This window comes from Vitis riparia, chromosome 3 (assembly GCF_004353265.1).
Source record: "Vitis riparia cultivar Riparia Gloire de Montpellier isolate 1030 chromosome 3, EGFV_Vit.rip_1.0, whole genome shotgun sequence".
Lineage (NCBI taxonomy): Eukaryota > Viridiplantae > Streptophyta > Magnoliopsida > Vitales > Vitaceae > Vitis > Vitis riparia.
In genome coordinates this window covers 6,243,208-6,315,296 of record NC_048433.1, presented here as the reverse complement: position 1 = coordinate 6,315,296, position 72,089 = coordinate 6,243,208, and the positions used below count along the sequence as shown (strand labels likewise).

The 72,089-nt window shown below is 34.5% G+C and overlaps 2 protein-coding genes across 4 annotated transcripts; both read left to right on the top strand.

The window, feature by feature from the left end:
* Window positions 1-33,513: 33,513 nt before the first annotated feature.
* LOC117910269 (homeobox protein HAT3.1) lies at window positions 33,514-60,944 on the top strand. Of its 3 annotated transcripts, XM_034824358.1 has the most exons (11): window positions 33,514-33,686; window positions 35,766-36,957; window positions 38,981-39,146; window positions 39,315-39,438; window positions 39,559-39,671; window positions 39,759-40,310; window positions 49,849-50,184; window positions 58,339-58,674; window positions 59,733-59,822; window positions 59,898-59,964; window positions 60,124-60,944. In XM_034824358.1, exons 2-11 carry the CDS (start codon window positions 36,200-36,202, stop codon window positions 60,660-60,662), a joined length of 3,081 nt encoding a protein of 1,026 aa, XP_034680249.1. In that variant the 5' UTR covers window positions 33,514-33,686; window positions 35,766-36,199; the 3' UTR covers window positions 60,663-60,944. The 3 variants fall into 3 exon arrangements, with proteins under 3 accessions (XP_034680249.1, XP_034680246.1, XP_034680255.1); XM_034824355.1 differs by having other exon boundaries at window positions 59,898-60,944; XM_034824364.1 differs by lacking the exon at window positions 60,124-60,944 and having other exon boundaries at window positions 59,903-60,012.
* Window positions 60,945-63,381: 2,437 nt separating this feature from the next.
* LOC117910842 (cyclin-A3-4-like) lies at window positions 63,382-67,071 on the top strand. Its single transcript, XM_034825018.1, has 8 exons — window positions 63,382-63,693; window positions 64,476-64,708; window positions 64,802-64,877; window positions 65,200-65,276; window positions 65,391-65,424; window positions 65,510-65,659; window positions 66,076-66,213; window positions 66,467-67,071. Exons 1-8 carry the CDS (start codon window positions 63,460-63,462, stop codon window positions 66,536-66,538), a joined length of 1,014 nt encoding a protein of 337 aa, XP_034680909.1. The 5' UTR covers window positions 63,382-63,459; the 3' UTR covers window positions 66,539-67,071.
* The last annotated feature ends 5,018 nt before the right edge of the window (window positions 67,072-72,089 follow it).

The window sequence follows — 72,089 nt, the reverse complement described above, 5'->3', positions numbered from 1 at the left end:
TGCAAGCCTCCCTTGAAGTCAATTTAACTCAAAATAAAATTGCTATAACGTGCACCAACATTCACGCCATGGTTTCTTGTTGGTTTTGAAGACCATTTGGCGACAAGATTTGGAGGCATTCACAAAAATTTTCAACCGTCAAACCAACATTCATGTAAGAGATAATAATAAATTAGTTGGTTGATTAAAAAGTTGGTAAAAACCCAGTCTAGACCTTCATTTTTTTATAATTTTTAAAAAATATAATTACTTTTTTTTTTCTTATAAAAATATTTTTTTTTCAAAATTACAACTAAATAATCGAAATGATAAATCATATTTATATCAAGAAATGAGTTATTTAAAGTAAAAATATGGAATTGGTCAACTTTACAAATTTAAAAATTATTATATGACTTTTAATTAATTAATCCATAACAAAATTAGAGTACTGGTAACATTTTTATATAAAATATTTTTAATAAAAGTATTTTTTATGTAAGTGTTTTTTGAAAAATATTTTTTCGAAAAACACTATAAGTGATTCAAGTGATGTTGTAAAAAACATTTTTTAAAACTAAAGAATCTTGGATTTTGCAAAAAAAGATTAAGAAAAAAAGAAGAAGAGAAAACCACCAAAAAGGATTCCACTTGTCCACTATAGTTTTTGCCTTGATGGTTAGGTTTTTTATGGGAAACTTGGCTTTAGAGGGCTTGACCCATGAGAAAAATAAACTAGCAAAAGGCAATGAAGGTGGGGACTCACTTTTTGCTTGTTGAGGCATATTTAGGGACTTGGCCCACCCATTGAAGTGGGGGAATGGGTTGATGGGTGAGACAAGGTTGAGCTTATTTTCACTTTTTTCATGATGGGTTCCATTGCTTATTTTCTTGTTTTGAATTGATCAAACACAAGACCATAATAGCCTCTTCCCATGTTTCAACATTTTTTGATATATATTTTTGTATATATTTATCTTCTCAACAAATCCTTGTTCCAATTATTTGAAGTCTTGAGGTGCATGAATCTTTCTAGTTCTTTTTTCTTACTTTACAGGGAGGCATCATATGGTCATGGGCCAAGGGGATGTTAGGTGCTCGTTGGTTTCTTCCACACCTCTAATCACTTCATAGATTTCTTCAAGTGAATGCTACTAATGGCATCTACATTGCTTTAATGTGGGATATTGTTTGGTTTTTTGCTAAGATTTGTTGATTATGTTTTTGAAAATATAAATATATACAATGGATTTGATTCTTTTAGTGATTCCAAAGAGATTAGGCCCGTCAAATTGTCAATGTACGTATCTTGCTCTTGAAGCAATTCGATGAATTTATTATATTTATACTTTAATGTTAAGAAGTACTATTTGAGAACATGTATTATGAAATTGACATTAAAAGCATTTGAAATGATATGATATCAATCTGTAACCATATATGATGTAATGATCTTGAATTTTTAGATTAATTATTTGTTTCATCCCATCCATAATGAAATGGATTTGGATAAAGATAAATGACTTATGAATGATTTTGAGATTTTATTTTATTTTATTTAAAAAAAATCAAGTCAAATTCAAATATTATCGTGTTTTATTCCATCCTACTTCATTATTATTTTTTTGGACGGAGAGATCAAGGTTTGTCGTCCTTAATATCATAGCAAATAAATGATTTAAATTATTAAAATATATAATAAAATTTAAACCGTTGAATAAGAGTATAAATATATGAGTTCAATTTGAATTAATCTAAAACAATAAAACTTGATATTGAATCATGTTGCAATTAGTGGTCATAACTGATAATTATGAATCTTATAATGCGGATGTTAAATTATAAACTTGTCCCCAACATCTAAAATTGTGAAATAATCCATTAAAAAAAGACTTGAACACACTAAATGGATCCATTTTTCTTTGATAATTAAATAACATCTTATTATTAACAAAATATGAAGTATTAAAAATTTTAATTAAATTATTTTAGGGTCAAATTTTTAATCTAAATTCAAAAGTAGATTGTTGGTATATTATTTAACTTTAGATTTTAAGGAAAATTTTAGCCTAAGTTGACGTCATACCCAAAAGGGAGAATTACCTTTAAGGGTAGGCTGAGGGAAAAAAAATTACTAAAAAAGGTGAGTAGATTTGATAATTTTTATGAAGGCCTCATATTTTTATTAGACCAATTTATCCTGAATTTCTCAAGTCCATTTGCCAATTGAGAAGTACATCTTCTTTCTTGACAATTATAAAGTATAAGTACAATACAAATATAATATGGTTACAATGAAAAAACATTAACATTACAATACATTATAATATACCAAAATGACAAAATATTGAATTCGTTTTTTATTGAACTAATGTTTCTAGGCTATCATGTTGTATTCGTATCATAAAGCATCCTTGCAAGCCAAAATTATAAAAAGACAACAAAAATACATTATTGTAATTTCAATACATGAAGTTGTTGATGGTAATCCAAACGTATAAAAAAAATCTATAAAATTATTTTTTTATATAAAAATATAAATATACAATAAAAATACACTACAATTACAATATAAATACAATAATATTACGATACATTACGATCAGGTAAAATTTTCAAATTTTCAAATTTTTTATGAAATTGGGCAATTGTGGGGGTTTTTTTTATATAAAAATATAAATGTACAATAAAAATACACTACAATTACAATATAAATACAGTAACATTACGATACATTATGATAAGATAAAATTTTTAAATTTTCAAATTTCTTATGAAACTGGGCAGTTGTGGGTTTTTTTTGGCATATATATGTCTAATATACAACAAATATTGTTCTTTATTATACAAAATATGTCTCAATTGATTATAATTTTGAGTTTTCAATGAAAATTCAAATATGTTCATAAATACCCAAATAAAGTGGTTCCAAATAACCAAGAAACAAATGAGAAATTTTTTTCTTTTGCCATGTCAAACAAGTCTCGATAACTAAACTAAAGTACAAACATTTTCAATGGAAATCAATAATAATCATATAAAAAAACCCGAAAAATAAATTAAAAATAAAAACACATCTTTCATATGACCAAAATAATATAAATTTTAAATAACATTTTATACAAAAAAAATGTAATTTCTTTCTCAAAACCTCTTTCAATATTTCAGATCTAATATCTTACATCTACATTGTTTAAATTATTAACTTTTCGTTCCTTCAATCCGATTTTTAAATTATTTATTTATTTTTTCCATAAACTGATTTTTTTTTTTGGCATTTAAAAAAAAAACTCACCTTTAATGGATTTCTTACTAGATTCACACACAAAAAAAAACAAGCTTTGTGTAAACGATTTCAGAACATGACCTGAAGTGTTGGACATTTTTCCTCTTTCTCTTTTTTCTTCTACAACACCACCGACAAGTTGGATGTAAGTTAAAGAAAACTCTTTTCACTTTGCTGTTACTTTTCACTTTGCTATTGCTTTTCACTTATTAAGGGTAGTCTTGACATTTAAACAAAATAAGGCATTCGGAGGAATTATCATAATTTCATCCTGCCCTTCACAATAATTATCAAATATACCCACCCTTCACGGTAATTTTTGTCCCCAGCCTACCCTTAACGGTAATTCTCCCTACCCAAAATTTACCCTCATCAACTCAATGAGTTCCGATGCAATCCCTAGTGGCCAACTAAGACAATAAAAATTTGTGAAGAACTCTTGGTTTGAAACTCTCTTTAGCTCTCCTTTTTTTTCACTTGAAGAAACATAAAAATTAGACAAAAAAAAAAACAAGAAAAGAAAATATCGGTTTTTTTTTTTCGAAACATGTTTTCAAAAAATAGTTTTTAAAAACGTTTTTTAAAAAATAATTCTATAAAACAAAAGTCAATTTAATTGGAATGTTTTTAATTTATTTTTAAAATTTTTAAAATTTTTTTAAAAATAAATCTTATACATACTTTTTATTTTCAATAATTCTTCGAGTTTTTCTTAGTACTTTCAAAATAATTATTTTTAAAATTGATATTAGAAAATAAGCAAAAATGAATAAAATACGTTTTTAAGATATATTATATTTTTTATTTTTAAAAATGAAAAACGGTTTTCTGATATTTAAACATGTTAAACATGGTTTGAATGGATTTAATTTGCTTCCACACCTAATTAAATAATAAATTAGAGAATGCTCTATTGGGATCCTGCTGAGAATTTGCCTCGGAAACTTTTAAAGAGATGTTCTCATTTCTCACACACCTGACGTTGAATGTGGATGGGAGAGAGGAGGATTAGGGCCAACCATACGACTCAGAAGTCGAAAGTGATGATAGTGCTGCATGTTCATAATCCATTTTTTACAAAACCAGAAAACGACCCATCGAATCAAACCCGCCATCATCACGAAGGTGACCTCACGAAACCCTTGTCCCGACCAAATCCTGTGTCGGTAGTCGGTACCCAAAAGAAAATCCATCTTCTTAGTTCTTTCTCGCTGCTTACGCCTCATTCGAAAAAGAAAAGGAAAGGGAAAAGGAAAAGAAAAAGATATAGGGGCAAAGTGGAGGAAACGTGGGGAGGTGAAATATGAAGGAAGGGTGGTGGAAGCTCATCAGCATCTGGGTGTTGCGGTCAAAGTCACCATGCCCAGGCTAGCTAGCTAGAGCTCGCACGTGGTGGTCAAGGGGACAGGGCGCTGTGCGCACTCCCGGCGTCAACGAGGCGGTCTCCTGGGGGCGTTCACGTGTTGTGGACTGGGATGGTTACAAATGCGCGCACATAGTTTTTGCGTCTCATTTCGCGGCGGAGGTTTGGGCGGTGGTAGGTGGGTGAGTGAGCTCATGGGCGGGTCTTTTTGCTCTGAAACTTCCTCTTTGCTTCAATTCCAGGAAAAAAAGCAGGACCATTCTTATTTGACTTTGGTCCTAAAAGTCATCTATGTGAACTTTGACTATCAGCTGTTAAGTATTGGCCAAAGTTATTATTATTATTATTTTCTCCTATTTTATTTATTTATTTTTGACTTTGAAAACATTGTCGACATGATGACTAAACATATTTAGTTTATTACCCTGTAAAATTATTCTTCATTTTAAATCCATTTATTCTCGGAACTTTATACCACATTGTTAGATGTGTAACATGTCATCACTATTTTCTTTTTTCAAAGGAAAGAGTATAATCCAAAATCCAATAAAAATATAAAAGAGAATAGTTTTCTAATATTTAATTTTGTATGAAAAAAATTAAAATTAATTAAAAATTTGTACATTTTTTAAATTATTCATAATAAAAAATATAAATGATATTAATTTGAAGAAGCATATAAAAATAATTAATTAATTTTTTTTTATATTTTTCCGAAATTGAACATAATGGTTAGTTTTTTAAAATGCTCTATTCACTTGTCAAATAATGACATCATATATAACCATGGTTGGTCCGATTCAACTAATTGAGTTAGTTAAGGGTTGAATCGGAATTGGATTGGTGGTCGGATCAGCAAAATGGACAAATTGGCTAGTTCCTCTAGACTGAACTATTCAACCTTTTATTTATTTGTTTTTTAAAGCCAAAAAAACTTTTTTTTTAATTAAAAAATACATTTTGATGCATTTTATACCAAAACGATAACATTTCCTAAGGGAATTGAATCACTCTATGAGAACCTCATCCAACTCATTTGTCATCAAGCTCAATAAACTTTTAGTCTTACAAATTAATAATTCTTCCATGCCTTTTATACCCCACAATCCTTACATATTTTTTTATCCATTTTCATGTGGGATTAATTAGTGAGAAGAAAAGATTTTTGCAAGTTGGAGAGCTCGAGTTATGACCTTTAGGTGTAAAAATTAAACCTTAACCATTAAGTTATCAAGTTTTTTCATTGTATTATATTTGCAAATAAAAATATAGAACAAAATTAATTTTTTTTTCAAATTTTTATTGTATAAAAATATAAAACACTTTCACATTTATTTTTATAATAATTATATAATGTAATTAAAAAAATAATATAAATTAATTAATATAATAATTTCAAAATAATAAAATACAAAAGACATGCAAGTAAAATTAAATATTATAATTTTTTATTTTAAATATATCTTTATATTTAAATATTATAAATGTTCTATTTAATAAAATTTAAAATATCGATATATTTATATTTCTCTTCATCATTTAATTTGATATATCAAATATAAAAATAAAATATTATTAAAATTTTTAATTATATATAATTTTAATTTATTATAATTATTTAAAATTTTATATAATATATAAATTATTATTTATGAAATCATCGTTTCAACCCTGGTCCGACCATCCATTCGATCAACAAACCGTGAAACAACAACTTTTTCTATTCAATCATCGAATTGATTCTAAAAACATTGCATGTGACTCTCTTTGCCGAGTAAATTTGTGGAAGGGGAATTGTCCTGCAAGGATGACATCTTGTGAACATTGAGTTAGGGCTCGTGGGCTTGGGCATTTGTCTTTTCTTCTTCCCCATGTGGCACTAGTTTCCTTTATTGGAAGATTTATTTGACAAACAGGAAGATATTTTTGGAACCTAAAGACACATCATCCCATCATGCACCAGAGAGTAAGCTTGTACTTGATTCCAAAAACATTTTCTAGCTTTTGTTTTCTAAAAAAAAGTTGTATTTTTTATTTATCTTCTTCAAAATGTATTTGAATAACAAAAATAAAAATTAATTTTAAATAATAAAATTAAAAGATCTCGCTTGATTTTAAATTTTTATTAATATAAAAAATAATATATATTATTATGTATATATGACCTTATTATTATATTGTATTTATTTATTATTCTTTTTTCTTTATTATATTTTTCACTTTAAAATAGTGTAATAAAATTTATAATTTATTTATAATTAATCATATAAAATGAATGATTTTTTTATATAAAAATATATTCACTTATAATAATTCATAATTTAATAAGTAAACAAAATATTGATACAATATTTTTAAGATAATATTTGATTTCAAGTATATACGTGGAAAAAGTTATATTCATATAAATATATTTTTTATTTATAATACTAATTATTTTTATATTGAGGTCCCATAAAATCTTTTATGTAGTTTTATATCCTTTATTTATTTAAAAATAAGTGTTTTCATATTTTTCCGTTAGTCCATGTACTTTTGTTGGTTAGTATATTTGGGCCATGTTGGTCTACTATCATCTCAGCCCAACCCAAGTAAAAAGTGGGCCGAATTAAGTTTTCAACAATATTGTAGGCTCATGGCATAGGTGGAATTTAACAATTTTGTCGATTTTTTAGGATATAGAAGAGATCATGACTAAATTTTGTGAAATCACACATGGTAAATAGAAAAAGAGCAATTAGTTCGCTTAGTGGGCTCCTAGAACTAAGGAATTAAATTATGGGAATATTGGATAAAAATTTTGAAAAAAAAAATAAATTGGTGGGACAAAAATTTATTAAAACTTATGTAAACATTAGAAAAACTAAAAAAAATGATAAAATGAATAAGAATATACATATTAAAATTATTTTTTAAAAGAAAATATATATTTGTAATAGAATTCATGAGGTTAGTGTTAAGCTCGTAAGGGAAATTGGTAGAAATTTTAATGTAAATATATCAATGAAAGAGCATAAAAATAAAGGTCGATATTTTTTGTATTTGTCGATATGTTAATGATTTTTCATCGATTTTTTCTCCAATCAATTATTGGTTGCCGATTTCATTTTAAGGCTTTTTGATATCCAATATTTTGGTGAAATTCCCCAAGATTTTTGTCCATGTAAATATAAACTTTTCAAAAGTTTCAATATCACTAAAAAAAAAAAAAGGACTTTTAGTGACAATAGTTTTAGTCATGTTAAAAACCTATTTTTAATGACATTGTTGGATTGTGAAGTTTGAATCGGTTTTGTCAGACTTCACTCAAGATGTCGAGGGTTAAGCTTCCTGTTGAGCTCGTAGGGATCATTTTTTTTATGCAATAAATTACAAGTTTGCCTATATTATTGTGGACCCTGCATTTTACTCGATGTGTTCCCACTTGATGGCGCGACTCACTTTTTATTTATTTGTGAAAATTCATGATTTTTAGAAAAGACTTGGAGTCACCACTTATTTTTGTTTTATTTTTTTTAAGGGAAAACAAAATAAGAAAGAAAACCCTAAGTGTAACTCCTTATTTGGAAAAGACACTCTGTGAAAAAACCAAAGTCGGGTATAGGGGTCAGGTTACTTATTGGGAAGATACGGTAAAGGCCGTAGCACCCCTCTAAGTTCTTAAAAATAGGTCTCTATTAAAAAAGGTGAAACAAGTGTGACAATTAACTAGGAAATCAATAGATACCAAAAAAATGATCAAATAATAAAACGAATCATGCGTAACAATAAGCAAAGTGAGAGTGAGATCGTATCTTAGTAGCAAGTAATAAAATGTTATCATGAAACAGAGTTAGTGCGCAATAATGAATACAAAATATATCACATGCATATCAAAGAACAAGACAAAGATCAGACAATATTCATTAAGCATAACACTTGACAATCAAAAGAAAAAACTCATATGTAGGGCCCCCACCAAAGCCCAATTTATCTTGCATGAATTAGTTCCACAAATTCCATTATTTTGAAATTATTAAAAATATATTCATGCTTATTTAAAATCAAGAAAGACAAAAGAAATATTTGAAAATCAAAGAAAATTTGTGAAAGTGCTTACCTAAAGGGAAATGTAACAAGTTTATTTAAAAACAAAATTTTTAGTGACTTAAAACCTTAATAAAGGATGAAAAGTGGTAGAATTAAAAATATTTGAAAACTAGAGTGCAATTAAAATTATTTGAAAGAAAACTAAAGTTTTGAAGTTTATTTCAAATTTGAAGTCTCAAAAATTACATTTAAAAAAATTGGGATTTAACAAAAATATATTTGAAAATGGGAGTTCTTAAAATTAAATTTAAAAATTAGGATTTTAAAAATTAAATTTGAAAGAAATTGGAGTTTCGAAAATTGGAAAATTAAATTTAAGGATTGGAATTTTGGAAATTAAATTTGAAAGAAATTGGAATTTTGAAAATTAATTGAGAATTGGAGTTTTTTAAAAAAAATTAAATTTAAGAATTGGAGTTTTGAAAATTAAATTTAGGAAATGAAATTTTGGAAATTAAATTTAAAAGAAATTGGAATTTTGAGAATTGAAGTTTTGAAAATTATTTAAAAATTGCAGTTTTGAAAATTAGAAATTTGAAGAATTGAATTTAGAAATTGAAGTTTTGAAAATGATTTGAAAATTGAAGTATTGAAGAATAAATATGGAAATTAAAGTTTTGAAAATTGGAATTTTGAGGAATTGAATTTAGAAATTGAAGTTTTGAAAATTGAAGTATTGAAAATTAAACTTAAAAATTGGCATTTGAAGAATTATTTGAGAATGAATTTTTTTTAAAAATAAAATAATAATAATAATAATTAAATAAATAAATTTGAAAATCGAAATTTTGGAAAATTATTTGAAAATCGAAGTTTTGAAAATTACATTTTTAAAATTTGGAGTTTCGAAAATTATTTAAAATTTGAAGTTTTGAGAAAAACCCATAAGTGAAATCTCAAGCAAGTGGGTCCTCCATAGGACCTGATTCATGGAAGTCGTGGTACCAAGCTTCGCACCCTTGTTTCGGGTCTTAAGAATGCTTGTAACTCTTGAGAAAAGCATCAAAGACATGATACCAACAATAATTTTTTATAGTAGTTGGAATTTTCCCCACTTCGCCTGATCCAGACCCTTCATCACAAGCTCCCTCAATGGCCCAATATAGAACATAAGAAGCAATGCCACAATGCCCTTAGCAAATAAGACCAAGAACAACAACTGAATCATCTTTGCCCAAACACTGGAAACAAGGCAGACTAAAAAAAAAAAAACTTCAATATTTCTTCAGTAAACAAGACCTACTTCGCTAAAAATGGGAAATTAAGGCCATGTAAACACAACTTTAGGCACAAAGTAAGAACACTAAATTTTATTTTTCCTTTGAGTATGTTTTAACTTTCACAAAAAACAGGGTGGGGGAAGACCCACTTCACAAAAACCAATTTTCATTTTTAAAAATGAGGAATGAAGGCCATAAAAACATAGATTTTGGTAGCTCATGGCAATCGTACCTGTGTTAATGCCTTCAAGACTCTTCCCCTCACTCAAGCTGCTACACGTTTTTCTTCCAAAAAAAAACCCTACTGAAAATCCTTTTCCCTCATCCTCTGTTTTCACTCCCAAATTTTTATTTTTATTTTTCAGTTTCCTTCCCTCTCGTTTTCTGCAACCCTCCTCTTCCCGAATCAACTGACCCATAACCCCTCCTCAAACTACTCTCTCCCTTCCATTTTTTTCATTCCTTTTCTCCAGTCTCCAGCTCCCTCTTTTATCCTCTATTTTTTCAGCTGCTCTCTATTTTTTTTTTGTTTCTCCCATCTTGCAAGCCTCCACCTGCTCCCTGCTACCGCCATGGCAAGTCATATCTTTGCCACACGTCAATGCAGCTTTAAACACTTGAAATGCTAGCCCCCCACTCCTGGAAATGAAATGCTCAACTAACTCCGGGTATGAGAAAAAACTATGGCCACCAGAGGGGTCTACAAATATGCCCCTCTTCAGTAGAGTTCACGAGTGTAAGGAAATATGAACACTAGAGTGAAAAGAAAGTGTGAATAGTGAGTGGAACGAAGTGAACTCTATCGAAGAAAAAGAAACAGCCCTAAAGGTACACAAGTAGAACACAAACTTGCTCAAACCAACAAAGAACAAAAAAGACTCTAAAATCCTAAGAGAAAGGTAGTTCTCAGGGTGCCTCTAAAGTTGCGCTATGGATCTAGACTCTCTCTAAGATGTCTCCAAAAGTGACTCGAAGATTGATGTCAAAGCTGAGTAGCAGTCGAACCACCTAGGAGCATAGGAAAAAATGTGTACAAAGGAAGAAACCACACATCTTCTATACGAAAGACAGATGGAATATGAAGTTGTGAGGACAAAGTGTGCAAAGATTAGAGTCACCTAAATCTAAAGGAAATGATGGGACGTGGTCGTAATGACCGAAATCACCAAACCAAAGGAAAGAATGGGACGTGGTCACCATGACCGAAATCACCAAAATAAAGGAAAGAACGGGGCACAATCGCAATGACCGAAATCACCAAACTAAGGAAAAAAACAAAGATGTAACCAATTGTATGAGGTGTAGTCTATGTTAAAGATAAGACTGAACTGACAAGATGAATGACCGATCGATGTAGATGTAGTCCTAAAAACTCAAATTGAACACAAACTGACAGGAAGATGTCCGATCGATATAGGTGCGGTCTCAAAACTCAAACTGAACACAAGGTGAATGACCAATCGATATAGGTGCGGTCCCAAAAACTGAACTCAAACTGATAAGACAATGACCAATCGATATAGGTGTAGTCTTGAAAATTGAACTGACAAGATGAATGACCGATCGATATAGGTGTGGTCCCAAAAACTTAAACGGACATGGAAGATGATCGATCAATATAGGTACGACCCTCAAAACTAAACTGACATGGAAATGAATGATCGATCATAGGTATAGTCCTGAAAATTGAACTGACAAGATGAATGGCCGATCGATATAGATGCGGTCCCAACTCGAACTGAATACAAACTGATAGGAGGATGACCGATTGATATAGGTGTGACCCTAAAACTCAAATTGAACACAAGGTGAATGACTGATCAATATAGGTGTGGTCTTAAAACTCAAACTGAACACAAGGTGAATGACCGATCGATATAGGTGCGATCCTAAAACTCAAATTGAACACAAGGTGAATGATCGATCGATATAGGTGCGGCCCTAAAAACTCAAACTGAACATAAGGTGAATGACCGATTGATATAGGTGCGGTCCTAAAACTCACACTGAACACAAGGTGAATGACTGGTTGATACCCTAAAAACTCAAACTGAATTGACATGACAATGACCGATCGATATGGGCGCGGCCCTAAAAACTCAAACTGACAAGACAAATGACCGATCGATATAGGTGCGACCTCAAAAAACTCAAACTGACACGAGAATGACTGATCGATATAGGTGCGGTTTCAAAAACTGAAATCTCAAACTGACATGGACAATGACCGATCGATATAGGTGCGACCCTAAAAACTTAAGCTAAATTGACAAGCCGATGATCAATCGTTATAGGTGCAGTCCTGAAAAACTTAATCTGACACGAGAATAACTGATCGATATAGGTGCGGTCTCGAAAACTGAAATCTAATACAAGATGATAGGAAGATGGTCGATTGATATGGGTACGGCCCCAACTCAAACTCAAACAGACAAGATGAATGACCTATCAATATAGGTGGGGTTCCAACTCGAACTAACACAAAAATGACCGATTGATATAGGTGTCATTCCAAAAACTGAAATCTCAAACCGACATGGACAATGACTGATCGATATAGGTGCAACCCCAAACTCTAATTGAACTAACAAGATGAATGATCGATCGATATAAGTGCGACCTCGAAAACTCAAACTGATATGAAAATGACATGGAGATGACCAATCGATATAGGTACGGTCCCAAACTCTAACTGAAACTGATATGAACAATGACATGAAGATGACTGATCGATATAGGTGCGACCCCGAAAAACTAAACCTAAACTAAAAAAACGACGACCGATCGATATAGGTGCGATCCCAAAAACTCAAATCTAACACAAGATGATAGGAAGATGGTCGATCGATATAGGTGCGACCCCAACTTGAAAACTCAAACTGAACTGACAAGACAAGAAAATGGTCGATCAATATAGGTGCGACCTCGAAACTCTAACTGAACTGACAAGATGAATGACCGATTGATATAGGTACGGTCCCAACTCGAATTGAACACAAACTAACAAGAAGATGACCGATCGATATAGGTGCGGTCCCAACTCGAAAACTCAAATTGAACTGACGATGACCGATCAATATAGGTGCAGTCCTAACTCAAACTAAACACAAACTAATAGGAAAATGATCGATTGATATAGGTGTAGCCCCAAACTCAAACTCAAATTGACAAGAAGATAACCGATCGATATTGGTGCGGTCCCAAAAACTCAAGCTAAATTGATAAAACAGGATGATTGACTGATTGATATAAGTGCGGTCGCGAAAACTCAAACTGACATGGAAGATGACCGATCGATATAGGTGCAGTCTCGAAAAACTCAAACTCATACTGACATGGAAGATGGCTGATCGATATAGGTGCGGCCCCTAAAACTCAAATTGACATGGAAATGACCGATCAATATAGGTGCCGTCCCAAAAACTGAATTGACAAGATGAATGACCAATCGATATAGGTGCGATCCCGAAAACTGAACTGATAATATGAATGACCGATCGATATAGGTGTGGTTCTAAAAGCTCAAATTGATAGAAAGATGATTGATTGATACAGGTGCTGCCCTGAAAAACTAAACTTAAATTGACAAGACGACAAATGATAAGATGAATGACTGATTGATATAGGTGCAGTCTTGACTTGGACTGAACACAAACTGACAGGAAGATGACCGATCGATATAGGTGACCCCAAAAACTCAAACTAAACTGACATGATAATGACTGATTGATATAGGTGTGGTCCCAACTAAAACTGAACACAAACTAACAGGAAGATGGTCGATCGATATAGGTGCAGCCCCAAAAACTCAAACTAAATTAACATGATGAATGATCGATTGATATAGGTGTGGTCCTAACTCAAACTGAACTGACATGAAGAATGATCTGATCAAGTGGCTCAAAGCCAACAGATAATTAGGTAATGATGCAAGCAAACTCGACAGGAGGGGATATGCCCCAATATGACAACTCATAAGGATCGACAACTAGGTCAAAAAATAATGAAGCCTATGAAAGGTCCGATGATCTTAGTGAAGGAGGGTATGCCCCAGTATGCAACTCACAGGGGTCGACAACTAAGTCGAAAAGTGAATGAAAGTCTGATGAAAGGTCCGGTGCTCTTAGAAAATGTGGTACACCCCAGTATGTGAGGTGAACAAACTGAGATATAAAATGCCTCAAAACTACTATGCTCTGAAATATGCTCATCCATCATGTAATGAAAATGTCTAACCTCGAATAGGTAATGCCAAACAAGACCATGTATCGTGATACCATGCTAATAGGAAAAAAAAAACTAACTGATGAATAAAAACAATGATAACCAGTGCTCAAAATGCAAATATCAAGCAAATCAACACTCAGCATGTCAACTGTCAAAATGAAAGCATCATCACTAATTAATCAACAATCTATCAAGCCTTGCCATCATGGAAAATGTTGAACCTAAAGTCTAAAAGATGTATGAAAACACAACCAAATAAATAAAGGACTGATCTACATCTTCTTCTGATCGAGAGAGGGGTGTGAGGTCATGCATCATGGTGAGATGTGTGGAATAAAATAAGGTAATGATCAGGCTCTGGTAAGATAAAAAGCATGAAAGTATCAAGGGTGAAATGTCTGAGCACGAAATGAAAGGTAGGTACGTATCCGAGATCGCCCAAGTATGCGAAGAAGACTAAACTCAAGGTGTCAATAGCTCCATAATCTATCGAAAATAGCAATCATAAATAGAAAGCCAAGTCTTGATGTCAAAACATCCAACTAAGTGGCTATGCCCCATTATGCAATGAGGACAACATGAAACAATCCAATAATCTCTATATCATCTGATAGTTGCTTCAATGTAAAGAATTAGTCGGATTTCCCTTCAAAAGATGGATATGCCCCAGTGGAGTCGCCATTTTGTGGACCCCTCATTTTACTCAATGTATTCTCACTCGATGGCACGACTCACTTTTTGTTTATTTTATTTGGTGAAAAATGTGATTTTTAAAAAAGACTTGGAGTCGCCACTTATTTTTGTTTTATTTTTAGAGAGAAAACAAAATAAGAAAGAAAACCTTAAGTGTGACTCCTTATTTGAAAAAGACAGTCTATGGAAAACCAAAGTCAAATCCGGGGGTCAGGTTACCTATTGGAAATGTATGGTGGTGAGTCGTAACACCTCTCTAAGTCGAGTAGTAGTCGAACCACCAAAAAACATAGGAATGAATGCATACAAATGAAAAAACCATAGTGTACCATGCGAGGACACAAGGCATAGGGTATCCAACAATATGATCGAAACACGTGTTACGAGCTGAAAAGACTATGTCGTATGCCATGGAGGAGAGGAAACTCTATGATAGCATTATAAAGAAATGATAAGCATAATGTAACGAAGTGAGGAAAAGAACGATGAGTGCAAAACTATGAGGATAAGGTGCACATTGCTATTGAATATGGAATGAACAAGACTGAGTTGTGATGCAATGAATAGCTTAGGGTTGTAGCCTAATGAACAAGTCAAGGATGTGGGCACTGAATACCTAAAGGTCGTCCAAAAGAGAGAATGTCATACGCAAACTCTAGGTCAAATAACTCAAGGATGTCTAAAGATGATGAACAACTCAAGGTTGTAATGAAATGAACAGTTGAGGGCTGTGTATGTAATGAACAACTCAGGGTTGTGGATGTAATGAACAACTCGGGGTTGTAATTGTAATGAACAACTCGGGATTGTGGATGCAATGAACAACTCAGGGTTGTGAATGTCATGAGCAACTCAAGAAGAAGGGCACTGTATGCCCAAAATGGGAGATCGCGGTCTACGACTCCAAGTCAAACCACTAAATGATGACCAAGATGAAGATGATCAACTCACTAAAAAGAAGGATCTAAATGCCTTAATGGAAGGGGATGCCCCATATGAAACTAAAAGAAAACGAGTGATGCTAATGAAACTAAAAAAAATGAAAAGATGGCATAACTGAAACTGAAATGATAACAAACTCAAAACTAAAGTGCAATGAACATCTCTGGGCTGTGGATACAATGAACAATACCAGGCTGTACTGAAATCAACAACTCTAATATGTGGGCACTGTATGCCCCAAAGAGAAAGATCGCGGTCTGCGACTCTAAGTCAAACCACTGAAAGGTGACTAAGATCAGGATGATCAACTCACTAAAAAGAAGGATCTAAATGCCTCAATGGAGGGGGATGCCCTATATGAAACTAAAAGGAAACGAGTAGCATTAATGCAACTAAAAAAATAAAAAAAATGCCATAATTGAAACTGAAAAGATAACAAACTTAAAACTAAAGTGCAATGAACAGCTCTAGGTTGTGGATGCAATGAACAACACCAGGCTATAATGAAATGAACAACTCTAAGATGCGGGCGCTGTACGCCCCAAAGAGAAAGATCGCGGTCTGCGACTCTAAGTCAAACCACTGAAGGGTGACTAAGATCAGGATGATCAACTCATAAAAAAGAAGGATCTAAATGCCTCAATGGAGGGGGATGCCTCATATGAAACTAAAAGGAAACGAATAATGCTAATGAAACTAACAAAAAGAAAAGATGTCACAACTGAAACTGAAAAAATAACAAACTCAGAACTAAAGTGCAATGAACAAATCTGGGTTGTGGATGCAATGAATATCACTGAGCTGTAATGAAATGAACAACTCTAAGATGTGGGCACTGTACACCTAAAGAGTGAGGTCACGGTTTGCGACTCTAAGTCAAACCACTGAAGGGTGACTAAGATTGGGATGATCAACTCACAAAAAGAAGGATCTAAATGCCTCAATGGAAGATGATGCCCCATATGAAACTAAAAGGAAACGAGTAACGCTAATGAAACTAACAAAAAGAAAATATGCCACAACTGAAACTGAAAAGATAACAAATTCAGAACTAAAGTGCAATTAACAGCTTTGGACTGTGGATGCAATGAACAACACCAGGTTGGAATGAAATGAACAACTCTAAGATGTGGGCATTGTAGGCCTAAAGAGGGAGGTCACGACCTACGACTCTAAGTCAAACCACTAAAGGGTGACCAAAATGAAGAAAATATCAACTCGCTAACAAGAATGATCGAAATGATTAAAAGATGGGGGTATGCCCCAAATGAAAACTCAATAATAAAAGGATGACACAAATGAAACCAAAATGAGAGGATGCCACAAATGAAACTGAAGCGATAACAAACTCAAAACTAAGATAAAATGAACAACTCTGGGCTATGGATGCAATGAACAACACCAACCTATAATGAAATAAACAAACTCTAAAATGTGGGCACTGTACACCCAAAATGGGAGATCACGGTCTGCGACTCCAAATCAAACTACTAAAGGGTGACTAAGATCAAGATGATCAACTCACTAAAAATGAGGATCTAAATGCCTCAAGGGAGGGAGATGCCCCAGATGAAACTCAAAGGAAAGAGATGTCACAAATGAAACCAAAATGAGAGGATGCCATAAATGAAATTAACAGTAGAGGGATGCCCTAAACAAACTAAAGAAAGGAGGATACCCTAGAAAAACTGAAGAAATGAGGATGCCCTAGAAAAACTGAAGAAAGAGGGGTGCCCTAAACAAGCTAATGGAAAAAGATTGCCCTAAACAAACTAAAAGAAATGGGATGCCTGAAATAAAATGACGAAAGGGGGATGCCCTAAACAAACTAATAGTAGGAAGATGTCCTAAATAAGATGAAGGAATGGGAATGCCCTAAACAAACTTACGGTAAGGGGATGCCTTAAACAAACTAATAGTAGGAAGATGTCCTAAACAAACTGTTGAAAGAGGAATGCCCTAAAAAAAAAAAAAAAAAAATTGAAGGAAGAGGGCCCTAAACAAACTGAGGAATAAGGGAAATGACTTAAACAAACTAGAAGAAATGGGGATGCCCTAAACAAACTGGCAGTAAAGGGATAATCTAAGTAAACTGAAGGAAAAAGGATGCCCTAAACAAGCTGACAATAGGGTGATGCCCTAAACAAACTGAAGGGTGATGCCCTAAACAAATTGAAGAAAATGGGAAGTGCCCTAAACAAACTGACGATAGGGGAATGCCTTAAACAAACTGACGATGGGGGAAAATATACGATCCGCAAATGAAAACACCTAAAACAAAAACAAGAAACAAGGAATGTGGTCTACAAAACACCCAAAAGAACCCTAAAGAAGTGACTGAGATAATGAACTCAATGAAAATAGGGTATGCCCCAGTAAAAGACTCGAAAATATCACCAAATGGGTCGAATGACCATGAAATCAACAGAAGATATGATGAACCCGGAGATGGTGTATGCCCCAATAAATAAATAAAAAACGCTAAAAGGGGTATGCCCTAGTATGACGACTCACAAAGATCAAGAAATAGATCGAGTAGTGAGAAAATCTGCAAAAGATCAAATGAACTCAAGGATGGGGGTATGCCCCAGTGCAAGATACTAACCAACATAAGACACAGAATGTCACCATACAAGACACTCAAGGATATGCTCAACGATTATGCAATGAAAAAGTATAACATTAATGAATAAATGCTTAAATAAGACTATACATCATAGAAACTATGCTGACAAAGCAAAACTAAAATAACAGACTAGACAAATGTTGACCAAGACTCCAAGTTTGAAATGTAAACAAAGCAAGACACAACATATCAACTATCAATATGAAAACATCATCACAAATACATTAACAAACTAACAAGCTCTACCATCATGGAAGATGTTAAACCTAATGTCCAAAGGCAAATGAAAACTCGACTAGAAAACTCAAAACTAGTCTGCATCCTCACCTGATCAAGAGAATGGGATAAGGTCATGTAAGATGATGAAATGTGTGGGCTCAAAAAATGTGAGGCTTTGACAATATGGATGCAGGTATAATGGTGCCAACTATAGGATGTCTGGATGTCCAACAAATGTAAGCGAATATCTAAATCAAACTAGATATGCTGAAAAGGCTGAACCTAGGGTGTCAACAACTCTATAATCCATAAAAAATAACAATCATAAACAGAAGGTCGAGTCTCAATGTCAAAATTAGCAAGGTAGCTACGCTCCAGTATGAATACATCATCTCAAAATGGGTAAGCCCTAAGTGCAAGATAATCTCTGGGAAGTATGTGTCTAACATAAACTGTCATCTCACAAAATTCATCACCGATAAATGGGATTTGCCCTAGTGTAAGCATCTCCAAATCAAGCATCGTAGGAGAAGTAGAATCGATCATACATAATCTGATCATAATGAATCTCCACTCCTCAAAGTCATCATGGTAACGTGAAGAGAGTATCTCACCTCATCTAAAGAAATATCATGTCCCAATGTAAAAAAAAATTAAGCAAAATGGTATGCCTCAACAAAAATGCACTCTGACATGATCATGCCCAGATGTAAGTTGGTATCTCTAAGGTCAATCACCAATGAAAGGGTTATGCCTCAGTATAGGGCAACCTCTGAAATGACTAAACTCCACTGAAAGCTCTCACAAGTATCTGTGTCCTGATCCAATCATCTTAAAAAATCTGTCAATACCAATGAAATGGCTATGCTCCCATATAAACACATCTATTCAAATCACCCAACCATATCTTATACTCCAATGTGAAATAAAAATCTAATCACCTTTGAAGAATGGCTACGCCCCAAAATCCATCATCGACTAAAAAGGGTATGCTCCTATGTAAGGTACACTAGATGAAATATACCAATCATGTTTCATGCTCCAATGTGAAAAGAGACGTCTAATCTCCTCTGAGGGATGACCATGACTCAAAAATCCATCATCGACCGAGAGAAGTATGCCTCGGCATAATGGTCATCTAAAAAATCAACCCTCGACCAAGAAAGGTGTGTGCCCCAATGCAATGTATCAAGCAGAATGACGGCAAATTCGATTAAAAACTCTCTAAGGTGGCTATGCCCCAGTATAGGGTCATACCACAACTCCTAGTCCATCACAATCAAAATGCTCTTGAACCAATCCCAAGTATCGCCCACATAAGAGTTATCAAACACAAAGTGTGATGTCATAGCCTCAGAGTGGTCTTAAGACTCATAACGTAACGTAGGCTAAGGTAATAGGGTGAAAGAAACGAAAGGAAACTATGATCAATAATCTCAATGATAAAACCTCATACTCTCCTATATAAAATGCAATATATGCAGATAGTCTCATAAACCATGTATTTGAGGACGTCCAATATGAACATATCGGTGAGAAAAAAATAATCCAAGATGAATATATCAATGATGAAAGAGAAAAAAAAAATGAAGAATATTGAACTGCTGATGGGATGTATAAGAATGATATGTGGAAAATATCAAACACGGAATGTAAATCAATATGAACAAATAACAATATAGGTAAGCAAGGCAAATGAAATACCATGAGAGAAACAAAAAGATCGAAGGAAAATGAATGAGCACTAATCCACTCAAATCAAGTCATGAAGAACAGTCAAATCACCAATGTATGTAATGATGGAGAAGACAATGATCTAGAGTCTCTAGGAAAAGGTCACTTGTCTCTTGCTCGTAAAATACATAACGAGATAGACACAAGAAGATGAGAGTCTCTTAAAAGTTCACATATGAACTTTCATAAGCAACTAACTCAATAAAGCAGGCCTCAATGACCAATATCTACACTCAATGGAGAATAACACCGTATACATACATAAATACATGCACTTATTTTTTTTTCATTTTTTTGTTTTGTTTTTTTTTTTTTTTTTTTTTTTTTGAGATAAGAGTGGAGAGGAACATGACCGTCCTCCATGCACTGAAATGTGAAAGATCATCATTCATGGCATAGAAAGAAACACGATGACAAAGACAAATGATAGAACAAAGGATATAACAAAGAGGTATGATGAAAAATAATGGTAGCACAACAAAAAAAACAAAAAATAATGAAGAAGATGGGTCAATAAGTGCATGACTCATGAGACTCCCGAATAAAGCATTTATACATTGGAGGGCCCCTATCCCGGTGTAAAAGGTGAGCAAGGCTATAAGAAAGAAAAGGCTATGATACTCATGCGAGGCTCAAATGGCTAGAAATGGTCTAGATGTCAATGAAGGTAATAGGGTGTGAGCTAACCGAAATAAAGGTCACCCATCCTACAATCACAGTCTCAAACATTGTGCTCTCAAGCCCTTAAATGATCAATACTAAAGATCGATGTCCATCTTATATAACCACGTCAACCCTCTAGAATCATGTGTCAAACCGTATTCCAAATGTTCCATAATAATCTCAAAGATAATCATCTCAAAGCAAAGTAAACGACGATCTCATCAGGCACAACTGCTCATCACAAGCCAAATCTCATCATACAAGATCAATCTCTATACTCATGGCAAAATAAGTGACAATCTCATCAAGCAATCGACCAATCAACATATCGTAAGCCACCAAAAGATCATAAGCTATCGCTCACCATGTGAGATCAACCATAGACTCAAACTCCTCATACTCTACCTGGTTGAATCAGAGAGGGGATGTGCAAAGCTAAAAAAGCTGAGAATGGAAAAGTCATATAATGGTGTCAAGGGTGATGCTATGCAAAGCTCACAATGAGTGGATGTAGGTCAAAGCAAGGTCAAGGTGTGGGAGTAAAGCACTGCTCTGATCATAAGAAGATGGGTCATAATCTCAAACTCCCTAAACCTAAAGTTAAGTAAATAATTAACCAGAACGGATTTTTAAAATTAAATTTCTAACCTATAAAAATTAGTTTTATTAATAAATAAATGAAATAGGTAACACGTGAATAAATAAATATAGCTAAAACAAAATACGAACTCATGGAACTAATTTTTTTTGTATATACTTACAATACTAGAATAAAATTTAAGCTTAACAATCGTTTTTTACACTAATTAAGGTAAGTTTAAAATTGAATATTTAACATATAAAAACCTAATATTTAACACATAAATATCAATCATTTCAATAAACTAAAATTTTACTTAAACCCAAAACCAATTCAAATGGCATATAACAGATTTTTTTAATTATATTTTTTAAAAATTGAATTTTTAATTCATAGGATCAATATTACTAACAGATAAATAAATATATAGATTACAAAGCATTAAATTGGTGGCAAATAAATAAACAAATAATCAATAATGAAATGAATCAAAACTAAATTAAATAAAGATCAAACTTTTTTTTTCTCAAAGTAAAACTACATAAAAAAAAAAATTATGTTTTCCGAATTTAATATAATAAATCAAAAACTAACCCTAACACAATTCTCATGCTGCCATATTAAAGCAAAACAAATATATGTTGGAACTAGTAATAAAAGTCAAACCACTTACCTAGTATAATAATAATTCCACTTGAAAAAAAAAATCCATTTTTGTACTGTTACTGAAAACCTATATAATAGCAATTATAATCTTTAAACTCATGTTGCCATATCAAAACCAATACATGCCAGAGCTAGTAAAAGTCAAACCACCCAATATTATAATAATTCCACTTGAAAAATAATAATCTAGACTTCCATTGTTACTGAAAACCCATATAATAACAATTCTAATCTTTAAACTCATGCTATCATATTAAAACCAATACATGCCAGAGCTAGTAAAAGTCAAACCACCCAATATAATAATAATTTCACTTGAAAAAAATAATCTAGACTTGCACTGTTACTGAAACCCATATAATACCAATTCTAATCTTCAAACTCATGCTGCCATATCAAAACCAATACATGTCGGAGCTAGTAAAAGCCAAACCACCCAATATAATAATAATTCCACTTGAAAAAAAAAATCTAGACCTTCACTATTATTGAAAACCCATGCATATAAAAAAAACAAAAAAAAAAAAAAAACAAATGACTCACCTAACGGTCGTGAAGATACCAGAAAATGTGGTGTGCAACTAGTGCGGTGAAGGATGAGTGGAAGAGCACCAGCTATGACGTGGAGTTAATGTTATGATGGATCAGTAGTCTAGTGATAAAAAAATAAAATAAACTCAATAGCCCTCTAAAAAAAAAAAAACTCCTTGTACCGATCCAAAACAGCAGCCCCTTCTCACGCTCTCAAAGCTCTCTCTCTCTCTCTCTCAATCCCTTCAAACAGTCCTTCTCACACTCTAAAAAAAACTCCTTCTCGATTCCTTAAAAAAAAAATGGCACCCTTCTCCTTGAAAAACTCCTTGCCCATTTTCCAAAATGAAACGGTAGCCTAGTGATCCCAAAAAAAACTCAACAACAACCCGGTGTTCCTTAAAAAAAATAAAAAAAATCCTTAAACAGCAGTCCAGTGATCCTCCAAAAAAAAATCTCCATCTCTCATGCTGTCCTACTCTCATTTTCAGAACGACAACCTCCCATCTCTTCTTATCGATCCCTTTCAAAAAAAAAATCTTTTATTTTCTCTCTTTCGCCTATGAAAACCTTATCTCTCTCCCTCTCGAATGTTGGATCACCATCACGTCTTTCAATCCTCCCTCTCTATTCTACCAACAATTCTAGCCTCTTTATTCTGGATCCCACATTCCTCCTTACGTGCTCAGAGTCTTCTTCATTTTCTATGTATGGTAGCCTCTCTCCAAGATGGCAACGTGTTATCTCTTTTTGGTAAGTCCCCTTATCCTCAAACTCATGGAGAATCCAATCCGACCCATTACTCATCCTTGCTTTTGGAAAATCCTTTTGCGAGCTGTAATCTCTTCTTTCCATCTAGGTGCAACCTCATCCCTCATGCAAGAAATAAAATAAAGGTAAAAGTAAAAAATAAAAATGAAATAAAGATAACATAAAATAGAAATAAAATAAAGATTAAAATCAATAAATGGAAAATCAAAATAAATTTAAATCATGCACCTAAAATAAATAAATAAAATAAAAATAAAAATAAAAATAAAAATCAATTACATGCAAGCCATGCAAGCCATGTAACCACAAAAAAAAAAAAAAAAAAAAAATATGAGCCATGCAACTATACGAACCATGTAGAAACATCTACAGGTGACCTAAGGTGTCATAATGGGCTTAAAATCTAAATGGGCCTAAGGTGCCTAAGTACGCCTAGGGTGGTGCCTAAGTGAGCCTAAGGTGTCTGATGAGCCAAGTGTATCTAAGTGGGCCTAAGGTGCCTAAGTGGTGTCTAATTGAGCCTAGGGCGCCTAAGTGGGCCTAAGATGTCTAAGTGAGCCTAAGTCTAAACTAGGGCTACCAAGAGTCACAATGGGGTTAGATAAATCCCTCAACCAAAGTCCCCAAGGTGGCTTAGAAAAATAGGCTACACGAGTAGTAATGGGCTACCAGGGAATTGTTGTAAAGTATCGAACAAATACCTAATAAGACATGTGCTAGGAGGACAAAATGGGGGGTCTACACAATCATGTCAAGATGAATGAGATAAGCAGCAATAATAATGTACATGTCATGTCAAGGTGAGCAAAGTAGTCATACAACAAGAAGAGTCAATATGTGAGGATAGTCGAAATGATCAATCAATATAATCAACATGCCAATGTCTCAAACGAATATAATAACCAAGCATGCATCAAGGATAATGATATCAAGAATTCTCAATGTGTAATCAACGGTCAAGCGAACCGAAGCACAAAGAGAGGTAGGTATCCACTGATCGACCAATCAAACGCCACAATTACCTCATCTTAAGTTCAAGCTTGACCCTCTAGTGATCCCCAGTAAAGTCGCCATTTTGTGAACCCTGCATTTTACTCGATGTGTTCCCACTCGATAGTGCGACTCACTTTTTATTTATTTGTGAAAATTTATGATTTTTAGAAAATACTTGGAGTCGCCACTTATTTTTGTTTTAATTTTTTTAAGGGAAAACAAAATAAAAAAGAAAACCCTAAGTGTGACTCCTTATTTGGAAAAAAACAATTTATGAAAAAATTAAATTCGAGTACGAGGGTCAGGTTACTAATTGGGAAGGTATGGTAAAGACCGTAGCAGCCCTCTAAGTCCCTAAAAATGGGTCTCTACTAAAGAAGGTGAAGCAAGTGTGACAATTAACTAGGAAATCAATGAATATAAAAAAAATGATCAAATAATAAAACGAATCATGCGTAAGAATAAGCAAAGTGAGAGTGAGATCGTATCTTAGTAGCAAGTAATAAAGCGCTATCATGAAATAGAGTTGGTGCGTAATAATGAATACAAAATATATCATATGCATATCAAAGAACAAGACAAAGATTTGACAATATTCATTAAGCTTAACAGTTGATGATCAGAAAAGAAAACTCATATGTAGGGCCCCCACCAAAGCCCAATTTATCTTGCATGAATTAGTCCCACAAATTCCATTATTTTGGAATTATGAAAATTATATTCATGCTTATTTAAAATCAAGAGAAACAAAAGAAATATTTGAAAATCAAAGAAAATTTGTGAAAGTGTTTACCTGAAGGGAAATGTAGCAAGTTTATTTAAAAACGAGATTTTTAGTGACTTAAAACCCTAATGAATGATGAAAAGTGGTAGAATTAAAAATATTTGAAAACTGAAGTGGAATTAAAATCATTTGAAAGAAAACTAGAGTTTTGAAATTTATTTGGAAATTGAAGTCTTGAAAATTACATTTAAAAAAATTGGGATTAAAAAAAATTGAAAATGGAAGTTCTTAAAATTAAAAATTGGGATTTTAAAAATTAAATTTGAAAGAAATTGGAGTTTCGAAAATTATTTGAAAATTGGAAAATTAAATTTAAGGATAGGAATTTTGGAAATTAAATTTGAAAGAAATTGGAATTTTGAAATTAATTGAGAATTGAAGTTTTTTTTTTAAATAAAATTTAAGAATTGGAGTTTTGAAAATTAAATTTAGGAAATGGAATTTTGGAAATTAAATTTGAAGAAATGGAATTTTGAAAATTGTTTGAGAATTGAAGTTTTGAAAATTATTTAAAAATTGGAGTTGTGAAAATTATTTGAAAATTGAAGTTTTTGAAAATTATTTGAAAATTGAAGTTTTTGAAAATTATTTGAAAATTGAAGTTTTGAAGAATAAATCTGGAAATTGAAGTTTTGAAAATTGGAATTTTGAAGAATTGAATTTAGAAATTGAAGTTTTGAAAATGATTTGAAATTTGAAGTATTAAAGAGTAAATCTAGAAATTGAAGTTTTGAAAATTGGAATTTTGAAGAATTGAATTTAGAAATTGAAGTTTTGAAAATTGAAGTATTGAAAATTAAACTTAAAAATTGGAATTTTGAATAATTATTTGAGAATGAATTTTTTTTAAAAATAAAATAATAATAAATAAATAAATAAATAAATTTGAAAATCGAAATTTTGAAAAATTATTTGAAAATCGAAGTTTTGAAAATTACATTTCGAAAAATTGGAGTTTTGAAAATTATTTAAAATTTGAAGTTTTGAGAAAAACCCATAAGTGAAATCTCAAGCAAGTGGGTCCTCCATAGGGCCTGATTCATGGAAGTCGTGGTACCAAGCTTCGCACCCTTGTTCTAGGTCTTAAGAATGCTTGTAATACTTGAGAGAAACATCCAAGACATGGTGCCAACAATAATTTTTTACAATAGCTGGACTTTTCCCCACTTCACCTGATCCAGACCCTTCATCACAAGCTCCCTTAATGGCCCAATATAGACCATAAGAAGCAATGCCACAATGCCCTTAGCAAATAAGAGCAAGAACAACAACTGAATCATCTTTACCCAAACATTGGAAACAAGTTTGACTTAAAAAAAAAAACTTCAATCTTCCTTCAATAAACAAGACCCACTTCACTAAAAATGGGAAATTAAGGCCATGGAAATACAGATTTAGGCACAAAGTAGGAACATTAAATTTTGTTTTTCCCTTGAGTATGTTTTATCTTTCACAAAAAACATGGTGGGGGAAGACCCACTTCACAAAAACCAGTTTTCGTTTTTAAAAATGAGAAATGAAGGCCATAAAAACACAGATTCTGGCAACTCATGGCAATTGTACCTATGTTAATGCCTTCAAGACTCTTCCCCCCACTCAAGCTACTACACGTTTTTCTTCCAAAAAAACCCTGCTGAAAAACTTCTCCCTTATGCTCTGTTTTCACTCCCAAAATCTCATTTTTTCAGTTCCCTTCCCTCTCGTTTTCTGCAACCCTCCTCTTCCTGAATCAACTGACCCACAATCCCTCCTCAAGCTGTTTTCCCCTTCTGTTTTTTTCATTCTTTTTCTTCGGTCTCCTGCTTCCTTTCTTATCCTCTGTTTTTTTAGCTGCTCTCTATTTTTTTTTTCTGTTTCTCCCATCATGCAAGCCTCCACCTACTCCCTGCTACTGCCGTGGCAAGTCACGTCTTTGCCACACGTCCATGCAACTTTAAACACTTGAAATGTTGGCCCCCCACTCCTGGAAATGAAATGTTCAGCTGACTCCAAGTGTGAGAAAAAAACTATGGCCACCAGAGGGGTCTACAATTATATATTTAACCCTTTTAACTTTTAGGTTTTTTTTTTTTAGATTGTGCGGCCACAACTTTACCATTATAACCCTTCTTGTTCCTTTTTATTAGTGGATTCTTGAGTGTTGGTATACTTTGTGGACATAGAAATCATATTGATTGTCGAACCACGTTTAAAATCTTGTTTTTTTCTTTATTTTCTTTTTGCATGTGTGTGGTTTGGTTTACAGACATAAATATTGTCACCACTTAAGAATTTTTATGATTATATTTAATGACAATTCAAATTTCGCAAGAACATTTTACCACTAATTTATTGGTGTCAAAGGTTGGCATTCCTACAATTTGGAGGAAAAATGATTTAGTGACAAGTATTATTTTATTGTCATTAATTTCATGCAGAATTTTGAATTTTTGCAACAATAACATTATTGTCACTAATTATCCGTCACTCAAAATGAATTGCATTAATTCTTTTATAACAAATAATTATATGCCATTAAATAATAACATTTTGTATAAAATGATAATATTATCACTAAACATATTATATGCACCTTACTACTTTTAGTGACAAAAAAATATTATCATTGAAAACACTATAAAATCATTATTCAGTTACAATGTTAATATGGCAACAAAGAATAATTTGTCAATTTGTTAATGTATAAAATATATGGAAAATAAATTACCAACAACTATAATTTATTGTTGTTTATACTTTTTTTTTAATGGAAATTATTGCAATCACAACTTATAACTTATTATTAAAAAAATATTTCAAATTTTTTTAATGACAACTTTGTGTGATCATTATATACTTAGATTTTATGATTAAAAATGTCTCTAAGAATAGACATTTGAAGATGCTATTATTTTAAGTTACAAAAAATGCAATGTCATTGCTAAAAATAATATAATGCTATTATTTTTAATTGTGTTATCACGAAATATTTTATAAATTTTGTCCAACTTTTAGTTGAATTTTATTTTTTTAAGATTTAATTTTAAATATTTAGGATAAAAGTTGAAGCAACAATATATATTATATCTATACTTATGCATATGTTAAATTAGTAATAGAATATATCAAGCAAAATTTTTCTTTAGAATAAAATTGTACAATTATTATAAAAGTTTATTAAAGATGAAAAATAATTGATATGAATGTTTACACAAGAATGTATATTATATTCATTTCATACTTATATTGAATTCGTAAAAGAATTACTATATGAATATTATATTTAGGATATTTTTTTATAATTATTATAAAATTTAAGTTAATTCATTTATTTTTTTGAAATACTTGACATAAAATTTGAGGCAAAAAGTAAATGAATTATCTTCATTTTTTATGTATACCATATTTTAAAATCATTTTTTTGGTAAAATATTTATTTAATTTTTAAGATTTTAATTTTAATTTTTAAAAATACTAAAATACATATTGAATTTTGTTTTCAATGTTATATAGACATTATATTGCACATAGTTTTATGTGGAATTTATAAAATAATACAATAAATAAATTATACATTTAATATTTATAAAATTTAATTTATTTTTTCATTCTCCCATATTTATTTCTAAGAATTTTGTTACAAGAATTGAAATAAAAATATATGTCACATTTATAACGACTTAAAATATTATTTTATATTTCGATTAAAGATAATTATTCAATAATAATTTATATTATATCCATTCTACAACTATGTCCATATGTGGGGAGAAGTAATTATGTTATAATAAAAACAAATGTTAACAAAGGAGCTAAAAAAAAACTTTATTTTTTTTAAAAAGATCTTATCATATTTTTTATTACTATGATATAGAAAAAGCAAATAAAGCTAAACATGTTATTACATTAATAAATTTTGTCAAAATTTTAAATTATTTTCTTTTTAGAATTTTGTTATGTCAAAAATAGAAAAAAAAAAGACTTTCTTTATAAATATTATTATAGAGAGAGTTTATCCTATTATTATTTATTTCCATTTAGAAAATAAAATTTTCTTTAGGAGAATTATTTAATTATTTTATTTATTAAAGTTTTCTAAATTTTTTTTTATATGTTCTCTTTCAAAGTGTTCAAGATAGTTCTCTTTGTAATATTTCTTAGTTTTTGGGAAAATCATAGGTATTTAAATTTTTTCCTTCACTTCAATTTTTTTTATGTAAAATTTTTCTATTTAATATTTCTTAGTTTTTGAATAATGCTCTTCCTTTTTAATTTTTTTTAAACCTTATTTAATATATGAATGAATAGAAGTTAATCTGAAATATATGTTATGCTTTTTTTTCCTTAAATTTTAATATTATCTTATTTCTATGTGGGGGTTTTTTTTTTTTTTTTGGCAATAGTAATTTAATTATTATTTATTTGTTTTCTTGCATGTTACAAACCTGGGATATTATGCATGCCAAAAAAATTCATGACCGTTATTTTATTATTTATTTATTTTATTGTAATGATACTTAAATTTTTAATATAGTGATGTTTATGTAAACATTAATATTTTTTAATGGTTGTTATTGATGAAAATTTTATATTCTAATTTATGTAAAACCATTCTTGAAAAGCAGATACAAGAAATTTGAAAAGAAATTTAATAAAATACATTTTCATACTTCTTTGGAACAAGCATGAACCACAAATAAAATGTACTTTTTTAAGGCCATTAAATGTTTATACAAAATTTTCAATGATGACATATAATTATAGTTAAAGTTTACTTTGATATATAAATAAATATAAATGCCATAATCAAAAAGTACATTTTTATCAGTGATATATAATTGTGATTAAAAATAAATCTTTAATCATAATATTATTATAACTAAAATAACAAATTTATTGTCAAAATATTTTTAGTAAATGTATACTTGTAGTAATGACAAATTGTTGTAACTAAAACATTTTGTATTATTGGAAACATAAATTCGCATCTAAAAAACACAACTTTAATGGTAATAAATTATAAAACATTGGTGGTGACATTTTATGGTGCTAAATACATCATTTTAGTGGTGAAATATTCTTGTGATTAAAAGTTTATGTTAATTAATGATGATAAATATCATTACTAAATTCAATCTTTTAGTGTCAATTTTATACCTTCTATGACAAAAATATTTTAAATTTGCAATAATAAATATTGTGACTAAATACTTGTTATTTACTACGAAATGAAATTGTGGCTAAAATGACAACAATTAGCTGCATGTTACTAAAATTGCAAATAAAATATTTAGTGATAGTACATATGGTGGTAACGTTGCGGTACTGAAAAAATTATTACTAAAACATTTAGTGATAACTTATAAACTATTAGTTGTAAATTTATTTGCAACTAAAACCGAAATTTGTTGTAGTGCATTTTCATATATTCTTCCTTATGTTTTTCTTTTATAGGGAATTATATCATTTGAGCTTACATTTAACATATTTTAGGCATGTGATAGATTCATTGTTCATTATTTTGTAGGGCCATCAACCCATGTTTGAGTGTCATAGTCAAGATACACGACTTTGTCAACTTTTTTGTTTCAGTAAATGAATTTAGTAATTGATTTGCAAGACAATGCTAAGTGAATGGTATTGAAAATATTTGAACATCTTCATTCCTATCCTTGGATTGTTAAGGTGAATGCAAAACCGTCCTAAGTTTCTCTAAATCTATGCACAACAGAAGCAATAGACTTTTAAAAACTTAGATATAGAGTTATGGAGACCATACTTATGATCTGGATGTTCCTATATCAAATCTAGGCACATAAGATGCATTATAAATCTTGAAAACCAAATGGTCTTCCACTTAATTGCTCTCTTTTCTGGATCATAGCACGCATGGAGGTGAAATCATTTTTGGAGGGGTGGATGCAAAGATTCCTTTATGGAAGCTTGAATGTCAAGTGTGTGGGATAAGGAGGTTTATATAAACTTCCTTGTGGGCTTAAGTGACTTGAGTGATCTTGGGTCTGGGTCACTTAATTTGACTTATAAGTTCTAATTAATTAATTAGTCTTATTGAACTCCAATTAAATTAGCCCAATTCATAAAGACCATTCATAGGTTCTTGTGCAACTTTGAGTTTTTCCAAGATGTCCTTATACACACATATGAATAAGGAACCCAAATGTTCTTCTATAAATGTGCTACCAAAGAATATGAGCTTGAGTTGGGATCTATAGGAAAATATTGATTCTTTAGTGGCATATTTATTAAGTTAACTTAAAAATTGAATTCTCAACACTAATTCAATATTTTATCAAAGTTGAGAGCTTATGCGACATAGTAGCTTGATGAATTATGATGACCTAATAGCTAATGTTATGATTCATCATAATTTTTGTCTAATGTGTAATCATACAAATTAGTATACTCATCATAGGAAAATCATCTCGATAACTAAGATAAGTCATCTCTTCAATTAAAATATAATGCATTACTGTATCTGATGGATTACTTAAATCCATAAACCAATTGTGAACTGCTTATCATCTTATAAGGAATCAAGTCATGTACAACACAAGTGATATGGACATGAATGCTCAAATAACAACTATTACAAATAAGGATAAAAGTAAGAACCATAAATCACAATAAATAAATTTATTAATGAAATTTTATTTTGTTTTATCATGTCATGCTTTCAAGGGTTATATTCTAACAAATGGTTTTTTGAATTTTTAGTTCATATTTAATTTGCACGAGGATCAAGACAAGACAAAGTTGATGTACTCTAAGAAATTCTCATTGTTCTCTTAGAAACAACTTTTATCTCCCTAAGAGTGGGACAATAGTTTCATCAAAACAATGATCACAAAGTATGCCATTGAAATATCACTTGTTAAGGTTTAAGATATGTAATGATGGATGAAGAACAAAAACCTACATACACCATTGGACTTCATTAAGGACCTATTTTAGTGGGTTGTGTGGTTATAATTGATACATACATTGCACAATCAAATATTTATAAGTGAGATATTTTGTTATTTTCTAAGTACAAGTTGTGAAATGGGAATATCCATGGTAAGTTGTAGGTCAAATATGGATTAAAGTTGTAGCACACATAATAGCATACCCCTAGAAAAAAGTAAGCAGTTTGGTTTTCATTAGTAAGAGTAGATAAATCATTAGAGACATTTGATGAGGGATTTTGTCAAACCATTATGAGTATGAGTATAAACAATAAAATTCACAACGACAATCCTAATTGACATACAAGAATCAACAAATGTTTTGGATATAATTCACCAACATTAGCAAAACGTATTATCTTGATCGAATGATCTAAAAACTAAGTTCATAATAAGATTATTTGCGTAAGGAGTCCAAAAAATGTAACATTGAAAATAGAAAGTAGGCAAACATATGACTACCTAGCTAGAACATCTAGCACAACTATGAAATATTTTAATGACCCATAAAAGTGGGTGAATAGGTTTACATTTGTCATTTTTAATTCATTTGAAAAAGTTGATGATTCAAATATGACATTAGTAAAAAATGGTTTTACAATAAATTGTCGTGTAGGCAGGTAACTAGTGGACATTATTGGGTAAAAGAATCTTCTAGTTCTTTAAATGATGCCCTATAATTGGTTATAACATGATGCATCGTGGAGGAGCCTAGGTGACCAAATTAATCATGCCATAATATAAACATTTTTAAGCTAGATACCGCTAGGCTACTAAGTACTTTGTTAAGAGAAGATTTATTGATTTGTAAATGCCAATGAATCTAAATATAAATTGGTTAAAATTTGACTTCATATGAAGAAACTCCGGAAACTTTGATTTATCAAATGTTAAAGTAGAATAAAACTAATCCAACCAACTTGAATTTGATGCATACGACCTAAACAATACAATCCGACTGTAATCCAATCAATCCAAATTTAATTAGAACTTCGAAAAAGGGATGTGGTGTATTTGGGTTGAGTACCGGCTTGGATTAGGGTTCGGGTTGAATGTTTATTAATTTGGGTAAAGCTCAGTTCGGGTGCAAGCCCAACCCAACCCGCCCAGAGTTGGACCGGTGATTGAAACAGGCCCCATCTAGCCCAGCCTTCCACTAGAAAGAGCGAAAGGAAGTCTCGGGAACACAAAACCGAGGGGCTCAGATCGGATGAATGAAATGAAATCAAAACAGGCACCTCTCTCACCTGGCTCTGCCCTCTGTCAAAGCTTCTACTCAGCTCAAAAGTAGATGCCCTAAGTGCCATTGTCCATTTTCATTGTTCGATCGGAACCTCACTTTCTTCATCTCTCTTTCGTTCAATGGGAAAGACGAGGTCTGTTTCTCTCGCGTTTTTCTCTTTTAGGTTTCTGTTTGTTTGCACCGAAAAATTTCACGAAATGAAGGAAAGTTGTGATTTTAATTGTTTGAATTTTTTTATTTTGGTTTTCAAGAAATCGGCACTTTTGAGCATCCTAGTGCGTTCTTTCTCGAATTCAGGCACATTCGCGCTCATTTATTTGTTTTTTTTTTTTTTTCCACCACGCGTGTGTTTGGTTGCTGAGGAAAACACGAGGAAATAGAGATTTTTGAGTTTTTTCTAATGCTTTGTTGTTGTTTTGGTGTGTGACACCTGCAAGAGTGAGCTTCTGAATCGATTCTCCTTGAGTTGCGCGCTCTTTTTTTTTGGTTTCTCTTTCATTATGCGTTTCTCTCTTGTTGCTGAGGAAAATGTGAGGAAATTATCGGTTTTATATTTTGTTTGCCTTGGTTTCCAAGACACTGTTGATTTTGCCGCAAGAGCAAGCTTCTGAATCGATTCTCTCTGTCAGTTAAGGAGACATGCGCGTACATTTGTCCATTATGTGTTTCGATTTCATTTTTCTGAGAAAACAAGGAAAAGAGAGTTTAAATATTATGTTTTGTGCTGTTTTAATTTTCATTTATTGAAAATATTGCCTCAATCAAGTGTCGGGATTGATTCTCTTTCTAACAGTCGTGGAGATTTGTGTCCTCATATTTTCTTATATGTTTTCAATTTGTTTGATGGTTTCTGCGTGAAGTTGATGGTTCTGCCATTGGTGTCAGCCTCTGAGTACGCTCTCTGCATATTTTTTTCTCATATGTTCCTTTTTAGTTGCTGAGAAAAATGAAGAACGAATGTTTATGTTTTATGTTGCTTTTGTTGTCAAACATAAAAAATAATTGGGCCAGGCAAGCATCTGAATCAGTTCTCTCTCTCAGATGTTGACTCATGTAAACAGTTGTTCTTTACATGGTTCTATTTGGTTGCTGAGAAATCTGAGAAACAGATAGAAAATTTTTCAATATCATGTTCTATGTTGTTTTGGTGTTCAGAAATCTGAAAATATTGCTTCAAGTGAGCTTCTGGATTGATTTGCTCTCACAGATATTGACTTGAGCACACACATTTCTTTCTTATATGTTTGTGTTTGCTTGCTGAGAGAGCTGTAGAAAAAAAAAATAATGTTTTGGATTGTTATGTTTTGTGTTATTTGGTTTTCAAAAAAAAAAAAAATGGAATATTTGACTCAAGCAAGCATCTGAATGGATTCTCCCTTGTTTAGATGCAGATGCACACGCATTTTTCTCTTTAGGCATCTGCTTGGTTGCTGAAAAAAATTGTGGAACCAGAAGAATTTCTTTCAAGTCTACTATTAATTTTTTTATTTTTGATTTCAAGGAAATTAACATTTTGTTTTAATGAATCTTCTGAACAGACTGTTTGTTTCTTTTGCTTGCCAACACATAAAGCATATTTTTTTCTTTTATATTTTTATTTGGTTTTTTTCCCTTGAGTCAAAGTCTCTATACTTTGGGAGCTTTTGCTTCCTTTGCTTGATCTTCAGCGGTTGTTCCAGAGAGTATTAGAGAGGTGCCCTTGGCTTGCATGGTACAAGTGTGGGAAAAAGGTGTTGGATGATGCCTCTTTGCCCGTTTTGGTGCATTTGGAGAGAATGCAATGACATAATGTTCATGGTAGAGGAGCGTTTAGATCAATCATTGAAAGATGTCTTCATAAAGTTGTTTTTTGATTACGATAGAATCCCTTGGGGGTTTGATTTGTCTCTTTGGGACTTTATTATTGTAGGGTTTGTGTACCTGGTTTGCACTCAACTTCCCCTCCTTTTGTTACTATTATTTCCTTCCCCCATTAAAAAAAAAAATAGTTAAAGAGGAAAATTATGTGACCTGTTTGTTACAGTGCATGATATTCTTATCTATCTTGTATGTTGGTAAGGCATGCTTTGCTGATTTATATCTATGCAACTTAAATGGAATTAGCACATTTATAAAAGTTTCTTCATCTTTCTTTCTTAGTTTATTAGTAAATTGCTGTTGTTCTAGCTTGGGTGAATCTGGAATTCTAACTAGTTTTTCCTGTTTGTTGCAGGACTATCAGATGCATGTAGCTCAGTTGCATTAGAGCTGGTTGTCATGGGTGGCATTTCCTGTTTTCATAGTCAGTTTTGAGTTTAAACCTTTTAAAGACAAATTTGGGTCTGAATTGTGTGGTTCAAGTTTATTGTGGTAAAAACAGTTACTAAGCATATAGCAGTTATGTTATTCATCGGTAATCGACCTTCCTGATATACCTGATGTACGTATCCTTTCATTATAAATATTAAATTGGTTCCATTATCGCTGGAAATACTAAGCACATAGAATTGGCGACATTTTTCAGTGAAACTGGATGTCTTGAATGTATCTACTTTTGGAGTCAGTTTTTTGGACCAAATATTCCAAATTTACTGTTGACAGAAAGTGTTGGAGTAGTGGTATTTGTGATTTTAGCTCTAGTATCTAGATATTTCTGAGACTGAGCATATGGATGCTTCCCCTGCCCAAGAGAGTAATCGGACTAGGAAAAGTTCTAGTCCTAAACAGAATATTTTAGAAGAGGCCAGAAAACTTTCTGAAAGTGTGTGTAGCGAATCGTCAGAGCAGAAACGTCACTCTGAAAACGGACAGCATGAGCCAGCAGAAATCGGCCCTGTGCTATCCAATTGTATTGTTACTGAACAGTCAGAACTGCCTCCAGAAGATGTGGGTGAAACAATATTAGGATTGCCTCCAGCAGATGTGACCAAGAATACTCTTACTGAACATTTGGGATTGCCTCCAGAAGATGCAATCAAGAATGATGGAACTGAACAATTGGGGTTATTTCCTGAAGTTGTGACCAAGAGTTCTATTATTGAAAAATTAGGACAATCAGAACCACCTCCTGAAAATGTGGCCCGGTATTCTGGTCTTGACCAGTCAGGGTCAGCACCCAAAGATTTGGCCAATAAAAGAACTGCAAAACTAGTTAAAAGAAAATATAAATTGAGATCTTCAGTAAGCGGTTCCCGGGTTTTACGCTCAAGGTCACAAGAGAAACCTAAAGCTTCACAGCCAAGTGATAATTTTGTAAATGCCAGTGCTAGCAGAGAAAGGAAAGGAAGAAAGAAGAAAAGGATGAATAAAACAACTGCAGATGAATTTGTGAGAATCAGGAAACATCTTAGATATTTACTGAACAGAATGAGCTATGAGCAAAATCTGATTGATGCTTATTCTGCCGAAGGTTGGAAAGGACAAAGGTACGTGTAGTGCTCTGCAAATTGTGCCATATGTTTTGTGGTTGTAATTTTAACTTTGTAATCCTTTGTCATTTTAATCAACTTTGGAAAGCATTTCGGTTTGATCTTTGTATGTTAGTTTGTCTTTGTGATTCAATAACATATGGAAACCTATTTTTATTAAAAAAGTAATATTAATTTGCGGTTGCTGAGAATTCAGAGGAAAAGAGAATGTGAAATATCATAAATATTTGGGGCTGGAATGGTAGTTTTACGGCTCCAACTTCACTTCTCTTTCTTGGCTATGCACAAAGGTTCTATTTTTGGACTGTGCTTTTGCAATTAGTTTCCATGCTGATGCGCGTAACACTTGCAACACATGCTGTCTGGTTTTATTTATTTTATGTATTCTTTCTGCTTTTGAAATTTGATCTGCATTTTAATAGGGGGCTTCTTTACTATGTCTGCAGAATGTTTTGACATAATGTTTATTTTTTTTATGTTCTCTGCTAGTTTTCTTGTCTTTTTGTTTGTTATTGCGGGTGGCATCATATTATTCAGTTAGACTGTTGAGTTTGTATGCCTGGGGTTTATTGGGCTTCTCTTGAGAATTGTCAAAATCCCACCCTAGCGTTCCAAGGTGTCACCTAGTTGTTTAAAGCATTTTAGGTAACTGGAAGTGTATTTTTATGAGAGTGGTATTAATATAGACAGTTAACTGACCTGGCAAGGACCTTGGTGCTGCCTTCAATGAGCTACCTAGATGGTCCTATTGCCTATAAGCCACCTCAGACCTGCTTACATTTGTAGATTGTTGACTCACGGTTCTGTCAATAACAACCTGAGAAGTTGCTTTATTCCATTAAAGTGATATGGCATAAATCCCAATTTGGATGGGCATTCCCTGTGACAGTACAAGTGAAAATTCACCATCTTTTATTTTGTCACTTTCTACTGTATTAGTGAACTATTTTTAACTGTTTATTTCTTTCCTATACAAGAGGATGGTATCACCTTGCCTTTAATTGCAATATTAATTATTCTTGAAGAACATGCATGCTGCCATGAACTCCATGGCAATGCTTGCTACAGATTCAATACATATTTACTTATCAATGCCACTCATCTACTACTTGCACTGCTGGTAGATTTCCCCTAGAGTTTGTGGAGGATCTGAGGTGTATTTTACTTGTCATTATTTTTTGAGCCTGGGTTGCTTAGGCATGTTTGAGAATATCCAATTGGATGCTGAACTAATAGTAGATTCACAAAGGAACTCTGAACTTATATGGTAGAGCTTTGTATTGCCACTAAGGAATACTTATTGAAAAGATTAAACTTATATTTTCATAAAGGAAAAAACCTTTAAACTTTATCAGCTAAGTTTATGCAAACTTGATAAACTTAACTCATAGTTTTAAAAGGCGCAGAAGTCTCCTATAGCTTAGGCCTAGGGCACAACACAAGCGTGCGCTTGAGTGAAGGAAAACATGACCCAAGATGCATAATAATTATATAAAATACGATTCAAAATCTAATCCGATCAATAAAAAATTTAAGATTCCAAACATTTAAAAGAAACATTTAGCAAAAAAGTAATAAAATTATATAAATTTCAATATGCAATTAGAAATTTCAAGAATAAAAGTGTTTAAAAAGGAAAAGTAGACAAGGTGCGCCTCTTCAGCAAATGGCATGTATTGACAAGCGACATGCTACAATTAGGGAGTGGTTGTGCCTTGGGCCTAGGCGTGCTAAAAGCGTGCCTTTTAAAACTATGAATTTAAACCCTAAATTTCATGACTGTTTTTATTTTCAATAATTGGACCATTAATGACCACATTGAAGCAAAAAAAATGGTGTTCCAGCTCAACAAGCTTGAGTGCATGGCCTGACTTGTTCACTTTAATTTAGGAAAAAGGAAAACTTCTTGGTTTCAAACTAATCTAGTTTTGACATATATTCAAGCTTACACAGGCAATAGCTCATCTGATCACTGATTTATCTTTAATTATTGCTTCTGACTATTCTTGTTCCTTTGCAGCGTGGAAAAATTAAAGCCAGAGAAGGAACTTCAACGTGCTTCATCTGAAATTTCTCGTCGCAAACTGAAAATACGTGATCTATTTCAACATCTTGATTCATTATGTGCTGAAGGAAGGTTTCCAGAATCTTTATTTGATTCTGAAGGGCAGATTGACAGTGAGGATGTAGGAGAAGCCTTTCGATCATAACCAATGCTGACTGTTTTGTAGAATTTTTTATTTTTATTTTAATTCATTAATTAATTTATTTTTGTTTGGATGTTATTTTTGCTTCTGATAGTAGATAACTAGGAATTCTTACAAGTGCTTAGATGTGATTTCCTCTTTTTCCAGATATTCTGTGCTAAATGTGAGTCCAAAGACATGTCTGCTGATAATGACATAATACTCTGCGACGGTGCTTGTGATCGTGGATTTCACCAGTTTTGTCTGGAACCGCCATTGTTAAAAGAAGAAAGTAACATCCAACTCATTCATTTGATGCAAATAAATTTGAATTTGTGGTTCTTGAATCACTTATTTTTTCATTTATGTTTTCTTATGGTGTTTATTATTATTCTTTATTTTATTATTGCAGTTCCTCCTGATGACGAGGGTTGGCTGTGCCCTGCATGTGATTGCAAAGTTGACTGCATGGACCTGCTTAATGACTCTCAAGGAACAAAACTTTCTGTAATTGATAGCTGGGAGGTCAATTACAAAATCTCCAGTTTTTTCTAAATTATGTCACAAGTTTGCTTTACTTATAGCCTCAATGTGCTCTTTTCCCCTATGCAGAAGGTTTTTCCTGAGGCAGCTGCAGCTGGGAATAACCGGGATAACAACTCTGGATTTTCATCAGATGATTCTGAGGATAATGATTATGACCCCGATTGTCCAGAGGTTGATGAGAAGGGTCAGGGAGATAAGTCAAGTTCTGATAAATTTGATGAATCTGATGAATTTGACGAATCTGATGAATCTGATTTCACTTCTGCATCTGATGATATGGTGGTCTCACCGAATAATGAGCAGTGTTTGGGGCTTCCTTCTGATGATTCAGAGGATGATGATTATGATCCTGATGCTCCAGAAATTGATGAACAGGTTAATCAGGGGAGTTCAAGTTCTGATTTTACATCTGACTCCGAGGATTTTACTGCCACTTTAGATCGTAGAAACTTCTCTGACAATGAGGATGGTCTTGATGAGCAAAGAAGATTCGGTAGGAATAAAGATACTTTAAAGGATGAGCTCTTATCCGTGTTAGAGTCAAATTCTGGTCAAGATAATGCACCTCTGTCTGCAAAGAGACATGTAGAAAGGCTGGATTACAAAAAACTGCATGATGTGAGTGCTCATGATTCTCCATTCTCATCACATGCATCAGTTGGATTCACCAATTTTAAAATTAGATTCATGCACAACATAATGCAAAATGCAATTGTCAACCCATTCATCACCATTTAAATTTTTAAGAGGGCTTCCTCATCAAATGCTCTTTCAATCTAAATGCCTTCAATTGCATTATTTGAACTAAACTCCTAGCCATCTAATGTTGGTTGTAGTTGTAATGGTTATTACGATCTGTAAGAACTGATGACCCCACTTTGCATCTCTTCTTCACATATCCTCCAAACTCAATGGATCTTCAACCTGCCATGTGATTAAACCCCTATTGAGCATAGCTAGTTGGTGGAAGAATTTTATATCTCAATCCCTCTCCATTAGCTAAACTATCCTAGATTTTTGTCTAGTTGATTTCTTCCATCACCAATTTATTATATATATATATCTCCACGCTTCTTGTCTGCACCTCTTCCATTAGCTACCACCCTCGAGTTTTGGCTGTAGCCAATTTCTTCCATCTCCACGAATATAGGATGTATATCCTTTGCCTGTCTTGTCATCTGCCTCTTCTGCCAATTACCTCCTATTCCTCTTGTTATTTTGGTGTGTGCAGGTTTGAAATATGCATCTCTTCTTCACATATCCTCCAAACTCGATGGATCTTCAACCTGCCATGTGATTAAACCCCTATTGAGCATAGCTAGTTGGTGGAAGAATTTTATATCTCAATCCCTCTCCATTAGCTAAACTATCCTAGATTTTTGTCTAGTTGATTTCTTCCATCACCAATTTATTATATATATATCTCCATGCTTCTTGTCTGCACCTCTTCCATTAGCTACCACCCTCAAGTTTTGGTTGTAGCCAATTTCTTCCATCTCCACGAATATAGGATGTATATCCTTTGCCTTTCTTGTCATCTGCCTCTTCTGCCAATTACCTCCTATTCCTCTTGTTATTTTGGTGTGTGCAGGTTTGAAATATGCATCTCTTCTTCACATATCCTCCAAACTCGATGGATCTTCAACCTGCCATGTGATTAAACCCCTATTGAGCATAGCTAGTTGGTGGAAGAATTTTATATCTCAATCCCTCTCCATTAGCTAAACTATCCTCGATTTTTGTCTAGTTGATTTCTTCCATCACCAATTTATTATATATATATATCTCCATGCTTCTTGTCTGCACCTCTTCCATTAGCTACCACCCTCGAGTTTTGGATGTCGCCAATTTCTTCCATCTCCACGAATATATGATGTATATCCTTTGCCTTTCTTGTCATCTGCCTCATCTGCCAATTACCTCCTATTCCTCTTGTTATTTTGGTGTGTGCAGGTTTGAAATATGTGAATGTAACATGATGTTGATTTAAGAGTTATACATTTTGTTTCACTGAAAATACCAAAATGGCACTTGAAATGAATTTGATAATGCTGGTTTAAATGAAAAATTTGTCTCTTTGGTTCCAAAAGAATAGGAAGTGGTTACACCATGACTGGTATTTTGAACAAGGTGGTATGAGAATTTTTTCTGTGAACTGAAGATTGCTTTGTGGTAGGTATGTAAATTTTTGGATTTGTCAGTGGATGTTTAAGCTTTAGATTTAGAAGTGCAATGCTGGTTTATTGTGCAAATTGGATACTGAAAAGGTTTATTACTAGGTTCACAGTTTCTTACTTGTCTTATAAAGAGAACGGTGGGGAGAGAAGGGTAATGGATGGCATTATTTCAAAGGTTTCCTTCTCCATCATATTTAATGGAAGTTCTTCTGGTTTCTTTCAAAGTTCAAAAGGTTTTAGTTGGGGCACTGCTGTTTTAACATTATAGATTAATTCAATCCCTTTGACATCTGAGTGTAAATTTATTAAGTTTTTGAGGGTGGAGGCAATAAAGGTGTATGGTCTATTTTTTGTGTGGAGAGGGAGTGGTTACACCACTGTTGCTTTTAAATGGTTTTTGGATAATTGTCAATTTAAGTTTAAGCAAGTTGGCCATTTAGCATAGAATTTTTGTCCTAGGATATGGAAGCTCTTTCTTCTTCTTGCTACTTGGTCTACCTTGGGAGCTTATTATAAGTTTTAGTGGCTTAAGACTTCGTTATTTGAAAGAGTGGATTAGGAGTATAAGTGTCTGGATAAAATTTTATCTTTAAGGAAAGATGGTGGAGGGCGAAGGATCTGCTGCTGATCATTAAAAGCACTCATGTATGCCTCCCTACATACTTTGTTTGGCTTTCTAGCATTCAATTCTAGTTGCTTGCTAGATTGTTTGGGAGGCTTTGAAAAGTCCCTTTTTACTCCCCTTCTTCGGGGAATGAAATGGGGATGGAATTTTGATTGGAAGATGGTGTGGTTTTTTGAAAGAATATGGTGGCTTTGGGGTTTAGAAATGAATGTATGAAGCTATTTTGGGAAAATGGCTTTGGAGATATATGGTGCAGGGGCCTGGAGGGAGGATTGTGGAATGTAGTGGAGTAGTTTCGATTAAGGGGAATTGGTCAAGGTTCAAAGTATCAGTCAAATCCAATACGACTTGGTCGAGTTGTATCTGCCTCAAACCTTTCTGTGTTGAGTTAGATACCCAATACCATCTTAAACACAAACTTGGCCAAGAATTGGTTGAATCGGTTAGGATTCCCAGTTGACTCAGTTGAATTATTTGAATTATCCAAATATTCCCCAGTTTTACCTAGAAATCATTTTTTTCTCCTTTCAAATCACAACAATGAGCAACCAAAATTGAGAAATGTCTGAAAAGTCAAAGATTCTCTTCAAAAGAAAGGGTTTTGAAACCCACGACTCTACCCATAATGAAGAAGAAGAAGAAGGTAGGCAACCTTTCTTTCGGCGATGTCGTTGTGATTGTTTGACCGGTGAGAAACATCAGATTCTTCCATTGACAATGATCTTTGCATGGTGGTGTTGCCTCTCTTTGCTTTATCTCCATAGTGTCACTACTATGGTGTGGGTGTGCGCTGCAGAGGCTCTTTACCTTTGCCAAATTGGGTACTTTCTCTTCGTGGTGTGGGATAGGGAATTTGACGAAAAGGGGAAAGTGTATTACTTTATGCAAGAGTGATTTATTATTTAAAATGCTCATGTGTGTTATGAATTGCATCAATTTGCCTTATACGCCAATAGTGCTTGGAATCGAGAATTTGAAGATAATTATTTTATATGTTATGGTATGAATTGCTTTAATTTAATTAATGTATTATTTTATATGGTAATGTTACCATATATGGTGTATTATTTTATATGCTAATTTATTGTTAATAATATATTGAAACACTTCCAAATATTATTATATTAATATATTTTTAAGTTTGTTAGTTTCTAAAGTTTATTTAATTATAGTTGTTTTTTAGATAATTTACATAATATTTTTATAATTTCTTGAACTTCTTAATTTATCTTATTTTGTGTATTGTCGGATTTCGAGTTGAGATGCTGAGACCGATGTGCCTTGGAATTCTCCGAGTCAATGATTGATACCGTGAATTTGAACCATGGAATTGGTTGAAGGAAGGCAAGCAATTATTGTGGGACTGGTGTAGTGCTTTCTCAGTTGGAATGTAAAATCTTGTCAAGTGTGTTGCATGTGAAGTTTGGGATGGTAGAAGGATTAGTTTTTGAAAGTTGGTGTTCCCCACATTTATGGAATTATCATGATCAAGTAATTGTGGCTCAATGATGTTATTTCTTGGAGGATGGAACAAAATGTGTTGGAATGTATGATTGAAATTTGTGATTGAGAGGTCTATATTGGTTGTCATAAGGAGAGTGGAGGAAGATAAATATTGTGTGACCTGGCAATATACAAGGTATCTTTTTAGTCAAGTTTTACATTAGCATTCGTTGAAAGAAGGTTTGGTATCCATGGGTTTCTTACCAAGGTTGCTTTTTGCACTTGGACCATGATTCTTGTGAAGTTTCTAGCAGTGGGTCATTTATGAAGTAAGAATTGATACATACTTAATTCATATATAATGTTCAAAAGAGATGTGGGGTTAATATATCATCTATTTTTGCATTTTGGGGCTGCTTTGGGAATATGACCTTTCATCATCTCTCCATTTGAGATTGAAGAATGCTTCGGAGTGCTAGACAGTAATGTTGGGCTGGCATTTTGTAGGTGGTGCTATAGATCATTGTGGAGTAATGTCTTGCATTAGGTGTTTGAATGTGTTTTGTTGGGAATGAAATAGAAGTTGAGAATAAGGAAAGATTGATGCATTGGGGTTGCTGATTGCAGAACTTCTTGTGGCATGGTAGTGGTCACATTAGCTCTTAGCTAGCAGAAGCTCCTGTTGAGGAATCAGGGTTACCAGGTTCAAGTTTCAGGCTTACTAATACATAATTCTTAGGGGAGGGATTGTGCTTTAATGGTTTTTCATGGTCCTACAAAGGGGTGATAGTGTGTTTCTTCTCCATCCAAAAAAGGAAAATATAAGTAACAGTGGTACAGGTAGTAACTTTTCTAGGATTTAATCAAAAGCTTGATATAGATTCATATAAGCCAGGTGAGCATGCTTAAGCCTACTCTAGTGAGAAGCTAAGTTAAGCCAAGGATTAATAATTTGACTTGTGATATTGTAGACACTATTTTGTTTAACATAGGTTTATTGAAACTATCAATATATGAAAATATCAATGAAAATGTTAACAAAATTTGATATTAGATATTCTTAGGGACATCAGGGGGTTGTGGAGTGATCCTTAGTGCATTGGTGGAGATTTTGATGTGGTTAGGTTTCCTAGAGAGAGAAATAACTCAACAATCTCTTCTGTAATGAGGCGTTTTTCGAAGGTCATTGAAAAGCTCCATTTGAGGGAGTTACCCTTAGCTGGGGGGTGTTTTACTTGGTGTGGTGGCCCGAATAGTGGATCCTCGTCTAGGCTAAATTGTTTCTTAGTCTTAGAAGAGTGAGGGATTCATTTTAATGGTCTCTCTTAGAAGTTGTTGCCTAGGCCTACGTCAGATCATGCCCTCATTCTTCTAGATGGAGGAGGGATCAGAAGTGGTAAATCTCCCTTTGGTTTTGAGAACATGTGGCTGAGAGTGGAAGGGTTCAAAGATCTGGTCAAGAGTTGGTGGACATGCTACACTTTTAGTGGCTCGTTTAGCCACATCTTAGCCTACAAGCTAAAGGCGTTAAAGTAGGATCTCAAAACCTAGAACAGAGAGGTGATTAGGAATGTCTTCTCCAACAAAGAGGCTGCCCTCTCTCAGATTGGTTATTGGGATGCCAAAGGAAGAGATTTGGGACTGTCCCATGAAGAGTTGAAGGCTAGAAGGGTTGTGGAGGACTTTAGTAAGTGGACAAGTATGGAAGAGATTTTGTGGAGGCAGGAGTCACGGTATCTATGGCTGAAAGAAGGTGATAAAAAATTTATGGCTTTTCCAAAAGATGGTTAATGCCTGAAGGAATTATTTGGTTGCTATCAAAGTGAATGGAAGAAGGTTGACAAGGGAAGATGAGGTAAAGGAGGAGGTGGTTTAACTCTTTCCAAAGAGTTTTGTCAGAATTCATGACTGGAGGCCAAGTATCAGTGGGTTGCCCTTTTTGGTTTTGGATAGTGAAGAAGCGAGGGCCTTGGAGAATTCTTTTTCGGAAGGAGAGATCCTTGCTGCCCTTTTCAATTTGTGTGGGGATAAGGTGCATGATTCAGATGGGTTTTCCATGGATTTTTGGCAATTTTGTTGGGATATTGTAAAGTTTGAAGTGATGAGACTTTTTGCTGAATTTCATCATTCGGGTCTCTTTGAGAGAAAACTTAACACTACTTTTATTGTGCTCATTCCTAAGAAAGGGGGTGCAGAGGATTTGAGGGACTTTCGACCTATTAGCTTGGTGGGGAGCCTTTATAAGCTTCTAGCTAAAGTCTTGGGTAATAGGTTGAAAAGAGTGGTTGAGAGAGTAGTTTCAAATTCCCAACATGCTTTCGTGGAGGGTAGTAGACTAATCTTGGATGCAATCCTCATAGCTAATGAAGCCTTATATTCAAGGCATAAAAGCCCTGAAAAGGGGGTTATTTGCAAATTGGACATTGAAAAGGCCTATGGCCATGTGAATTGGGAGTTCTTATTAGCAGTCATGGAAAAATGGGCTTTCAGGCCAAGTGGGTTTGGTGGATGAGGTGGTGCATTTCCTCTGCTTGCTTTTCAATTTTGATTAATGAAACTTCTATTGGCTTTTTTGCTAGTTCTAGAGGGCTAAGATAGGGAGACCCCCTTTCCCCTTTTCTTTTCATTTTGGCAATGGAGACGCTTTTTAGTATATTGAAGAAGGGTTTGAAAGGAGGCTTCATTAAGGGTTTCTTGGCTAGTAGGAGAGGAGTGGGAAGGGCGGTGTCCCATCTCCTTTTTCCCAATGATACTTTGATTTTCAGTGACTCAAACAAGGAGCATTTAGAGGCCTTGAGTTGGACGTTCATGTGGTTCGAGGCAATCTTTGGCTTAAAAATTAATTTGGACAAAAGCAAGCTAATCCCAATTGGAGAGGTCTTTAATATAAAAGATTTGGCTAGGGTGTTTGGGTGCAAAGTGGATTCTCTTCCTTCTACTTATTTGGGTTTTCCCTTGGGAGGCCCCTTCAAATCTATTCATGCTTGGGATGTAGTGGAGGAAGGATTTCAGAGAAGACTTGCTTTGTGGTAGAGGTAGTACTTGTCAAAAGTGGGGAGACTGATGTTATTAAAGAGCACTTTATCTAGCTTGCCTATCGATTTCATATCTTTATTTGTGATCCCCTATAAGGTAAGTCTTAGATTGGAGAAGATTCAAAGAGACTTCCTTTTGAGGGGGAGGAGAGCTCCAAAGAAGGCCTCATCTTGTAAGATGGTTAATTGTTGGCTTGGAAAAAAAGGAAGGGGGCTTGGGAGTTAGGAAGTTATCTCTTCAAAATAAGGTCCTTCTTGGGAAGTGGTGTTGGAGATTTGCTTTTGAGAATGATTCCTTTTGGAAACAGGAAAAGGGGATGAGTCTTTGGAAGATGATTTGATGTGGGTGGAAGGGGTTCTATGACAAGATTGACTTTAGGGTGGGAGATGGCAAGAGGGTGAGGTTTTGAAAAGATAGGTGGTGTGGGGAGGAACCTTTAGCTGTGACATTTCTAGAGTTGTTTTCAATTGCAACTAATAAAGAAGTTTGGGTAGATCAGATGTGGGAACAAGTTAGGGAGATTGGCTGTTGAAATCTAGTGTTCACAAGATAGATAAATGATTGGGAGTTAGGTGAGGTGGAAGGGTTGCTTAGAAGATTGTAAGAGCATGTAATTAGTGGAAGAGTAGAAGATGTTATAATTTGGCAGTTGGTGAAAGGGGGCACCTTTTCTGTCAAATCTTTTTACACCTCCTTAGAAAGTTGTTTTTCAAAAGGTTTCCACACAATCTTGGTGTGGAATCCTTGGGTGCTGATGAAAGTCAGCTTCTTTGCTTGGGAAGCAATTTGGAAAAAAATTATAACTCTAGGGGTTGGAGTCTTCCAAACAAATGTTATTTGTGTAAGGGTGAAGAGGAGTCAACAAACCATATTCTCCTTCATTGTCCTAAGGCAAGCATGTTGTGACACCTTATTTTGGCTCTATTTGATGTTCAGTGGGTGATGTCGTTCTCAATCATGGATCTATCTTGGGGAGGGTGAGTGTTGGAACCCCTGGTTCACAAGATAGATCCATGATTGGGAGTTAGATGAGATATTGGCATTTTTCAAGAAATTATGACATAGGTGCTTGTAATGGTATAGAGGCTAAGATGGTTTGCAGAACACAAGAGGTGGTTATTTCTTAGTTAAGTATTTTTATTCCTCGTTTTCCATTGAAAGTTCAAGGGCGTTCCCTAGAAGCATGATTTGGAATCCTTGGGTCCCTATGAGGGTGGTTTTGTTCGCTTGGGAAGCTACATGGGGGAGGATTTTAACGTTAACCTAGCTTAAAAGGAGGGTTTGGAGAATACTAAATAGATGCTATTTGTGTAAAGGAGGCAAAGAAACAGTTGATCATATACCTTTTTATTGTTTTAAAGTAGTTGTGTTGTGGCATCTTGTTTATGCTCTTTTTTGAGATAGAATTTGTGGTGCACTCCACCAGGAGAGAGGTCCTTTTAAGCTAGAATGGATCCTTTGTCAGGAAGAAGCAGAATAAAGTTTGGAGAGATGCTCCCTTGTGTTTATTTTTGACCATCTTGAAAAAAATAAATGGAAGAGCTTTTTGAAAAATTAGAAAAGGGTGGAATGGTTCGTTTATGGACAAGAGGTGCAGGAAGGTGTGGAGAATGGGTCCATTATACTTGTTTTGGATAGTTTGGAAGGCTAGAAATAGAATTGCCTATGAGGGGGAAGAGCTGTCAATCCAAAGTTGAAAAAGTTCTTTTATTTGTTGTCTTTTGTTGGAAGCAAAGGGGTGTATAAATGATGTTCCTCTAACCCTTTTTGGTTTTCTAGATTGGTTGGGCCTTTGGTGAGGGTGGTTTGGCTTAATTCATTCTTATTTTGTAACTTTGGTTTTTCAATGTTTTTGTTGGTGGTAGCTGTATACGTTTTGTATACCATGTGTTGCTATTTTGGTGGCCCTTATTAATATATCTTTCTTTTCATCTATCAAAAAAAAATTGAAAAAAGGAACCAAGCTTTCAAGCAAACCTTCATGTGCATTTTTTAGGAGTGGGTTAGAATGCACATAGGTGATAACTGTTTGTTCATGTTGGTTTTCATTTATTGGTTGGGCTTTAAGTGAAGTGAGGGGGTTGTTTTCTGTGTTATCCCTTAGCTTTGTCTGTTCTTGTGGCACCTTTTTATACAACATGCATACATTTGTGCTCCCTTTTGTTAGGCACTATTAATATATTCTATCTTTGCCTATCCGAAGAGAAAAAAGAGACGTGGAATGGTTAAGCTCCATTGTAAGGCTTAGGATGGTTAGGCTTGAGATTAGTGTGATGTTGAACTGCATAAAAGGTCATAGCTATGCATCCTCATTGAAGCCTACTGGTTTTTGGATGAGATGACTGATACCTTGTTTTTTATTTTTTTTTGAAGTAAAAATGATTTCACACTTGTATAGCAAGAAAAAAAAAATTCAAAACCAATGTATACTGACTTGTACTACAATGACAACAATACAGAAAATTTAGTAGACATGTTTGAGCTACCCTCGAGTTTCTCCCTTGTGAAGCTGTTGGGAGGAAAATTATGAAAATGTCAGACATGCCATGGATATCTTGCACATTCCTCTCCACCCCCTAAATGCACTTTCTTTTTCCTTATTTATTTTTAGTGTTCTACATCTTGGACTTGATCTTTGATTTATTATTGTTCATTTTCTTCTGTCTAGACGAGGGATATGAATATATGGTGCACATTAATTTAGAGGAACCAACAGCATCCGCTACATCCCACCTGAAAAAACAAAATTACTTCCCTGATGGTCCCTCTCTGCTGTGCTTTCTTGTTTTCATTATAGTTTTTGATGTTCGTCGATGCTAGTTTGTACCCCTTTCTCCCTGTTTCACTTTTTTTCCTTATTCTTTGATTTGTTAAGGAGGCATATGGAAATGTTTCTTCTGATTCAAGTGATGATGAAGACTGGACAGAGAATGTTATACCAAGAAAGAGGAAGAATCTTAGTGGTAATGTTGACTCAGTGTCACCAAATGGAAACACTTCAATCACTGAGAATGGGACAAATACCAAGGACATAAAGCACGACTTGGAAGCAGCTCGACGCACTCCCAAGCGAAGAACTCGTCAGAAGCTGAACCTTGAAAGCACAAATAATTCACTTGCTGAGTCACATAAAGGTTCTCGAAGTCCTGGTTCTACTGGTGAAAAAAGTAGGCAATCATCATATAAAAAACTTGGAGAAGCTGTAACTGAGGTATTATTTGCAAGTTTTTCATATATAGCTTCTAAATCTAGTAAATGTGGTCAATATTCTATTTCCTCATTTCAACTGGAATTTGAGATATTTGATGTTTAGTGGGTGATGTCGTTCTCAATCATGGATCTATCTTGGGGAGGGTGAGTGTTGGAACCCCAGGTTCACAAGATAGATCCATGATTGGGAGTTAGATGAGATATTGGCATTTTTCAAGAAATTATGACATAGGTGACTTGCAATGGTAGAGGCTAAGATGGTTTGCAGAACACAAGATGTGGTTATTTCCTAGTTAAGTATTTTTATTCCTCATTTTCCATTGAAAGTTCAAGGGTGTTCCCTAGAAGCATGATTTGGAATCCTTGGGTCCTATGAGGGTGGTTTTGTTCGCCTGGGAAGCTACATGGGGGAGGATTTTAACGTTAACCTAGCTTAAAAGGAGGGGTTGGAGACTACTAAATAGATGCTATTTGTGTAGAGCAGGCAAAGAAATAGTTGATCATATACCTTTTTATTGTTTTAAAGTAGTCGTGTTGTGGCATCTTGTTTATGCTCTTTTTTGAGATAGAATTGGTGATGCACTCCACCAGGAGAGAGGTCCTTTTAAGCTAGAATGGATCCTTTGTCAAGAAGAAGCAGAATAAAGTTTGGAGAGATGCTCCCTTATGTTCATTTTGACCATCTTGAAAAAAAGAAATGGAAGTGCTTTTTGAAAAATTAGAAAAGGGTGGCATGGTTCGTTTATGGACAAGAAGTGCAGGAAGGTGTGGAGAATGGATCCATTATACTTGTTTTGGATAGTTTGGAAGGCTAGAAATAGAATTGCCTTTGAGGGGGAAGAGCTGTCAATCCAAAGTTGAAAAAGTTCTTTTATTTGTTGTCTTTTGTTGGAAGCAAAGGGGTGTATAAATGATGTTCCTCTAACTCTTTTTAGTTTTCTAGATTGGTTGGGCCTCTAGTGAGGGTGGGTTGGCTTAAATTCATTCTTATTTTGTAACTTTGGTTTTTCAATGTTTTTGTTGGTGGTAGCTATATACGTTTTGTATGCCATGTGTTGCCATTTTTGTGGCCCTTATTTTTTATTTATTTTTGATAAATGAGCACAAAATATATTAAAAAAGGGCGGAATGCCACAAAGCATACAGGGAGTATACAAAGCAGCCAAAAAGCAAAAAACACATAAACAGAACAACCTCACCAGCCCTTAAGGAGCTGCTAACCACTCCAGGAAGCCTAAAAGCGAAGAAGACTCCTCTCCCATATACACTTTAGCCCAACTCCATAAATTATATACAAAAGAATTCTTGAGTGTCTGAATAGCTAAAGAACCCCCTCTAAAAGCTAACCTATTTCTTTCCTTCCAAACCGTCCAAAAAATACACAACGGGATGGAATTCCAAATCTTTTTCCTCTTTTCTCCACAAAAGGGCCCCTCCAATAAAATAACACCTCTTTGACTGTCTCTGGGAACATCCATTGAGCCCCAAACAAGGTAAGGACGATCTCTCAGAGGACCCTGACCACTATACAATGTAAAAGATGTGATTTACATTTTCCTCTTCACAGCCACACAAATAACAACGATTAGGGAGTTGCTACCCTCGTTTTGAAGCCTATCCAACGTGAGGATTTTTTCCCAAGTGGCCTCCCACGCAAAGAAAGCAACTTTGGTTGGAACTTTATCCACCCAAATGCTCTTTTTCGGAAAGACGAGGGGATTGGGGGCAGCCAACAAATTATAAGCATCCCGAATCCGAAAAATATCAAGACCCCCTCCTTTCCATAACACTGAGTCCTCTTCTGAAGAAATCCTGAAATCCCATAGCAAAAGAAGCAGCTCTTCTATTAAATCCAGCTCCCAATCATTAGAATCTCTAGACAATCTGAGATTCCACCCTCCTTGATCAAGACTTGAATCCCACACTTCATTGACCGTTGCGTTTCTAAAGACCGCCATGGCATAAAGCTGGGGAAAATTTTGGGATAACGCTGTGTTGCCACACCAATGGTCAGTCCAGAACTTGACCTTAGTCCCCCTCCCCACTTTGAACTCAATGTTATCCCAACACCAACTTGCCTCCTTCAGGATCTTCTTCAAACCCCCACTCCAAAAATACCACGAGCTTCATTAGTTCTCCAACCACATCCCTCTTGGCCATACTTCACCTCGATCACCTTCTTCCAAAATAGATCTTTTTCAAAGGCAAATCTCCATATCCACTTACCCAACAAAACCTTGTTCAATAAAACAATCTTCCGAATGCCAAGACCCCCCTTCTCCTTTTGAGTGCACACCACCTCCCAATTGATTAAGTGGATTTTCCTTTCTAGGCTTCCCCCTTTCCAAAGAAAATCTCTTTGTAATTTTTCAAGCCTTTTTACCACTAACTTGGGCATTCGAAAAAGGGGCAATTGGTAGATGGGAATGTTGGCCAATGTACTTTTAATGAGGGTAATTCTCCCGCCCTTAGACAAGTAATGCCTTTTCCAAAGAGTTAATCTTCTCTTCATTCTTTCCTCCACCCCATCCCACATAGACAAGGCCTTGTGATGGGCTCCAAGGGGTAGCCCCAAATACTTAATAGGAAAATCCCCCACTCTGCACCCTAACTCCACAGCCATATCCTCAATATCTTCAACCTCCCCAACAGGAATTAATTCACTCTTAGCTAGATTAATCCTAAGACCAGAAGCCGCCTCAAACCACGCCAAAATCCAGTCAAGATGAGTTAGATGCTCCTTCCTTGCTTCGCAGAAGAAGATTGTGTCATCAACAAAGAGCAAGTGGGACACATTCATCTCCATCCCCCCTCTCCCTTGAAGTCTGCAACCATAAATGAAGCCCCCATCAACAGCCCTTCTTATAAGTGCACTCAACACTTCCATACCCAAAACAAAAAGGTAAGGAGAAATGGGATCTCCTTGATGCAGCCCCTTTGAATTGGAAAAGAAGCCTGCTGGCACCCCGTTGACAAGAACAGAAAATTTTGTAGTTGAGATGCACCACCAAATCCACTCCATCCAACGAGACCCAAAGCCCATCTTGTGCAAAACCTTCATGAGGAAGTTCCAATTAATACTATCATAGGCTTTTTCAATATTTAGTTTGCAAACCAGCCCTTTCTCTTTTCGCTTCTGCCAATAATCAACCACCTCATTAGCTATGAGAGAGGCGTCCAAAATCTGTCTTCCTCTCACAAACGCATTTTGATCCGTCAAGATCACCTTACCTAACACCTTCTTCAACCTATTGGCCAGCACTTTGGCCAGTAGCTTGTACAGCCCCCCTAATAGGCTGATGGGCCGAAAATCCCCGAGGTCCTCAGCCCTACCTTTTTTTGGAATGAGGACCAAGAAGGTAGTATTTAGACTTTTGGCAAAAGATTTCTGGTCATAAAATTCCTTAAAACAGCTTTACAACCTCCACCTTCACAAAATCCCAACAAGATTACCAAAAGGCTACAGTAAACCCATCCGGGCCTGGAGCCTTGTCTCCGTTCATTTCCATCAGAGCTAAGAAAATTTCTTCCTCAGTAAAGGACAGCTCCAGAGCTTCAGCTTCACTGTGGTTTGGACGTTGTAGCCCCTCAATGTCAGCCCTCCATCCTGGCTCTTCCAAGAGCTGTTGCTGAAAAACATTCACAATCCCCTCCCTCACCTCCTGCTCCTCAGCCAACTCCACCCCATTGATCTTGATTTTATCCAAAGAGTTGTTTCTCCAGTGGGCATTGGCCATTGGGTGGAAAAACCTTGTGTTCTTATTCCCTTCCTTTAGCCACAACTCCCTTGACAATTGTCTCCAATGGGTTTCTTCCAAAAGCACCCACTTTTTAAAGGTTTCCTTAGCTTCATTTTTCAACTCCGTTTCTCTTTCTGACAGACCCCTTTCACATTCCACCCTATCCTAAAAATCAACTTGTTGGAGAGCTGAGCTTTTATTAACTTCCAGCCTACCAAACACATCCCTGTTCCAAACTTTGATTTTCTTCTTCAACACTTTCAGCTTAGTAGCCAGTCTAAAGCTGACCCTCCCTCTCCTCCCCGCTCCCTGCCACCAATTCCGAAGGAGATCCTTAAAACCATCAACTTTAAGCCACATGTTTTCAAACTTGAACAGGGAGAGTCCCTGACTTAGCCCGCCACCCTTCAACAGAATGGGGAAGTGATCTGAAGTGGGCCTGGGAAGCCTACTTTGGACAACCCCCCTAAACAAGTCAAGCCAACTTTGGGTCACCAGGAAATGATCCAGTCTAGCCCAAGACTGATTGTTCCTACCCCCACTCCAGGAGAACACACCCCCTTGCAGAGGAAGATCTAGGAACTCTAGTTCATCAACCACCTGAGCAAACCTTCTCATTGCACCATTTAAACTACCCTGACTACTCCTTTCCCTTTGGGAGAGGGTGGCATTAAAGTCGCCCCCTAAACACCAGGGATCATTCCAGATGCCCCTTATTGCCCCTAGCTTCTCCCACAAAGTCTCATTTTCCTTCCTGGTGAACGGCCCATACACTCCAGTGAAAATCCAAACAAGCCCATCTTCAACATTCCTAAGCCTACAGGAAATAGAAAATTGTCCCACCTCCATCTCCAGCAATTCCAAGGACCTTTTGTCCCAGCAGATCAAAATCCCACCCGCAGAGCCTTGAGCACCCATGGCTCCCCAATCAAGAAACCTCCTAGAGCCCAAACTCCTCACCACACCCTCTGACATTATTTGAATTTTCGTCTCCTGGATATAGAACAAATACACCATCTGACTTCTAATCATGGCCTTGATCACCTTTCTTTTAGAGCTATCGTTAGCTCCACGCACGTTCCAGCTCAACAACCTTAACTTCATTGGACAACCAAAATCTGGCACCCTCTTCCTTGCATTGTACCTTTCTGCTTCCTCCCTCCTTCATAATTGATGGAGCATTTAAGTCTCTTCAATTTCCTTTCAAATTTCGATTTTTCCAGAAGAGTTTTATTATAAACTCTCTCCCTTCTTTTTCTGATTTTGACCAGAAACTCCAAAATGTCCTTCTCCAATCCCTCTGTCTAAAACCCCAAAAACTTGCTGAACCTCACCAGATGGCTTTCCTCCCAACTAGTCTCCTCCCTACCTCTTAACTTCAAGTGGCATAACATTAGCTAAGCAAAGCTCCTCTCCACTTTCTTCAATACTACCATTATTAACTTCCATTAGCTCCTAGCGAGTAACACTCTCCATCACTGAAGACTCCTTACCAATAACCATGCGGCCTGGTGATTCCCTCTGGAATTTTTCCAATTCGGCCCCAGAACGGTCGTAATACTCCCCCAATGGAGTCCGACCAGAAAAAGAAGAGGGGGGAGAGGAGAAATCACAAACCAACATTCCACAAGGGTTAGAGGCGTTCCCATACCTCAAAGCTTCCTCCATTAGAGCACAGTCAGTCTTCGAACTCTCCTCTAAAAGTTGCTCCTCAACCGAAGGTCTCCGTAGACCTTCGTACACCCAGAAGGAAGAGATGGAATGGTTTGGACCCCCCATAAGTCTTGGGCCAGAAATATTGTAAAGGCAGGACGCCCCTAGCTGGGCTCTTCCCTCAACTAAGGGCAAGGCCGGGCCTCGGCAAACCAGCCCAGACACATCAAGCTCCTTTGCCTTGGCCCACCCAGAACCCTTAAGAGACGGCAACCCAAAATGAGACGGCCCAAACTCGTAGGGAAAGGCCTTAAGAGCAGGCTTAGAGGTCACAAAGGGCTATGCTCGACGCGGCGACGGAGGCCCACCCGAACCTTGGGGCCCGACCGATAGCTCGACAGAGCACCAAACATTGCCCACAACTTGCCTCGACCCACTAGTCTGCCCCCTCGTCCCAACAGTAGGTCGTAGCAGGTCCTCGAGCCTCGGGGCATCGTCCTCCCCCCTCACGCGCTCGACCGCGCGTTCGATGGCCTCACCCCCAACCTCGCCTTTTGTACCGACAATGTTTCCGCTCTTTCTTGCCATCGCTGTTCTCAGGACTGGCCTGACCTCCCCCAGAGGGTTACCTTGTAGCATAAATCCTCAGCCTAAACCTCCACCACGTTGGGAAGCTTCTCGTTGTTGAGCTTCACCAGGATCCTTGCCCACTGCAAATCCTCCAGTTTCTCCGTTTGGGAATTGACTGCGAGGAAGCCCTCGCACTCCTCCCCTATCCTTCTCAGAATGGCCCGATCCCATAAGGCAACGGGTAATCCCACAATACGCACCCAAGCCTTGCTTCTTTTCTCCCCATCCATCAGGCATCCCAACTCGGGCCTCCATTTCTCCAAGCGAAGGAGAGACCCCCCAACTGAAACACCCTCGATTTTTAGAGCTTTCTCTGCTTCTGCCAAAAACTCAAAGTCGAGTAAAACTTTGCCCTTTCCAATTTCGCTAGCCCTAGATTACCCTTCAGTCTCCAAAAATTCGCCAAATAGGTCCCCCAACTTCTTAGGTCATCCCCTCTCACAAAGCTAGGGTTCCAAATCCCAACCAAATAGTGAGTCAGCTTATTTAAGTTTTGGCTTAGCTCCTTCTTTCTTATCTCCACCCTAATCGCTGCTTTTTCTTTTCCTTTTGGCTGCTTAGCCACTTCCGCATAAGTTTTCCCCATGCTGGGTTTCAACAACAGTGCTTATTCTTTCTGACATCCCTCTTCTCCGTTAGTAAAATCCAATCGCCGTAGCGTCTCCACCATTGAAACCCAGCCACCCTTAGCTCCTCTTCCATTTGGAATAAAGATGCAGAACCTTTTGTTTTCCAGGTCCACAACCTCTAATCGAAGAAAACACCCCCCTTATTTTGATCCCGCACCAGAGAGTAGGCCCTCCCACTTTCCCTCCACTTTCTTTCCCATTTACCAGATCCCGCGTCCTTAATACAAAGAACCAGACCATCGAAAAAGAACCCAATGCTCTTCGGTCCAAGCCTAATCCACGAGGAGATCCCTCCTTTCCTTTCCACAATCGTAGCTTGCACCTTACCTTTCTGCTCCTCCCCCTCGACCTCAAACGACTTCGACTCCACTCCAAAACTACCTTTATAATGCTTTTTGTAGCCCCCACAAAAACATCGCCCTCTGCGCCCTCACTTGCTCTGCCCTCTACCCTTTCTTTCGCTCGCCGCACGCCTCGCTCTCGCTCTCTCTCTCTCCTCCATCCAAAAATTGAGTAATTTATTTTGGTGGCCCTTATTAATATATCTTTCTTTTCATCTATCAAAAAAAAATTGAAAAAAGGAACCAAGCTTTCAAGCAAACCTTCATGTGCATTTTTTAGGAGTGGGTTAGAATGCACATAGGTGATAACTGTTTGTTCATGTTGGTTTTCATTGATTGGTTGGGCTTTAAGTGAAGTGAGGGGGTTGTTTTCTGTGTTATCCCTTAGCTTTGTCTGTTCTTGTGGCACCTTTTTATACAACATGCATACATTTGTGCTCCCTTTTGTTAGGCACTATTAATATATTCTATCTTTGCCTATCCGAAGAGAAAAAAGAGACGTGGAATGGTTAAGCTCCATTGTAAGGCTTAGGATGGTTAGGCTTGAGATTAGTGTGATGTTGAACTGCATAAAAGGTCATAGCTATGCATCCTCATTGAAGCCTACTGGTTTTTGGATGAGATGACTAATACCTTGTTTTTTATTTTTATTTTTGAAGTAAAAATGATTTCACACTTGTATAGCAAGAAAAAAAAAATTCAAAACCAATGTATACTGACTTGTACTACAATGACAACAATACAGAAAATTTAGTAGACATGTTTGAGCTACCCTCGAGTTTCTCCCTTGCAAAGCTGTTGGGAGGAAAATTATGAAAATGTCAGACATGCCATGGATATCTTGCACATTCCTCTCCACCCCGTAAATGCACTTTCTTTTTCCTTATTTATTTTTAGTGTTCTACATCTTGGACTTGATCTTTGATTTGTTATTGTTCATTTTCTTCTGTCTAGACGAGGGATATGAATATATGGTGCACATTAATTCAGAGGAACCAACAGTATCTGCTACATCCCACCTGAAAAAACAAAATTACCTCCCTTATGGTCCCTCTCTTCTGTGCTTTCTTGTTTTCATTATACTTTTTGATGTTCGTCGATGCTAGTTTGTACCCCTTTCTCCCTGTTTCACTTTTTTTTCCTTATTCTTTGATTTGTTAAGGAGGCATATGGAAATGTTTCTTCTGATTCAAGTGATGATGAAGACTGGACAGAGAATGTTATACCAAGAAAGAGGAAGAATCTTAGTGGTAATGTTGACTCAGTGTTACCAAATGGAAACACTTCAATCACTGAGAATGGGACAAATACCAAGGACATAAAGCACGACTTGGAAGCAGCTGGACGCACTCCCAAGCGAAGAACTCGTCAGAAGCTGAACTTTGAAAGCACAAATAATTCACTTGCTGAGTCACATAAAGATTCTCGAAGTCCTGGTTCTACTGGTGAAAAAAGCGGGCAATCATCATATAAAAAACTTGGAGAAGCTGTAACTGAGGTATTATTTGCAAGTTTTTCATATAAAGCTTCTAAATCTAGCAGCAGTAAATGTGGTCAATATTCTATTTCCTCATTTCAACTGGAATTTGAGATATTTTGTTACTTTTCTTTGCTTTGTTATAAGTCATCTTAACTTGGTGGTAGTGGAGGACTATTGTGTCTTCATCAATGCCAGAAGATGTCTTTTTATCAGTAAGATGCAGTAGGAAATGGTTATGGACAAAAGCAGAAACTTTCTGTACATTTAACCCGAAAAAGTAGATGCTGGACATTTATCTTGTTTAATGGTCATCTTGTTTTGTCTTGTAGTTGTCTCAGGTTCTTTGTTACTTATATGATGAGATATAAATTGATAAAAATCTAGTCAGGGTGACCAACTAAATTTTCGGGCTTGGATGAGAAAGAATTGTGCATAATGTCATATAATTTCTAAGAAATATCACTTGAATAACCTATTATTGTCATATGCAATGCGCCAACATTCTTTGGCAAGTTGCTGCTTGTCTGTTGTTTCATTGTACACATGAGCTTCAAATCTATTTGATATTGATCACCCTCTTCCATTTTAGTAGTCATTGAGTTAGAAAAAGGTTAACAGAGCATGATCCACCAATTGTACTATTTAATCTTGGGTTTCTCTCATGTTGAAATTTTGGGGTTTCCTTTTCCTATGTGACCCTAATTTTATCCCACTATGATAAGCCTAGTCTTTAATTCACCCTTCAGTCTTCTAAGATCAAATTGCAAAAAAAAAAGGTGTGGTGGGGGGGGGGGAGGAGGGATCGGTAGTACTTGGTGGATCATAAAACTGATTCCTACTAAAACAATTGTAACATGCGGTTTGTGTATACTGATTTTTATTTTTATCTATTTTTAAGAAATAAATAGAGGCCGAGAAAGCAACAAAATAAAAGGTAGGAAGGCTTTTAGAAACAGGAAAGACTGCTTCCTTATGTTGATGTAGTTTGTAATTTAATTTTACTATGCAACATTTTTTTCCCTTTCTTTGGAAAAAAGGCTTATGATGAGGAACATATGGTCCATTGTGTTTTCCAGAGACTCTACAAATCCTTCCAAGAAAATCAGTACCCTGATCGTGCTATGAAAGAAAAATTGGCAGAAGAGCTGGGAATAACGAGCCGGCAGGTGATCCTTTGTCTCATTGCTGTTCCAGTGGGTGTAGGTTCACATTTATCTTTCTCAAAATTTTCTCTTGTCTAGGTTAGCAAATGGTTTGAGAATGCCCGTTGGAGCTTTCGCCATCGACCACCCAAGGAAGCCAGTGCGGGTAAAAGTGCTGTGAAAAAGGATGCATCCACGTCTCAAACAGATCAAAAGCCTGAGCAAGAAGTGGTTCTTAAAGAAAGTTCTCACAATGGAGTGGGAAAAAAGGAGTCGCCCAAAGCAGGTGCTTCGAAGGTAGATCGCAGCAAGGAAGCCAATGCAGGTAAAAGTGCTGTGAAAAAGGATGCATCCACGTCTCAAACAGATCAAAAGCCTGAGCAAGAAGTGGTTATTAAAGAAAGTTCTCACAATGGAGTGGGAAAAAAGGAGTCGACCAAAGCAGGTGCTTCGAAGGTAGACCGCTGCAGTGGAGCTAAGAGGAGAAGGAAATTGGCAACTGATGGAAGCCATAGACAGAAATCTTCAACTCCCAACTCTACAAGACAAAAGACAAAGTCAAATCATGAAGCATCTGAGGCAACCAATGGAAGCAGCAGACAGAATTCTTCTACTCCCAAGTCCAGAAGGCAAAAGACTAAGTTAGCTGGTGAAGCGTCTGAGGCAACTGGTGGAAGCAGTAGACAGAATTCGTCAACCCCAAATTCTAAAAGGCGAAAAACCAAGTCAGATCATGAAGCATCTAATCCGGTCTTAAGCGGTAAGAAGATAGCAAAGACGGCAAAGAGCTCATCTGGCACACCAAAAACAAAGGAAAAGCTAAGTGACAGAATCCAAACGAGAAGTAGGAAATCTATTGCTTGAGAATTTGAGCTTTGATCATCTGAAAGAAAACTAATTTTTGCTGGTTTTATTACTTGTAAGAGCAAGATCTCATGGGAAGAGCTGCCAGAGTTAATTTTCAAGGATTCACTTTTCCTCGGAAGGTTGTCCCAATTGTTGATCGGTAATTTTAAAAAGGATAGTTCTTTTTCATGTGGGTTGCCTTGAACTCATCTTATATTAGAGCTAAATAAAGCTGTTCAGCTAAACTAAAATCTCTTTTTGCTCGCAACGCATCCTATAAATACTATTGTTCTTTTAGAACATCTTTCCCATGCATGTGTTAACTTGCAAAATTAGATTGAAAGTAAGAAAAAGTTAGCATGAAATGCATTCTTCTGGTTAACAAAGGGATTAGATCGGGAGAGAAATTACGGCTATATTTGGGAACTGTTATTAAAAATATGTTCTTGGTTCCGAAGTAATGATTTTGGGTTTGTAGGAATATATTTTAATATTTTTCTAAGGATTGTTAACATTGTTTTAAAAATGATTGTACAAATGTAGAAAATGATTAAAAAAAATATTATATATAAAATTCATATATTTTAAAATATAGAAAACAAATTGAAAACATCAATTTGTTTGGTAACTATTTCCGAAAAAGTTTTAGAAAATTATTTTTTGATATTTTGTATAATAAAAGTATTTGAAAACTTAAAATGTTTTTAACTTATTTTAAAAATAATTTTTTATATTTAGTGTTTTATTTTTAATTATTCTACATGTTTGTATAATTATTTTTTAAAACAGTTCTTAAAAAACAAATAAAAATAAGAGAAAACAACTAAAAGATGTTTTCTAAAAACACTATTGTGGATCCCGCATTTCGCTCGATGTGTTCCCACTTGATGACGAAACTCACTTTTTTATTTATTTGGTGAAAATTTGATTTTTAGAAAAAGACTTGGAGTTACCACTTATTTTTGTTTTATTTTTTAAGGGAAAAACAAAATAAGAAAGAAAAACCCTAAGTGTGTCTTCTAAAGAAAAAAACAGGTCTGTGAAAAACTGAGTTTAGGTCCGGTGGTTAGGTTATTTATTGGGAAGGTACGGTGGTGAGCCGTAGTACCCCTCTAAACCCGTATACATATGATATTTACGAAACGAATTAAGAGAATTATGACAATTAATTAATTAATTAATTATGGATTAAAAAAAATAATCATGCAAATGAGTATGCACAAATAATGATGAAATATAATTACAAATAATACACAAAATAAATTATAAGAGGATTATGCAAAATGATTTATTGAACTAAATTAAAAAAAATGGTATTAAAAAAAATGATTTTCAAGAAATTTAAAAGGATTTTATAAAAAATGATTTTGAATTAATGATTTCAATTTATTTATTTACAAAAAAAAAAAGTCAACTTATTTTCTTAATTTCAAAAAAAGTTATTTATATTTATTGTATCAAAATAATTTATTACAAAATTTCAATTTGACCACAAAAATTGTTTTTATTTGCTTTTACTGAAAATGAATTATAATTTTATTTATAAAAGTATTACAATTTGTTTTCATTTAAGAAAAGTGACTTACATAAATTATTAAAAACAATATAATTTTATTACAAGGCGCCACAACTGAAAGAGTGTGTCCTTGCCCTTCATGACTTGCAAAAGGGAAAAATAGGGCTGCCTGATTGTAGAGCATTAAGAGACATATACAAGGACTTCTATGTACCTTCTTCTTATTACCCTTCTCTCTTTCCCTTTCTCCTTTCATAATTCAGAACTTGGTGGCTCTCATGTATATCATGTATATTAGCTTCTTGTTTGAAAATATTTTGGTTCCTGAATCCTAAGGAAGCTGATTTTAAAAAATAGTTTTCAATTAATGCTATAGACTTGAGGTGTGCAGGTGGTTCTTCTCATGGCTTCTTAATTGAGGATCAAACCTGCCTTACTTAACAGTTCTAGAACGAAGGATGCTTCAAGAAGGAAATTGGAATCACAAATTTCTATTTTTGTGTTTTTCCTTAAGTGCCTTCAGGTTTTGATGATTGACTTAGACCTTTTGATTTTGCGATACAAGTCACATAGAAGCATGAGGTGTCAAATACCTATTATATAACCCGAACAACTTGAACAAGATTGATGCTCCAATTATTTATTGCATGGTTGATGAGACTAGGGATGTAATTTGAATGATTTGGACATGTTAGGACCTTAACAAGTACCGAACTTCATCTATCAATATATCCACGATACATCCAACAAGCAAGTTAGAGGTTCCAACTTACATCAAGCCCGTGGACAACTCAAGTTTCCATGCTTATGAAATATAATAATTATTTTAAAATCTATAAAATATAAATTATACTATAGAGTAAGAGGTTAAAGGTTAAATATATCCAAAGTATAAAATAAATTATAATAACTAATTGAAACGATTCGCTTTTCATCAATTTTTTGGTATTTGAGTAAAATAATAACATATAATATAATTAAAAATAAATAATAATTACGATTGATAATTTTCTAATCATACCCTAAATAAATAAATTCATAAGATCACGAATCTAAAGCACATTTCAAATACAAAAATAGTTCACAAAGGATTATGAACCCTAGTCTTAATTCCATGCATTGGGTCAAACGACGTCGTATTTGGACGTAAACTAAAAGACTAAATAAAGCTGCAAATATGGGCGCTAAAACATCATTTCAAACCGCAGAAATGGCGGTATGTCTGGTGCCCTACAAATCTGAAACCCTAATTCACCTCAAATGCATTTCTTCTTCTTCTCTATCTGAAATCCTAGCCCAATGGCGGAGCAGGATAACTGTGTGCACACCCCCGGAGCATTCAGGAAACGAGCCTCTGATGAGTGCCCGCAATCTTCCACAACGAAGAAGCGTGTGGTGTTGGAAGATATCACTAACTCACCCAATAACGAGTTGATTCAGAATTCTGATCGTGAATCCCAGAAGCCCAAACGTGGAATCAGGAGAACTGGCGGTTGTTCTTCTATCATGTATCAACATCTTCATTCCCTGGAGGTATCTTTTGTCACTATGTTGTTGGCTTGCCGAGAAAATTGAGGGATGTGAAGAAAATTTATGGATGCATATTTTCTTTTCTTTTCTTTTCTTTCCTATTTTTTTTCCTTTTTCTTTTTTCTTTTTTTCTTGTTATGGTTGGCTACGGTTTCTCTGCAACCAAAAATAGCAGTAAGTTTTTATTCGGTTGCTGAGAGAGGGGGCGGAAGTGAATCTTGGAGTCTTACAAGAGGTTCAGTTGCAACCAAACGGGGTTTTAAGATTTGACGGTTCTTATTTAGGTTTGATTGCTTCTAGGTTGTTTTTTTAAATTGTGAAGGTTGGGTTTCCACTAGTTCTTGATCAATCATCGGGGTAGGGATTCCGGATCACTAGCTTGCTGTTTGGGCTTTTGGGGTTTTACTTCGGTGCGATTGTAGAGTTTGATTTTGGTCTCTTCAAATTGGATTTGACGTTCATTTGTTTTATCCACAGGTCTGGTTTTCAGTTTATTCTTGATTTCTGATCTGAGTTGAATTCATTTTTATTGATTGAGCGTTTCTTTTATTACTTTACTCTCTGTTTGATTCCTTAGAAAGTAAAGGAAATGATATTGATATTTGAATCTTCTTGGTTTTCAGGAAATGTAAAGTGCAACTTAAATAAGTTTTTACTTAGCTCTTTTAAAGTTTCCTTGTTGGAAAATTTAAGCTCGAAATTTTGGCTCTATTCTCTCATTATATTTTAGGGTTTTGATAAGTCTACAACGTGGTTGCTTAATTCTGTAATGTTTTGTCAATCAGATGGAGGAAAAAAGAAGGGCACGCCCTGATTACATGGAGAAGGTTCAGAATGATGTCACGCCAAATATGCGCGAAATTCTGGTAGATTGGCTGGTAGAGGTTGCAGAAGAATACAAGCTTGTTTCAGACACACTTTTTCTCTGTATATCCTATATCGACAGATTCTTATCATCACATGCTCTCAGGAGGGACAAGCTACAGCTTCTTGGAGTTTCTTGCATGCTTATAGCCTCGTAAGCACACAAACCTTTATTGATAAAATCATTTTGTTGATCACTTTTTTGTTGATCCTCCTAATGAAAATTCGTCTATGGTTGATCATATAGAAAGTTTGAAGAGATCAGTCCTCCCCATGCTGAAGACTTTTGCTACATAACAGATAATCATTATACAGCAGAAGAGGCGAGTTTCTATTCCTTCTCTTTTCTTTGTTTTGTCTTGCACATTCAGCTTCTTTGTTTCTCCATCTTTATTTGGAATCAGAGGAAACTGGGGTACAAAAAATGGGAAATGTTTCTGCATTTTCCGTCTTTGTGCAGCATGGTTGTGTTTACCAAATTAGAAAAGCTAAATTTTAAACTAATTGCAGTTTTTTTTACCTATATTGACTTGACAACCAAATGGATAATGATACCCTTTTCTCGGTTTTTTGTATTCTTCTTCGAGTAACTTGTTTCACATTTACTAAACTAATAAGACTTTTAAACAATGTTGGGGTGTATAGGTGGTGAATATGGAGAGAGATGTACTCAAATTTTTGAACTTTGAGAAGGTTGCTCCCACAACAAAAGTTTTTCTCAGGCAAGAACACTCTCGATGTTTTTCCATTATTAGGCATGTCAAGACTGCTATTTGTTTCACAGTTGCTGCCTGATTATTCGTTGGACTAAGAACAAATTTATTGGGTGCATGCAGGAGCTTCATGAGGGCTTCTGAAGAGGAAAGCAAAGTAGGTCAACCCCCTAATTTGATGTTCTTGTTGGTTATTCATTTTCTCCTTGCTCCTGATTCGTTAATATCTGTGCTTTCTACAGTCTCTCAGCATGCAGTTTGAAGCCTTGAGTTGGTATCTTGCAGAATTAAGCTTGTTGGACTATGGGTGTCTACGGTTCTTACCATCAATGATTGCTGCTTCTTCTATTTTTCTTGCTAGATTCACACTTGAGCCAAACAAGCATCCTTGGGTAAAGAATTGATTGCTTTCATTCTTGTGAATCCTATTAATGCATTTGCATGAAGATTATACTGATAAAAACATGAAGGATAACTTTAATAGTACAAAAGATCTATATTTGCCAACTTTGTCTGATTGATGCAAAGAAGAATTAAAGAGGATTTTGTGATCTAAGTTTAAGACGATGCTTCAGATATGTAGACATAAAAGATAAGAAACATTGATGCCAGGATCATGTTTGCAGACTCAGGAACAACCCAAGACAAAATTGTTATTCAGTCAATAAACTGTTCACCAGCACTCAACTATTTTTCCACACTCCAGGCTCAACAGAATCAATTGGGAAAATATCAAAGGAAGCGATAGTCACTAAAAGTTTTAGTGAAGTTATTTTCTTCATGGGAGTGACTTTGCTACATTTTGCAGAGTTTGGCATTGCAACACTATTCGGGCTATAAACCATCAGAATTGAAGGAATGTGTGCTTCTCATTCACAGCCGACAATTGAATAGAAGGGGAAACTCCTCTTTGAGAGCAATAAGACAAAAATACCTGCAGCCCATGGTATCTCTCCCTCTATTCATCTCTAATATACATGTTGATATTGCAAATTCAGCTTCTTAGTAGCTTCAAATCCTGCTAGTGGCTGCAAAGCACTGGTTAAAAAAGAGTGGCATTCTTGGGATCTGTCAGTGAACTTGCTGCCAAATATGGGATTGACAGCTCTTTATGACATGTCTTAGCCTATAATTGTTTTGCGGTTCTCTTACAAATAATCATCTGATCTTAGGTGAACTGAATATTTTTCTTGAAACAGTTCAAGTGTGTAGCTGCACATGTTTCTCTTCCAGAGATTCCGAAGCATTGCTTTGAGGCCATAAAGGAATAAACATTCATGGGGATTCTTAAAGCAGTCAGAAATTCCAGCTTTTGAGCTAATTTTCTCCATGAGTCATTACAACAGACCCTATTTTCTTTTGTTCAATGGCATTCCATCTTTATTGGAGGGTGTTGGTACTCAAATCTCTGGACAAGGGCTTCTATGTTCGGTAATGTTGGTGGTGTCATAATGATGGAGAACTTTGTGCTGTGCAGTGTAGTATTTCAGAGGCAGCCATCAGTAAAGAATAAGTCTTTGGATCTTGTTTGTAGAGAAGAAAACAATTGTGTTTCCAAATCCCAAATCAACCTGAGAGGAGGCCCCATTGCCTGTAAATTCCCAGAATAAATCATTATACCTTTTCCCAAGTTGGTCTTCTTCTTTGGGCATTCAGTTTGCATTTGTCACTTACCAGTTGGAGGCTGCTGGACTGGGCCTAGCTTAGTCTATATTCATGAGGGTATCAGATTTCTAGTACTTGTCTAGGAAACTCCATTAAGTAATTTTTCAACATCTAAAAGTGCATTCTAAGTTTTGCAAAAGGTAATCTGTGTAATTAATAATATTTATTTATATAGATTTATGGAAAAGGTAATTTTAACAATTTTTTAGGGCAGATTAAATTTATGGTAGTTTTATTTAATATATGCTTTAACAATATAAATTAGAGGGAAAATATGAGGAAAGAAAATAAAGAGAAAAAGTGTAAAAAAAAAAAATAAAGTGAAAGAAAATAAAAAGTAAGTTCAATTTTTAAAACTCTTTAACTTACTTTTCTTTGTTATATCAAGATTAAATAATTTTAAAATATATAAATTTTAATTAAATTTAATTATACCCTTTTTTCCATAGTGAAATCAAGTATGAGAAAAGCATTCCTATGCTTTAAAATTCCCGATCCATTGAGATATAAGATTAAAATATTCTTAATTTGCAAAAGGGGCATTTATATATGCTAAATATGTTAGAAACAAATGTTCAAGGTCATGGTAAGCCATTTACCCTACTTTTAATCCTAAATTTTGGATTTTGGAAAATTGTTGATACAAAAACTGGTTCTTAAAAGCTTTATTGTCCAGCTTGACTGCATTTTCAACAAGAAGTTTTTGTAAACTAAATATTTTTTTCAAAGCAAAGTTGTCCCGCCTGACTCCATATATTTTTCAAAAATAAGGGCAATCATTGAAAATTTCAAAGTATGTTTTGGGAACTAATTTTAAAAGCAAATTTCTACTTCTAAAAACAGAAAATTATTACTCGAAAATATATTCGATGATTTTTTTTTAATACAGTTTTTAAAAAGCTCATTTTGGAAATAGGGTATTTTATGAGAACATATTTAATTATTTTTAATTGTTTTCTGATAGTTGTTTTAAAAAATAATTGTACAAATGATTGGAGTTCAAATATGTTCTCTAATGGCACTTAAAAACTATGAAATTTGCAATATGAGACACTCAAATCATTTAACTTAACCTAAATTGATGTTAAAACCCTTACTATGAGTTTAACTTCTATTTTGAAATTTATCTTAGGTTTAAGGGAAGGAAATGGTGCAAGTTGTAAAAATCATTTTTTGATATTAGAAGAGCAAAGGAGTCAAACAGGTTTAATGAGATAGTCAAGACTTATGGAACACGAGGAAATCCAAATGAGGGTAAAGATGAGTGAATCATGGGTATGAAATATGAGAAATGAATGTTACAGGGTGAGATAGAAGACAAACGACCATAATGAAAGAAGTTTGAAGCAAATGCAATCAAGTTTACACAAAAAATTTAAAACTCAAAATCTAGCAACAACACATATTCTAATTTTGTAATATATTTAGGAGAAATTCCTAATGTTGTTTTAGGAAAAACTACATATGATTTCAAAACTGGAGAAGTCAACAATCTAGTTATTCAAATAGTTTGTAAATTTGAGTTGAAATGAGGAAGATATGCACATTTAAAACAAACCAGGTGATCACAGAATTTTTCTTGTATCAAAACCAAATTTATAACCCAATTCAATAATGCTAAAGAACTTCTGCCCAATTAAAAGTGCTTTTAACAAAAGTTATGATAGGATAGCATCTTTAAGTATCATCTACTAGAATGACATATTTTTGGTAATTAAGGCTTGAATGAGATCAAAAGAAATGGTCATGATAAAAGTGAAAATGGATTGACAATTCATTATAAAATAAAATTGGCAATGAGTTCAAATTGGAAAGAAATATTCATTCTAAAACAATTAGATGATCAAAGAACTCTCATAATTAGGATTCTTTAGAAAACAATTTCTAAGGTAAATAGGTATTGAAATCTACCATTCATCAAGTTCGATTGAAAATATAAATTTTCATCTAAACCTATTTTAGATATGATTTTTCTTCAAATTAGATGGCTTAATCAAAAGGATAATTTGAAACATATATTCAATTCATCTTACACCATCTTATAATGATTTTTACAATGCAACTATTCAATTTCTATTTAATCTAATTTTAAAATTTTAGTGAAAACTACAATCAATTTAAACAATTATCAAACAATGAAAGTAAAGAGACAGAGATAGAGAAAACAAACACTATATTTATAGTAGTTTGACAATTGTTGCCTATGTCCACTCTCCTCAAGTTCCAATTGAGTGAGAGTTCTACTATTCTTAAAGATTCAATCAAACTTCCAATTCTTTACAATTGGATTTCCATCTTCAATGGGCACTACACGTACCCTTCAAGCATAATTCAACTTGAAGCTTTTAATACTCAAAATCTTCAATGACAATAAATGGAAGCACTCTCAACCTAGCTTAATGAAAGAACAAGTACAATGTGTTATAGTCCAAAGGTTCTCTTAATCCAGTTTTGATGATAACAAACCATAATTAAGTTACTAATAACTTTAAAATCAAAATAAGTTTTAAGTTATGATTAAGAAAATCTAATGGAAATTTACGATAATTATCAAAGGACTAAAGGAATGCAAGTTTAAGCATGCATGGAGACCATTCAAACCTAATATATGGGTGCACGTAGGTCTTTCATATTAAACCATGCATATCTTAATACTTGTTTTATGTATTAAAATTGAATTTTCATTAAAATCCCGAATATTCTCACTTGAGCATTAGGCAAACCTTTTCAAACTTAACCTATTAATGTACTTAAAGACCTTGCCTAGGTGTTAAAAGTAAAAGAATTTGAAAAATATAGGTATTTGGGCCAATTTGGGTGAATCGACCAATGAACTGGTCAACTAGCTCAATCGAATAGAGAACAAGTTGATTGGCTACCTCTTCTTGATCGAGTATCAGTTGTGGAGTATAGGTTTTCTTCTCTCTTTTCTAGTAAGTTTGCATTCTCAATTGAGGGTGAAACTTTCTCGATCGAGGGGAAGGTCTTCTTGATTGAGGCTCGATCGAGGCCTAATGGTTACCTACTGTGCATTTAATGTTCAACAGCTAGTCAACTGATTGAATTGGAACTCCATTGAATGAGATCATTTTTTGGTGTTTTTGGTGTCCAAAATTAGAAACATATAAATTGAGAACTCCACTTCCTTTATGATAAAGAGAATACCTACAATTATTTTTTCAATTACTTGTTTCTCATTAAAAGCTCTCATTTTCTATAATCATTTTCTCAACCACTTGTTTGATTGAGTTTCGATTTAACCGGTTGACTTGTTGTTGAACATTTAATGCACTATAGGTGACCATTGAGGTTTGTCTGGACCTTGATCGGACAAGGGTTACCCTTGATCAGAAAGAGAAGCCTTTTGGAAGAGAGAAAATTTTTGTGTACCCTTGACCAGTCTTTGACCAGGAAAAGGGAACTAGCTGAACCAATTCCCAATCGATTGAACCAATAGGACACAACCTTGATCGTTTAGATAGAAAAGGTTCAAAAACCTTTCCTTTCTTAAACCAATCGTTTCTAACACTTAGGTAACATCTTTAAAAAAGTCTTATGACTAATTTTGAGAGAATTTGCCTAAGGTTTTTAAGAATATATTCAGGTTTGATAAAACGTTCTTTTTAAGGAAAGAACCGAGTATGAAAAATGATGTATGAACAAGTTAAGATTCCTAGATGCACCTAAGTATCCATCTTACATTGAGTTCCTAGACGTGAATAATCTCCATGCACATTGGATTTCATACTCTTTTGATCATTTGATGAGTAAGTTGATTTTTTAATTGAATTTCACATTTAATACCTAAAACTTATCTTGATTTTAAACCATTAGTGAAGTTAACTATGATTTGTTATCATCAAAACTTACTTAAGGAACCCTTGGACTAACAACTTCAAATAACATTTTTTAGAGACTTCAGGGCCACTGGAGGTTTACCCGGTTGTTAATTTTAGGGTCCCGTGGGATTAGTCGAGGTGCGCGTAAACTGGCCCAGACATCCACAACTATATAAAAAAAAAAAACATTTTTTAGAGACTTACAAATAAAAGCTATAGCCAAAGTAGCAAACAACTTTTATAAGGGAAAACCATCTCCATATAGTTTTTGAATGTTTCGCATAGGGTTGTGAATTGCGAGAGGGGCAGTGTAGCCTGTGTATACATTCGAAAGTCCACAATTCAAAGCCTTTGAAATGCATTGAAGTATTATTCTCCACAAAAGCAATTTGCACAGCTTGAAAATGTCACCCTGTGTGGTTCACAAAATAACAAAACTTACCTATTGAGAATGTGATAACCAAACTTCAAGTAGTTCTTGACTTTTGTAATTTTTCACATGACCATTCACTTCAATGTTGACTGTCATATCTCCATGAATTTTATAAGGTACTACATGACAAACTCCATGGAAATGTCTTCATGGTTCACAACATAGTGATGTCTACATGTAGAATAAGATTTCCGTATGAGCACTGACCCACAAATGCATGGCACTTTTGTAAGCTTTAGCCATGCAAATTCTTCCAGAGCCTGCTCTTTTCTCTACCATTTCCTATCCAAAATGCAATCTTTTTTTAGCCCTTAGGAAATCCCTTCTTCTTTTGTTCTCCTAAGAGCTAGAAAATCACAAAAACAAAGGATATTTGCACTCAGAAACAAAAAATTAAAACAAATAGAACAAGGTGTAAAATACATATTTAAAAAAAAAATTAGAACAATTGGGCTAATTAGTCCTTTTAAAATGAGTAAAACCGGTTTAAGTCTAATTGGATGAGTTTTGGACCGTTAGGCGCTTTAATAATAATGATACGCAATTCTAACTTACTCTACTCGTAATCTTACAAAAAAAATATTACCTAAAAATGATTTTGATAACATTTCTTAAGTCTTTTTGATAATTCTAAGAAAATCTTCTTGACTATCACACTAAATTATAAATCGTTGAATCCAATACTTATTTTGTTATCATCAAATGTAAGATTAATCGAACTTCGGTTAGCATCAAATATTTATACTGTATTTTTAAGATAATATTTGATTTCAAATATAGATGAGACACAGTTATATCATAGGTTTTTATAAATATTTTATATGACTTATTCCTTTTTTTTGTCCTAACTTTTTATAAAACAACTTTTACTTTGAAAAAATTTGA

Coding starts and splice junctions, on each gene's coding strand:
- LOC117910269 (XM_034824355.1), top strand. CDS start 36,200: ATGGATGCTTCCCCTGCCCAAGAGAGTAATCGGACTAGGAAAAGTTCT. Junction 39,147..39,314: donor GGCAGATTGACAGTGAGGAT/GTAGGAGAAGCC, acceptor CTCTTTTTCCAG/ATATTCTGTGCTAAATGTGA. Junction 40,311..49,848: donor ATTACAAAAAACTGCATGAT/GTGAGTGCTCAT, acceptor TGATTTGTTAAG/GAGGCATATGGAAATGTTTC.
- LOC117910842 (XM_034825018.1), top strand. CDS start 63,460: ATGGCGGAGCAGGATAACTGTGTGCACACCCCCGGAGCATTCAGGAAA. Junction 63,694..64,475: donor AACATCTTCATTCCCTGGAG/GTATCTTTTGTC, acceptor TTTGTCAATCAG/ATGGAGGAAAAAAGAAGGGC. Junction 66,214..66,466: donor AAAAATACCTGCAGCCCATG/GTATCTCTCCCT, acceptor TTCTTGAAACAG/TTCAAGTGTGTAGCTGCACA.